This window comes from Chionomys nivalis, chromosome 17 (genome assembly GCF_950005125.1).
Source record: "Chionomys nivalis chromosome 17, mChiNiv1.1, whole genome shotgun sequence".
NCBI classification, from domain to species: Eukaryota; Metazoa; Chordata; class Mammalia; order Rodentia; family Cricetidae; genus Chionomys; species Chionomys nivalis.
Window position 1 is genome coordinate 3,371,602 of NC_080102.1, and position 71,673 is coordinate 3,443,274.

Genomic DNA, 71,673 nt, shown 5'->3' on the forward strand with positions numbered 1-71,673 from the left:
TTACAATCTTGTAGACAGTTCTAAGCCTGCTCAGCCAAGAGACTTCAACAAAAGTGGGGCCAAAGCCGGGCGATGGTGGCGCACACCTTTAATCCCAGCACTCAGGAGGCAGAGGCAGGCGGATCTCTGTGAGTTCGAGACCAGCCTGGTCTACAGAGCTAGTTCCAGGACAGGCTCCAAAGCCACAGAGAAACCCTGTCTCGAAAAAAACAAAAAAAACCAAAAAAAAAAAAAAAAAGTGGGGCCAAAACCATGTAATCCATACAGCCATGCCTTTAGCCCCCAGTCTCACTCTCTCCTCTCCAGTGGGCAGCTTCGTGTCTAGGTCCTGAGAATCCTGGTCCTCCCTCACCTGTCACCCCCGACTGCTGTGAGAACAAGACTTATCTGCATGGAATCCAAGAGAACTGGAGAGTTAAAGGTGTGTGTGTGTGTGTGTGTGTAGGCCAGAGTTAGATGTTGAGTGTCTTCCTCTGTCACCTCCATCTTATTTTACAAGCCAAGATCTCTTTCTTCAGCCACACCACCATGGGAGTTCCTGATTCCTGGAGATAAGCAGGGTCTGGATTGGCTAGTGCTTGGATGGGAGACAGGGTCTCACTGAACTGATGTAGTGATAAATGTTTTTTTGAAAGATATCTCTTGACCTCAAGGAGACTGAATTTTTCACAGACCTTGCCACCAGGTCAATAATATCTCTAGCAATGGGACCTGCTAAGGCTACGTGTTACCTGCTGTCCTGCTGTTTGCTCAGCCTGGTTATATTTAACCAGCATTAAAAACAAACAAAACAATGTAACGAACCTTACTAAGCATTGGGCTGCCCATGTATTCCAACTTTTACAAAAGCTCAACACAGGGCTTTGATCTTAAATTATGTGTTCTTCCACGCTCTTGGCCAGAATAACGTGCATGCTGTAATCACTTGCTGGAAGCAACCATCAGGTTGGAAGCAGCCTTATACACCAAATGTCTACCACAATGTTGGAAGCAACCTTATTTACCAAATGTCCACCACAATATTGGAAGCAGCCTTATTCACCAAATGTCCACCACAATGTTGGAAGCAAAATGCAGATTATAGGTTGAAAGATTTTGGGGTTTTGAGTGCTATTAAGTCGCCTGAGGTCAGTTATTTATTCCCTTGTAAAACCTAATGTTAGAGATTTGTTTTTAAAAATCCCCCATTCTTTTTCCATACCGTGTGTGTGTGCTTGTCAATAGAGCAAAGCCCTTTGTTAGGAACCCAAACCCATGTATGTGCACATGCGTGCACACACACACACCTGCCAGCAGGGACACACAGACACAGGTACAGATGCGGAGGCACAACTCAAAGACAACAGGGACTGCCAGATCGGACACACATACAATATTCAGATAGGCCAGGCTAGATAATTAGACTACAGACAGAAAGAAGACAGGAGAGAAGTGGAGAATTCAACTTTGTGCTTGCTCTTGGTCAGATTAATGCAAGAGGAAGTTAAGTGCTTTGCTTTCGTTCCTTAATGCACCACTGCTGCGTGTGTGTGTGTGTGTGTGTGTGTGCATGTGGAGGGCAGAGGTTGCCAAGGGTCCTTTCTCTGTCACCTCCATCTTGTTTTGTGAGACGAGATGGCATCCCCTTCGTCCATACCACCCTGATGTGCCAATCCCATCTGAGCCCTGGAAATTTGCTGGGTCGGGCCTGGTTAGTACTGGGATGGGAGACAAGGTGTTTCACTGAAGTAGGCGGCCAGTGGGCCCCAGGGACCCTCCTGTGTGTGTCTCCCCAAATCTAGGACTGTTTTACAGGAGTGCTAGGGATCTGAACTCAGATCCTCGTCTTCCTGAAAGTGCCACACACACACACACACACACACACACACACACACACAGAGAGAGAGAGAGAGAGCGAGAGAGAGAGAGAGGAGAGAGAGAGAGAGAGAGAGAGAGAGAGAGAGAGAGAGAGAGCGCAATCTCCCTGGGCCCCTGGAAGATGTTTTTAAAGCTCATCTTCTTAGTCTTTTTCCCTAACAGGTTCACTGATTTTTACTGACTCTTTTGGAAGCCACCTCCACTGGCTCCTGCTAACTCTCAGACCCTGATGCCCCACCCAAGCAGCCCCTTTGAGACAGGGGTCAGTTGTCTCCATTCCAGCCTATCCAGCAGGCACGCATCCTTGCCAAATCATACCTGGAAGCGCTGCCCCTTAGTAACGATTCCACCAGGGGCACGGCTGTCTGGCCGTGTTCAGAGTTTCCCACCAGCCTAAGCCCCAGCGCTACACAGGTTAGCCCTATACCACCTTGTAAGGTGCAATCCTCGTTTGCCGGTGGGCAGACAGAAGTAGTGGGGAGGACAGGTCTCCCACTATAAAGCTTCCTCTCATCAAGTTCATTTCCAACTTTACGGACCTTTCAACCTTCTAGCCAAGACTTACAGACTAACATTTCCAAACTGTCCATACACCGCTTACAGAGCTGGGCTCTGCTCTGAACCGTTAAAGATGATGTACTCAACTCTCTCAAGCAAGACTTAAAAAATAAATAAAAATTCCAAGTCCACCAAGTACAGATGTCTTGAAGAATCCAACAAGAATCTGCTGAGGGGGGAGAAAAGGTTAAAAGTCGTACTCTTCCCCCGGTGCAATAGGATACACACCTATCTCCTAAGTGATCTGTAACGAACACTTCCTCAAACGGTTGAGGAGACCCTTACGATGGACTCACTCATCCAAGTGCCCACCTAATGTGCTGTATTTCCTCAGGGACCAGAGGGACAGGAAACCCATTCTACCCACCAGAGGGCCTTAAGGACCATCCTGCTTCTCCCTGAAGATGGATGGACACTTTTCACTCCAGAGGGACAGTGGGGTGCAGCTTGGCAGTTTTTCAGTTTCCGTTGTGTTTTGTGTTTTCATTTCCCTGCCTAAACAGACTTGGTAACTATTTCTCCCATTTTATCTCTTCCAATGCTATCTTTAAGCTCTCACGCAAGCTTCCGTTTCCTCTCTCCTGGAAACGGCAACGCCTGACCCTGAATTCATCATAACCCGTCTATCATCACTGGTTTTGCATCTGGAAGCCCCCAGCACAGCCCCAACTGCGGAACATTACTGATTGCTCGTTATCCACCTGTGACCCTCGCCTTAGCCTGCTCCGTGCTTCTTGTCTATGGCATTCTCTATTAACGTTATGCTTGCATTTCATGCCCTGGATGGAAGAAACAGGTTGATCACACATACGTGAATAAATATTCATTTAAAATTTCCTGAGGTTCATAATGTATAGTCAGCTGAAGCTTTTAGTTGAAAACAGTTTGAATGTTTTGCCTGCTTGTCTATGCACCGTTTGTGTACCTGGTGTCCTCAGACACCCGAAGAGGGAGTTAGACCCTCAAACTCAGGTTACAGTTGTGTGCTTCTGGGTGGGTCCCGGAACTCTAACCTGGGTCCTCTGGAGAACCAGCCAGTGTTTTTAACCATCATTTGAAATAAAAGATTATGATTTTTCTATGGTTTTTCAAGACTAGGTTTCTCTGTGTAGCCTGGCTGTCCAGGAACTCGCTCTGTAGACCAGATTGACCTCCAACTCAAAACTTGAGATCCACCTGCCTCTGCCTCCAAAGTGTTGGAATTAAGGGCGTATGCCACCACCAGCTGGCTAATTTTATTATTTTTAATCTTGTGTGTGTGGGAGTATAGGTGCCGGTGGTCCAGAGGTCCATGAACCATTAGCTGCTGAGCTAGCAATCCTATCTTCCAACAGGCATTTGGATGTCTAGGGATTTTGCGAACTCGGTCACAGAGTAGCTGAGAAGATGAACATGGCTGGCTCTCTTGCTTCACACACACACACACACACACACACACACACACACACACACACACACACACACACACACACACACACACCAGGTTTCTAGAAGGCAGACCAACTAGGGGATTCCTGGGCTGGAGTTGTAATTTAAATGTTTAAATTACTTACTTTGCCTGTGTACTTGTGGAGGTCAGAATACAAAACTCTCTCCCTCCTTCCACCATGTGGATTCCAGGGGTAGAAATGGGGTCATCGGGCCTGGTGCTAAGCACCTTTATTACCCGAGCCATCGACAGCAATTTTTGTCCACCATCCACTCCGCTAGCATTAACGGCGACATAAACCTGGCCCTGCTGACCACCAGCATCAGCTGGTCCCCACCAACGCTGGCTGGAGTACCTAAAGGGGACACTGACAACTAAGTACTCAAACTCGGGTTTCTAGAAATGTTCTGAACCTGACTCAACCGTAAAGCATTTGTCTTCGGGATCACCGAGCATGAGGTGTAAATATACTCAATTCTGTACCACACACTAGCTGCTCCACTGGGTCAGGTGGTGAGGGACACAGGAACAGCCTTCCCAACGGCTGGGTCCTCCAGCCCTCAACAGTTCCGGCTACGCCATTCTGAGTCACTTCCCCGTGCAAAGGTCAGGGGAGGTGGCAGCCACGCTCGCTCTCCAGACCAGCCTGCACCTGCGCAAAACCACACTTCCCACACCCAACTGTGGGTCCCTGGCTAAGGCACCAACCTAACCCACATACTATCCACACACTCACGGGACATTCCTGCCGCTGAATCCTTGGGTCAGCCTTCAGAGCCTGCGCCATTTCCCAGTCACTGACTCTCACTACTGTGTGAGACAAGTACCTGACCTACAAGCTCCTTCATTTTCTTACCCCTGAGCTCCCCCTTCTTGGCAGCACGAGGAAGAGCTGCCAACTGCAAAGGCCAAAGGTCAAACTTCCTTTTGCCACTGCCCAGACCTGCTGCTTCCCTTCAAACAGTACAACTTGTGTTTCCAAAGGTGTGATTCCGGCACCACACACACACAAAACACTAAAACACTCCTTGGTTCAACAATTTCCTGGCTTTATGTTACATTAACAAAACAGACATGAAGCCTTAATTTGGGACAATTAGGGAAATAAGTTAAAAACAAATTTATTATTCAAATTCCAAGGGGTGGAAAATTTGAGGTTGCAAATCTTTCTTCATCTATTGGGCACTATTCATAAAAAACATCAATTACTAGTAGCAGGTTAAGTATCACAATTTCAGAATCACACTAGTTTAGCAGTGTCTAATGCATATGAAGAGCCACAGGCAAATGTGACCCGTCTCAGGGACCATCTGTAATTTACCAGAATGAGATGACATCCTGCTGTCCACAGCTTAATTCTCCTTGGCCTAGGAGCGGAGGCAAACTCAAAGTCAATGGGTTGTGGCTGAAGATGCATCCCGAGACCACAATGCAAGTGGTTTATTTCTCTTGAGAACATGCCCCACCCTCACCCCCACTGCACTTTCATTTGAATGCAGTATTTGGGATAATTTGTCCAAAAGGGCTGGCATTTCCGAATGTAATCAGATCATAATGAAATAAGATGAAATAAGCCATAGAACAGTGCTTGGGATTTTTCTCACCCTCATCATTGAGACTCACTGCCTCCCATCATCAATATTTATTGAGCATTTACAGTGTACTAGGCACAATAGAACATACAGAAAACATTGTCCCTGCTCTTGAGGAGCTTACATTCTAAAAGAAAAAAAAAATACACCTCTTTTAAAATGGCATTTTTGTTTGGTGTTTTCTGTAAAGTAGTGAGGAAATACTCGGTACGTGTGAGCTTTGGGTGTGACTTAGCCCCATCGTTACTGGAGGAGAGGTGGAGGGAGGGCTTTAAAGGGAGACGGGACAGACCATTCAGGGTGGGGTTTCCAGGGAAATAAACACAAGCTCAACCAAGGAGAGCTGGGCTGTAGGAATGGGGATGAGGGGAGGCTGTGGGATGCAAGCAGAGGAAGCGGGGTATCTTAGACACTGAGTGGAGCCAGAGAGATCATGCGGCCTTTCCCCAAATACACGGCCAACAAGTCGGAATGGTGGGTGCCAAGACAGCCAACAGAAGTGATCCTGTGCACCTGACAGTAGAAATGAAGGGCTGGACACCAGAGGCAGGCTGCAAGAGCATTAAGAAATTCTTAAAAACCAACAGCGATTTGGAAGCACAGAACTTAACAGTTAGTGCTGCCCAGTGTCACAATGGGCCAAGAACATTGTGGCTTCTTAAATTAGAAAACGCCGTAGACCATAGTTTCAAATGGAACACATTACCTTTGCCAATCCCCCCACCCCGCACCCCGAAAAATAAAAGGTCCACTTCAATTTTGAAAGGGAGTAAGAAGGGGGAAAAGTAAGGGAACATGGTTGAGAAAGGTAGTTACAGTAGCGTTTCTGTGGTTGTTGATAAGTTTTGCATTCAAAATTGGTTAAAGCCCATTAGCTGCCAAGAGGGAACAAGGAGACAATTTCCTTTAGAGAAGTCTCAAAACCAAGACTAATTTACATGAAAAGCTGTAGAGAAAAGTAGTTGAAAAATCCATTCATAAAACTTTTATTCCACTTCCATGAACTTTAATACATGTGTTCTTAACAATTATGCTTGGGGTGCTCATGAGAATCTCCTAAGACACGAAAACAACGCTAGCCATCATCTGTCACTTACTTCCCTGTTAACTATTTTTACAGCACATGCATGTTAGGCAAGTATCAAAAAAAGAAAAAAAAAATCACAAAAGCAAAAAACTAAAAAAAAGTTAAATACATGGGATCTGTCTACCGCTGTGCTTCTCAGGCACGGAGCAGCCGACACGAGCAATTCATTACCGCAGCTTCACTTTTACATTTGTTCTTAGATTGCCTAAACATTTAAATACAAAGAAAATGTGTAGCAAAAATAATGAAAGCAAACAGCAGGTAACTTTACAAATAATGGAATGTGAACCGTTTCTGCCCTCATCAGAGTAAGCTGGGTCACACCTTTGGCCAGGAGCCACTTCTGAGGCTGTGGTCAAGAGTGCGCGTGCAGACACACACGATCCCAAGGTGTATCCAAGGGACATTTGTCTGTACCACAGCCTCACAAGTGCTCCAAACCTTAAAGTACCCACAACAACTACACTCATGACTGGAACCCATTATCCCTTTTATTCCCCACCAGTACAAACCAGTATGTAGGCAGTTTTCTTTGCTTAGACATGGAAGCAGTTTTAACACTGGCCCTTCTGAAGCCACAATGTACCAAAAGTACTATGCCAAACATGTATAACTCGTGTAAAAATTCCACATCCCCACATTGGCCACCTCAGGATGAAAACTAGTAACTCCCTAAAGCTAACTGGCTCTACTCCCCTAATATTAAAACATAAAAACCACATGGGAAATATAGAAATTCAAATAGAAGTAACATAAACCTGTCGTAAATCGTAAACAAAAAACTATTTGTGGGACAGCATGGATGACAAACGGTCTACTGTGTAAATTTCAGAACGAGGCAGACAAAGGGTGGAAGGCCGGTTAATTTTCCCCTCCTTCTCCTGCTTCTGCTTCGTCTCCTTGGGTGTCCGATGTCCACAACTGGTAAGAGAGGGAAAGAGGGTTTCAGCATTCTTCAGATCAAAAAAAAAAAAAAAACAAAAAACATAACCACACAAGCAAACAAAAAACCTTTCTTGCACACGCGCCTTGGTCCTGGCATGTGGCCAGGCTCTACAGCTGGACTCACAGCGCCTGTCTTCACACTGGCGGCTATTCGCCAAGGGAAGGGGAAATCTCAGTGTTAGTCCCTAAACCACAGTCTTGCCGATCCCAACAACCTAGAGCGAAGCACCTACCCACAAGTGTCCTCTCGCCCCACAATCTCAAAGAGAAAAACAAATGTAAATCCCCAATTACTAAAATTTTTTTTAAAAACCCAACACTCTAAAGTCAATGGTTTTCAGTGTTTCTGGAAAGGCTGTGATCGGAGACAGGAGAGATGCCTCAGGATGAAGCACACTTCTCGCTGCGGAGGCGGCCAACTGACCACCTGAAGGCACACACTGCTGCACTCACAGCAGCTGCAATGGATCAAAGTGTTAGGTCAGGAGCTCCCCACAACTAGACGTAAGTTCAATACCACCTCCCCACCTCAAAGTAAGAAAACCCGACAGTCACACGCTGCTCAGGCTGGCCTAGCACTTGTGTTCCTCCGCCTCAGCGTCCCACTGATACTTGGCAAGGAAAGGGAAATGTTTTTTAACAGTACCGAGGATTAAATTCAGGGCCACACACTCTTCCAAGGAGTGTCATCTCCATCTTCCAAACATTCTTATTATTAAAAATCAGTGAATGAATCAAATGATTCATTATTTCACATATTTTTTCCATTTGGGCTGGGGGTACAGCTCAGTGGTAAATCATTTTCCCAGGATGCACGAGGTCCTAAATTCCACTTCCAGCACACAGAGCAAGTCCTCAATGTTAAAGTAGCCCTTATTTCTTTATTTCTGTCTTTCAATTTTGTAGATAACCCCAACTGCATTTACTAAGTTTAGCCATCTGGCAGCAGACTGGAGCAGGAAGTGAGACTACAGAAGGCAGGGCATGTCTCCAGACAAGCACTAGGCTATACAAACCCATTTCCACCCTTTTTCTGACACACACCTAAGCCTCGAAACTTCAAATGTAATACTATCTGAAGGGAAACCCAAGAAGTCAACTGCAAGGCACAAGCTTATATGAATCTCAATTTAAATAATGAAAACCACAGAAATAAATTCTCAATTTGTATTAAGAATTGTTAGTTTTGGCACCGGGCTCATCTTCGGACCTTCCGCACAGGATGCAGTCACTCCAACCTTCCCCAGAAGAGTTTGGGAAGCAAGGGTATAGAACCTAAGCTTCCCAGCTCCTGCCCTGTAAACCAGTCAGTCAGCCACACAAACACATGAACTCAAGGAAAGAAAACCAACTTCAACACAAACAGCCCGTTTACTTTTGTTTGAGACAAAATCCTGCTTTGTAGCCCCCCAAGCAGGTGGTCATTATGTAGTCCAGGCTAGCCTGCAACGTACAATCCTTATTTCTCTACCCCAAGAACCCTGGATCCAGTTTTACTTGTGTTGATTAAGCACACAACTCTGGCATGAAAAAGAAAATACTCAAAGCTTGAAATGGAAACAAGTAACTTATAAGAATATAAGTCCAACCCAAAATACTCAAAATACCAGTAATGTGTCTTCAGTAAGGTAGTTTTCTTCCTCATGTGGTGTAAGGGACATTGTATTTAGTAATTTTAAAGGTTTGTAAGTATTTCTGAGTACAGAATCTCTGGCCACACGCAGCACCGAGAGCCATCAGTACTTACTGTCAAGTTGTCTCTCAGTAACTGCATTATTAGCGTGCTGTCTTTGTAGGACTCTTCACTTAATGTATCAAGTTCAGCAATGGCTTCATCAAAAGCCTGAAATTGCAACAACAAAGCACACTTCAGTAACCAAGCCATGAAGAGAGCTCCATCTCCTTCCATATAACAGGTGAACTACGTACTGTTTTTGCAAGTGAGCAGGCTTTCTCTGGGGAGTTCAGGATCTCATAATAGAAGACAGAGAAGTTAAGGGCCAGACCCAGTCTGATAGGGTGTGTTGGCTGCATTTCCTTTTTGCTGATCTCAAACGCTTCTTGGTACGCTTGCTGTGACTGGTCCACAATTCCTGGAAAATCAAACAGTAAAATGCACTCAACACCCGGGCTCCAGCTTCATCTCAGCCAAACCTTTCATTTAACATCATACGTGCCCCCTGAAAAGAGGAAATCTAACAACCTTAAGCAAATATTTAATTTAAAACAACAAATCAAAATGGTATCCTGGATCATACCAGCCACTGGCTACTGTTGAGAGAGAAGCAGCTTGGAGCGTGGGTGAGGGTGGAACGATGACTCCGAGACTGAGAGCAGTGACTGCTCTCTTCCAGTGGACCTGGGTTCAATTCCCAACACCCCAATGACAGCTCCCAACTGTCTGTAACTCCAGCCCCAGGGAATGGGACTGCACTGCTGACCTCCAACAGCACTGGACACATCAAGCGAACACCCATATACCCATTATACTAATACTGAGGGATGGTGGAATCTCATTATGTTGCACTTCTAGGATTTCCTCATTCTGATTCCTCATGTCACCTCTGGTGTTTACCAATGCAGGCAGAAGCTAGAGCAGAAGGAATGAGCTCTATACAATACTATTGCAGGGCTCTAGGCCGTCAAAAGGGAGAAGGTGGACTTCCCAGGGCAGGGTCCACACAACCAGTTACCTTTCTTGTCATCGCCAGCAGCAACCTCAGCCAGGTAGCGGTAATAGTCGCCCTTCATCTTCAAATAGAAGACTTTGCTTTCGGCTTGTGAAGCATTGGGGATCAAGAACTTTTCCAAAAGAGACTTCAGAAGGAGAAAAAAACAAAACAAAACCAGAAATAGTAAGAAGATGACATTTGCAAAGCAAAGAATAAAAATAAATAAATAAGTAAAAAAAAAAAAGAATATTTCTTAATCAAACACTATAGATTAAGATATAAAAGATTTCAAAACAAAATCTTCATTTTTCTAATAACCCTGGCCAGCCCCCCCCCCCCGACCAAGGGACAGGAGGATTGCCATGAGGCATCTGGACCCCAAACTGAGACCGCCTCAGTTATAGACTACCATGACGTGTTTCCTCTGCCTCAACAGCGTGCTTTGTCCACTGAAAAGGAGAATGCAATTCCAAGATACACCAACGCAACTAGGAGCCAACGTTCAGTACCACACTGTACTTGGCATGACCAAATCTAGACTACAGCCATTTAACAAGACAGGCACTGAGGAACTGGGGGTTAACAGAACACCTTCAACAGGGCAGCCTTGTTAAACAGAAAGCACCTAGGCTGAGGTGGTCTGATGGAGGTAGCCTGGGCTACAGGAAACACTCCCCTGTCATCACCCAAACAGACCAGCTCAATTCCCTATGAGGACAATCTCCTATAAGCAGACTAGTGGACAGTGAGTCCTCCTCCAGAATTCAAAAGGATAACTTGGGGTTTTGAGATTAAAAGTCAACATAGTCTTTTTCAAATCTAAACCCTGACTGTTAACACTCTGTTAACATGAAGTTAACACAAGAGGCAAGCAACTATCAAACCGACTAAAACCAATGGCATCTACTCAAGAGAGCTACAATAAAGACTCAACTGTAGGTGGGCAAGGGTAAGGACCAAGGATAAAGGGATGTTTAAAAGCGGCAAAGCAGGCAGTTCGGTTTACACACACACACACACACACACACACACAGAGGAACTTCTGTGAAACACGATGCAATCTCCTAAATTTTGCTCACATACAATGTGCAATAGATCAGAGTAATGAGACCTGACTTCGAAAGCGGGTGGTGTGACCACGGTGACCACGAAGGCACAGGGATGTATACTATAGTGAAGCCTGAGTATCTGCAATTCACGTTTATGTCTCCAAACCGCTCTGCACTCATTAAGGAATTGTTGGAACACAAGATTAGTTTTCCCGGTTCTCGTTTATCACCGTAACAACAGCATCTTCCTTGAAGTGATGGACTGACTCACTGCATTAACTGTCGGTGTCTACCCATCTGAATAACCACAGCTCGCCATTTGAAGTTCTCGGAAGTAAAAGGAGGGTCCCACGGAAAAAGCAGCTAGTCTGATGCACAAGTCCCACCCATCTTTTCCAGACATAACCACGGGTCCCAAACATCTGAGAGACACCTACAATTCACAACGGACAGAAGCAGGCACTGGGGCCTGGTGTCTGCGCACGCGGACAGACGCGTGCATTTCTCACTCCTCCTCACAGAAAACGCTGCCAATACCAGGGCTTTTCTATCTCCAAGGACGACACAATCTTTGTTAACTCAAGTCTGTGAGCGCAGTAAAGCATCTCCTTGCTCTGCTGTCTGGTAAGCAGGTTTTTTTCTTAGACAGCAAAAGCTGGTGTCAAAATAGCAGTTCCCAGCACCCACATGGTGGCTTAGTTACCTGTAATTTAAGTGTCAAGGGATTTGGTACCCTTCCTCGTCTGCCCTTCAAGGACACCAGGAGTGTGCAAGGTGCACAAATGTATACAGACAAAACACCCATCCACATAAAACAGAGGCGGGCAACGATGACTGTCTGTCATGACAACACTGGACCACATCAGCAAAAATGACTAACAGGCGCCTGCACACGTGTCTTTCAAGATCTGCTCCCTTCACAGAGCATGAGCTACACTGCCAGCAACTGCATTTCCGTCCACCCCACCTCAGGACAGGAAACTATTCCCTGTGCTAAGACACTTCAATACTAACACCACATTCTTCCTCAAGTTCATTTTATATGTGCTTATATTTTACCTACAGTGTCTACTTCCAGAAGTCTTAGTTTAAGGAAAACAAGAAAATACACTCTCCTTGGCAACAAGGGACTAGACAACGTTACACTATAGAACACGACACATACACCAAGATTCAAGCCTAAAATAAACTAGAAAATACAGAAAAGAGCAGGCTGGGGTTTTCGCGTTCTCTCAGAGCAGGTACAATTATCATTTAACTTCTCACATACTATTTCCTAAGCTAGAACCTTGACGGTGTCCACACTGGGACTGGAACTCATGGACTCAAGCGATTTTGCCTCCACCTCAGTTACAACAACGGGCTCTGAACTCAACAACAAACCTACCATGCTGTCTGCATCTAAGACACTCAACGTTATATTCTGACTGAATTACAATGTGTAATTTCAGCAGCTTAATTTAAATAAAAATGAGAACTTTAGAACAACTCTGAGTGGAGCAATTCTTAGTACCTTAGCACCGTAGTCTTATCTCTCACATAATTATAAAATAAACTAAGCTCGCCATTTAACTCTTAAACAATTAACAGAGACTGAGGCTGACATGCCAGATGACTAATGGATGTTTTCCCAGGAGAAAATTCCATGTCTCTGGAAACCCACATGTTCATAAGACGAAAAAGGGTTGGGTGTCAGTAGGCACAAACGAACATTTTCACAAGCAGCAGCAATGTAGCAGACTAAGCTACCCCACTCGTACGGTACTAGGAAAATTACTTTCTAGACCGAGAACAGCAGCAAAGGCCAGAGGTGGACAGTACGAGGCAGGAAGGCTTGTCAGAGCAGGAGCACCAGGTTTGGCTTTAACTATCACTAAGTCACAATTACGACACAAGTCTGTGCCCCATCTTCTTATTGATTACAATATTAATGTCAAGTCTTTCTCATTTGATCCCAAGAACGTGTCTCTAATACACCAAATGTTCTCTATCCTTAGCCCTCACATTTCCTTGAAATTCAAGAGCACTCCCCCTTCTTAAAAGCAAAAACACTTAGAACATAACAACTTTTAACAACAGTAATCACAAAGTTTACCCTTAAAAAATCCAAAACCCAAACCAAAAGCATTGGACACTTTTAAAATTTACAAACAGATCAAAGTGTTAGCACAGCAACTGGACATCAGCACGTGCCTTCTAAGTCTGACTGCAATACCAACTCCTGTCCCAAACGAGCTACAAATGCAAACCAAATCCAGGAACAACCTGCAAAACAGGGGGGGGGGGTAAAGCACCAAAGGCAGATTGAAAATTGGTCCAATTTAAGGACAGTAAATGAAGTATATAAAATATGACCCTGAATAGAATTCTAGAACAATCTAGTAAGTATGATAGTTCAATCTGTTAAGTATAAATAAGATCTATAGAATAGTCTGTGGACAATTGTTAGATTCCTGGTTAAAGATCATCGGAGAGGAGGCCCAGTGAGACGGCTCACCCTCTAAGTGGCTGTTCTTCCAGAGAACCAAGGCTCCCACATGGTGGCTCACAACCATTTCTAACTCCAGTTTCTGGGGATGGCTTCAAGGATACCAGGTATGCATGTAGTGCAGAGACATACAATTGAGCAAAACACTCATACTTTCAAGAAAAAAAAGAACACGAGTTAAGAGGCTCATTGGATAAAGGCCTTTGTGGCAAGGCTGGCAGCGTGATTCCAGCCCCACGTCCTGTGTCTATGTGCGCCTCACACAAAGGCGATCAGAAGCTTTCCTTTAAAAGAGAAACCCCTGAACGGAGTGAGAGCATCTAGAAGATGGCTTAGCAGTGTGCTTTGCGCTTCCCTTCCAATACTGCTTTACACTTTGGGTTCATTTCCTCACTGAGCTCATTATTTCAGTATTCGGAACAGTAATGGTGGGTCTGTAAATAGGAGATTTGGGAGAGACGTTCTCACTTAGTCCTGAGAGTATTTCAGGGCCTGGCCATGGGAAATTTAATGACCACAATGGTGCTCCACCTAAAATGCCATTAATAAGAACAAGCCCTAAGCTAGGGTTGATGCTCTTTTCTATAACCCTAGAACTGGGGAGCAGACTGCCCCAAGTTTGAGGCCACCCTGCATTTTGCTATGAATTATTTCAAAAACAAAAACTGGATGTGTAAGTATCAAGACTTAAGAGACGGGAGGACCAGGATTTCAAGGCCAGTGTGGGCTACACAAGACTTTAATCTTATATATAATAACAAAACACCAAAAAAAAAAAAAAAAAAAACCAAAAAAAAAATCCCCAAAGCTAATAAACTAAAACTTAAATGTAGCTAAACTAACTTTACTAAAATATCCTCCGAACAGACAGTCTGATTTCCAAGCACAGCACACAGCTCACATCTCTAGTCTTAGTCTGTAGACCCGCAGGACTTCCATTATTTCTAGCTCTCTTAAAATTTAAAATAAAAAGCTAAGCCATAAATGCATTGTAACAGGTCACTGTTTTTGAATTTAGTCTCCTACTCCCCCTTGTGGCCAAAGTGGCTTCAGCTCCCCTCTGAACTGTAACTTCAACAGCTTCCACCTAACCAACTAGCGAAGAGCACAAAAGTGTTGGTGGACAGTCGGTGCCAGGAGCTGCTGGGCTGATACGCTCTCTACCCACCCATCAGTACCTGGCTTCCTACGGTGAACTCCAAGTGTTGTATGAGGAGGGTCTCAAGCAATTGCCTGCCTTTAAAAGCCTGATGTGCAGGAATGAAGAGACCAAAGGTTTTGACCACGAACTACAATGCACTTTCAGACAATAAGCACACAGCAAACTTATTTAAGCAAACAGGAGATTTGATAAAGTAATCCCCTGGGTTGAGAAAAGGTAAAAGGTCACCCTAAAATACCACAAAACTAATTCCTATCAAAAATTTAATAACCAAGGCATCTCATTTAAGGCTTGACAGAATACATTTTATACGGTTTTTAATGGCGGGGGGGGGGGGGCCGCTGAGGGAATAGGGCATTCTAAATCAGGTTCAGGAACTATTGCCCCCGGGAAAACAATAGAGGAACCACTGTCTTAGCCACCCTGTGGCAGCTCCACACTTCAGCAACTTGAAGCACTGGACCACAGGCATGCCATGTGGTCTTCATGCCGACACAGCAGGGCAGCGACCGGCTTCCTTCCAGCACCGCCACAAGTGTTTGTCTCAGATATTTCCTTCTACAGTTTTACTTTCAAAGCCAAGATCTGAATCACATACAGCCCAAACTGACCTCAAATTGGTTATCTTCCTGCTTGGGGTACTGGGATTATGGGAATGGCACCTAACATAGGGTTTTTATTTATTTATTGTTCCTTGAGACAGTCTCTCTAGCCTTGAACGAGCTATGCAGTGCAAGGTGTTCTTCAACTTCCAGTCCTAAGATGAGCGCTAGGACTACAGGCACACACCACTGGCGAGTCCTTCTGTCCCGCCAGCCAGCTCATAATAATGACACAGAGACCCACTATGATAGCTTGGCCTATGGCTTGTTCCCAGTTCTCTCTCTCCAAGAAGCCAGCCTCTACCTCCTGCCTAACTATTGGCTGTTTAGCATTTTTTACACTAAACACAGCAATGCATTTTCATGCAGTGCACAAATATCTCACACGGCACCACCGTATCAATTAGGCTGTGCTGAGGATGAGCCAGGGCTCCATGCACGCTACACAAGCCCCTCCCCTCACCCAGTGAGTGGCACCCCAGTCATCACGGCAGCAGGGCTCCCTATCAGCTCCTTCAAAGCATGCTGGAGCAGCTCCCTGCCTTATTCACATCCTCTCCACTTTGTCCAGACAAGCCAAGCCTTTTTCCAGGACGTAGGGTTTACACAATGGGTCAATAAATATTAACTGTAGGTCAGTTAAATCTGCATAACCTGTCCCAATTTAGTCGGCCCTTACCATAGAAATGTATACAGAATCACAGAAATTAAGGCAGAATCGCAGATCATTATCCTCGTTCTAGGTTAAAGAACCAGCTCTGGTGGTGACCCTCAGGTGAGAACTACGGACAGCTGGAGGAAACACCATTCCTACAAGGAGCACGATTCTGATAAATACAGCAAGCTTAAACACAACCGCGATGCTCATCTCAACTGTCAATTCTACTGTCGCATGAACAATTCCAGAGAGCCTCAATCCGAGCCTCTGGGTGACATGTTCCCCACATATGTCACTGTAAACTCAGCATCCATGTTTATTAGTATTTTTAATTTACTTTTTTGAATATAGATGTTCTGCCTGCATGTTTGTCTGTGCCCCATGTGTACACTTGATGCCAATAGTGGCTAGAAAAAGGTTTCAGAACCCCTGGGACTGGAATTACAGACAGCTCTGAGCCACCATGAAGGCAACAGTAAAGAAACCCAAAGGAGCATGGTGAGAGCAGCCAATGGCTCTTAACCACTGAGCCATCTCCCAGCTGAAAGTCTTTCTCACAAAAGCAGTGTTACTTAGAACAGCCTAGGAAGCTAAGCCTGAGGAGCTACTCAACACCTATCCCTCCTCCTGGACCCCCAAGATTTCTGACCATTTTCCCAAAGTCTATCTCCGGGTGTCTGTGGGTGTGGATGGTAGGGAATCAGAGTAAAGAACCAGAAGCTCTCAGGCTATGCAGCTGAGAACTTCAGGAGCAGTGACAACTGAAGCTAACAAGGCTTTATGGGGTTTTGACAAAGATGAACAAATGTGCAGAAGGAAAAGCTTTGTAACCATTACAGTAAGAAATGTACTTAACAGTATTGAGAACAGACAAAGTCTCAAGTCCAAGTCAGTGACGAGCAATAGCAGTAAATGGGTCTTGTCAGTGGCCAGAGAGAGAGAGAGAGAGAAAGAGAGAAGGTTCAGTGGCCAAGGGGACTTGGCTTCCAGTCCCAGCACCCACATGGCAACCCACAACTGGAGTACATAACTCCAGTCCCAAGGGATCCAACTCTCTCTTCTTGACTCTTTGATCAGACACACATAGGGTACAGAGGTAGACTGGAAAAACACCCATACACATAAAATAATAAAAATCTTTTTAAAAAAAGATCTATTTTGTTTTTATCCATTAAGCTCAGACAAGGATGGGGTACAGTGTACACAAGCTTTTAAGCGGCAGCTGCAGACTCCAAGGCCAACCAGAGACAGCCAGGCCTTGGCTAAGAAAGTAATCTATGAGTGAGGGTCAGTGAGACAGCTCTAAGCACTAGAGGCCAAGCCTGATCATGTGACTTTAAGGGAGAAGTATTCCAGTTGTCCTGACTCCCTAAAGTATTACTACAACACACACACACAAACTGAGATTGAAAATGTAATAAAAATTCTGACAGCCGGGCGGTGGTGGCGCACGCCTTTAATCCCAGCACTTGGGAGGCAGAGGCAGGCGGATCTCTGTGAGTTCGAGACCAGCCTGGTCTACAAGAGCTAGTTCCAGGACAGGCTCCAAAACCACAGAGAAACCTTGTCTCGAAAAACCAAAAAAAAAAAAAAAAACCAAAAAAAAAAAAGAAAACAAAAAACGCTACCAAAAAAAGAAAAATGCATTAAAATTCTGACAACGCAGCAAATTTACAACTTAGCAACATCATCCCGTGTGTAAGAGGGCTGCCCGCCCAGCGGAGCGTCCTATAGGAACCAGCGTGCCTGGTGTAAGGTGGCAGGAGCAAGCCAACAGCGGAAGACTTGCAGCAGAGACAGCTGTCCTAAGACCCCTCCCTGCAAACACGAGTTCTATTTCCCTTAACTTGAAACTGTCATAGTACAGAAAGGCTACAGGGACGAAGATGGAAGACACAGTAGGATCCCAAGCATCTTAAGAGAAACAAGAAGCTTACTATAATTTGACATTAGAACACTCTTAACTTTGACTCTAAATACCTGACATTTCAGCATAAATATGCCCCAAATCATCTCTTTTCTAGAACTAAAATGTATGATATTCAGTACTGTCAATAACACAAAGGCCTAGCTATATTCTAGACTATGCTCTCTATGTGCTAACCACTCAAAAGATTAGAATATGTACTATGTTCATGATGAAAAAAATCCTGTCTCTTTCATAGGTTAAAGATGCCCCAGCAGTCAAATCTAGTTCTGCATAAGTAACATGAGTATATAAATTATTATTAAAGAGCAGAAGGAGAAAATAAAAATGTTACCAACTCGACACAAGCAGATCATCTGAGGGACCCTCAACTAAAAAAATGTCTTCGTTAAGGATGGGCTGTAGGCAAGCTTGTAGGGCATTTTTCTGATTAGTGATTGATGGGGGAGGGTCCAGTTTATTGTGGGTGGTACTATCCCTGGGCTGGTGAATGGGTTCTGTAAGAAAGCCGGCAAGCAGGCCAGGAAGCAGCTCCCTCCATGGCCTCTGCATCAGCTCCCGCACCAGGTTCCTGCCATGGTTCCTGTGTGGACTTCCTTCAATGTCGGAGTGTAAGCCAAGCACCCTTCCCTCTGTAAGTTCTTCTGGTCATGGTGTTTCATCCTAGCAACAGTAACCTTAACTAGGGCAGAAACTGATACCGGGACAAGGATATTTCTGTGACAGACCTGACCGGGTTGTTTTGGGGAGAACTGCGGAAGGACTTTGGAACTCTTAAAGCGAAAAGCTACCAGTGTTCAAAGCTGGGTGAGATGGGAGCCGGGAAGAAAACTGTTGAGAGATGTAGATGGTGGAGGCCTGGCTTGTGAGGTTCCAGCGTCACATCAAGAATACTGGGGGCACTGTATGTTGCTATTGTAAATTAAGATTGTGTGGTTCAGGTTAGCTGGAGATGAAGAGTCAGCTGTGGTTAACAAGAGACCAGCACCATCTAAGGGAAACCTTTTGCTTTACTGGGACAATAGGTGCCGGTACGCTGGTGCGGAGAGACCAGCACCATCACTGGGGTGGAATAACTAGGGAATAACTAGGGAATAACTCGGGCCCTCGGAAGCTGTGCTCCAGAGGCAGTCCTTGAGGCAGGACCAGTCGGCCGCCAAACCTGGCAGTTTAAGAGTCACCTAGGTGGTACTAACTTTGAAAGAACCACGGAGAGCAGCTGAGGCCTGGCATAATGAGAAGCCGTTGGTGAAGGGGCAGCCTCAGCAGCAGTTTAAGGAGTCATGTGGAGAAGCTGAGGCAGAGAGCGTGAGGAGCCCAGGAGAGGTGCAGCGCAGCCCGACTGTAGCAGCCCTAGTGCTCTGGAGAAGACAGCAACAGGAGCGGCACACCCTGCGCCTAGAGACAAGCTGTGTGTGCACGAGAGAGGGTGGAGCCACCTCGGGGAGCCCCAGAGACGGTGAATGAATCCTAGGGATTATAAAAGACTGAATTTTAAAGATGGTGGGACTTTAAAAACTTGAAATGTTTATGATGCAATGTTGCTATTCACATGATCATAAAGGGAGGCTACAGCTCAACAATGATTGTCTCAAGCTGACAAGGGACCAACTGTCCCAACTAGTTTTATGTAAACTTCTCATAAGCTAAATGCCACTTTAAGACCCAGCGGGAGCGCATTTTCTGAATTAGTGGTTGACAGGGGAGGGCCCAGCCCATTCTGGGTGGTGGTATCCAGGCTGGTGATTCTAGGGTCTATAAGCAGTGGTTCTCAGTCTGTGGGCTGTGACCCCTTGGGCAAAGGACCCCTTCACAACAGTTGCTTAAGACCACTGGAAAACACAAATATTTACATTCTGATTCATAGTGGTAGCAAAATTACAGTTCTGAGGTAGTAACAAAATGGGTGGAGGTCACCACAACATGAAACATGAGGGGTGCAGCATGTGGAAGGTCGAGAACACCGTTCTCTAAGACAGTAAGACAGTAGGCTGAGCAAGTCAGTGATCAGCATCCCCTCACAGTCTCTGCAACAGCTTCTGCTTCCAGCGAAAGTCTTCAAATAAAGCCTTTCCTTCCTCCCTGCGTTGCTTTGGTGATGGTGGACACACCTCTAGACATTCCTGTGAAACTGTTTTCAGGTTTAAACGGAACAGGGAAGACCTACATCAACGTGGGCAGTATCGCCATCCCATGAGGGCCAGACTAGCGGCTTTGCTTGCCTGCCTCCATAGTGGACCACACCCTTAAATGGCTGAGCCCCAATAACCCTCCTTTCCTGCCCCAAAGTTGCAATGAGAAAAGCAACAGTTTCTTTGCATCCCCCTTTGTTGGGGAGGGGGTGTTCTTGAGAATGGATTTCACTATGGAGCCTGGGCTGCTCAGTCTGCCTCTGACTCCCCAAGTCCTATTTCTTTATAAGACAACTCTTGTCACGTTTTTGCCTACTTCCCACAGGTAAAGCTTGTGTCATTTTGTTTTCCACGACCTCTGACATCCTCAATCCTACATAACATTATAATACTCTTTCAAGATTTGATCAGTGCCCACTTCTCTTCCTAGTTCCTTCTCTGGAAGAAATTATCGAAAGGGGTTTTGTTTGTACAAAATGAGAAGTTCTTCACTTCATCTGTCACTAATTTGGCATTACTTAATTGGTTTCATTGTTTTCATCACAAACATCAATGCCCAAAACTCGGCTAAAGTGTCAGAGACAAGCTAGGCTTACCAACTACTCCACTGCCCCTTGGTTTCTAAAAGCAGTCACAAGCTTACCAAGAACGAGCCCTGTCAGTCACGCCATTATACTTGCCATGATTACTAAACAGTAAGTTCCTAATGAAAGACAAGTATGGCAAGATGTTCGTGGACAACTGAAGAATTAGAAAAAAAACAACATTCTGAACTGACAGCCTATCAAACATTTAAGTTCTCAGTTTTAACTATCTTATAGAAGATACAATTTATGAAGATGGGACCTGTAAGAAAACTATTTCTGAACTGAGCTATGCAGGAAAAGCAAAGGTTTGGATCCCATGTGAAAACTAGGCAACTGGACACCTGTCTGCTTTACTTGAAAAGCAAACGGTTAAAGCCAACTATGACCACACACTTGGACTATCAGTTACCAGTTAGGAAGCAGCTGCAGTGCCACTTCCAACAGACACGCTGATCATGTACGGCAATGATAAACTGACCATGCTTAAGGAAAAACTCTAACACAGCTTATTTCCAACCTCAATTCAAACGCAGAAGCTAGAAAGAAAGAGAAATGTGTTCTAAGGGTTGGCTCACTGTTCCAGAAGTCAACCTTCTTCTTTAGACTGTGGCTTCCAGGGCTGTATTCCACACTCTGACTCTCACCTGAATTTGCTCCCCCACCCACTGCTGTGCTTTCCCAAGCGTCCTCTGCACACACCCACACTGCCTGTTTCACAGATGACCCTAACCTCTTAGTGCTGCTTACGAAGAAGGAACAGGTAGGTAACGTGCTGTTCTGGTCAAGTCACTGGTTGTTCAAACCAGCACCACCTTCCCACTCTTTCCTTCACCCCATCTTCTCTTTATCTCAGACTCCGATCTATGTAAAACCCCTCACTGAATGCTATCCCTTAAGAAGAAAACTGACTCAATCCCCTAGGAAGGCGCTTCCCAATTACTCCACTACTTCTTCCTGGGAAGCACCTACACCATCATTACAACACCAAGCCACAAATAAGTCGTATAAATACTATCTAGAAAGCAGTAAAGATGGGTTCCAACCATTGTAAAAATTCTTGAGTCCTTAATTTCAACAGGAGTCACCTAGAGATTTTCAGCTAAAAACCAAGACTACATAGCAAGTTTTAAAGTCCAAGACACACACTGACACGAAGCTGCCTAGTTTTATCTTGTTTTCCTCCACTAATAAATAGTAATTCTGAGGGCTGGAGATAAAAAACAGCCCCACTATTCCAATGAATTGAATTCAGTTTCCTTAGAAGGACTCAAGGTCCCACACTGTTAAATTGTTAAAAGAACTTAGGTTTTTCCACATCACAACACATCCTAAAGTCTCTCTAGTATACAGTAACTCATTTATTATGACTATACAAACTGCCCTAGCTGGGGCTCTAGCTTAATTATCTCTAGTGTGGGGTCCTCTCACCAAGAGTTTGGACTAAGCATCTAAAAACAAAGGAATACATCAGATTCAATACTGCATGCAGATTCCACTTAATACAAGAAAGAAAAGGTTGGAGTACATCCTATGTGAGGAAAACACCAGTGTTTGACAGACACTGACGACTAATTCTGTGTGTGGTAACACATCCCCTCCCGTGGTTCACATGAAGTGTCTGACAGTGCACACGGTCAGAAAGGGTGGCTGACAGCTAGAAAGGCTTCTCCTCAGCTAACACGAGGCAGGTGATGAGCAGCACCTAAGCTGTGCGCAGCACTGATGCTACCCACCAGTCAGTAGCAGGAATCAGCAAGATTAGAGGCTCACCTTTCTCAGAGAGAAACCACACCCATGACTCATAAAGCACAATGGTGTACTTATTTTTCCTGAGAGAAGTATCAGCTATATATTACTCTATTTTACTAGAAAGGAGGAAGGAATTATATGAAAATTATTTCTAAGAAGGCATCACCTCTAACACCTAGAAGTCCACTTTTAATGGAGGTATTTCCTGAGCCTTCTCCAACTGAAACACCAGCAGCACTGCTGATCTCCTGTCCTCGTCCCCAGAAACTCACTGCATGTGAGTTACAACCAGAGCTCGAGTTTACTAGAAGTAAAAGCTTGTTTATAATTCTCTGAGCCACTTACATTAAGAAATTAAGCTCTCAAGGTAAAACTTCATTTAGGCCCTGTGAAAGCTCACACCTTCCTAAAGGAGGCATAGCCCTGAGGAGGCCTTTACAGATACCTGCCCCGCCCGGCCTCAGAGGACACAGCTGAAGCTGCTAGTCTTTCCTTAGGAAAAGACTCGAGAATTCCAGAACTTCTCTATTTCTGGCTGAAGAAAATATTGGAACACCTACCTGGAGTCTCACAGAACATAAATGTAGCATGTCCCTTTTATCCTTAAAATGTTTTTCTATAGGAGAAATTCCATCTGTTAAATATACCCTTTGAAACCGAAGTAGAAACCAGTACTTGGGAGGAAAAAACCCACAAAGCCCACAAGGACTTAATAATAAACCCAGTGACACATAAATTAGCAAGGAAAGCAGAAACAACCTAACAGTTTTTATTATGAAATAGATGTTTTTCCAGATTCTAAACGCTCTTAATTTCCTAATTTTAATATACATAAATTGTTTGCCTTCAATATTGCACTTTACAACTTTAGAAAAGTAGCAGTTATGAAATCCCTTGAACAAATAAAAATGGACCCAAAGAAAAAGCTACTTAAGACTGTGATTTCACAGCCTTTTCTTTTGTTTCTTCTTTTTCTTTTTTTTTTTTAAGACAGGGTTTCTCTGTAAAACTGTCCTGGAACTCACTGAGATCCGCCAGCCTGTACCCCAAGTATGGGGTTAAAGCACCACCACTGCCTGGTGTCACACTTTTTTTTTTGTTTTTTGTTTTTTAATCTTAAAATGGATTCAATCTTTATTTTTTAAAAAGTACAATTTCGGAATCAAGCTTTTCTGTCAATGAAGACTGTCTTAAAGGAATCCTAGCTGCCAGCTGCTAAGTAAGCATTTAGGAGACTCAGACAGCAGGACCTACATGAGGTTTACGGCTAAACCTTATCCTGGGTCAGAAAATGGGTCCTGCCCCAGAAATTTAATTGGTTCGTCTTCTATTAGATTATCTCAATTTTCTGAATCAAAGAAAGAAGAACATTACTTTAAAATAGGAAATATACACAAATGCAATGTTTATTCTCTTAGCTCAAGCAGTTTTTCAACACAGTAGATTCCACACACTTAGACATAACTGCCTTGCATTGTTTGTCAATGACTTAACATAAGGGCAGGCAGGTGAGCACCTGCAAACCGGCTTTCTGCGCAGCCTGTCTGTGTGAGTCTACCACACTCCTTACATACAACGAGGATGTAATTCCTGTGCTCACCACACACACGTGACTATTAGCACTTCACTACAGGAACACAAACCACAAGTGGAATGTTTGTCTCATCTCACAGAAATCTACAACTAGCCCACGTGGGCAATCTCTAATTTGCAATAGCCAATTTCTAAAGGTGTGTGCGTGTACTCAAGTTCGTCACAGAAGCAAAAGCAAAGGCTTCTCACCAGCACATCATTGCAGATGTCCCTCAGCTCCGTCTCGATCTTCTCTCTGTATTCCCGGGCCATTTGCTGCTTTTTCTCAGCACCTTCCGTTTTCTGCTCAATACTCGAGACGACCCTCCAAGATGACCTGCGGGCTCCTACAACATTTTTGTAAGCAACAGAGAGAAGATTCCTCTCCTCGTTGGATAGCTCGGCTCCCTGCTCAGTCACAGACTTCATGCAGGCTGCCATGTCATCGTATCGCTCAGCCTGCTCGGCCAGCTTGGCCTTCTGCACCAGCTCATTTTTATCCATAACTGGATATTCTGCAAAGGGAAGAAAAGGAATATTCACAAATTACTATTAGAGAAGCTCGTTGTACCTGTTCTAAAAATGTATACAAGTATCTCAAAAGTCTAGCAATGTTGAAAGAACTGCCCCCCAATCAACCCCAAAATGAGCATACTCTGCATATTAACAGTGGGTTAGTAAAGCTCTTCATAAGATCCCAGCTTCAGGTAAGATCGAAACCCATGGACACATGAGCGGCTAAAAAACTACCCTTAGCCTAGGGCAGTGCTGTCCCTGCCATGTAGCCAATAAACTTGTTTTCTTAAAAAGCAAATTAAACAACAAAAGGACCCCCCCCCCATTTTCCTTGGTTAAAAGTTCAACTTGATCCCAATACCACTAAACTTGATCAGCACTTAAGCAGCTTGGGTCATGTCACCGTGATGTAATTCAGTTATTTTGCTCTTATCAGGAGGGATTAAATTTTACTTAGCATTTGCCCCAACCCCAATTTACTACACTTATAACATTTACCAGCTATCATAGAATAAAAATTGTCAAGAACACGACTAATTGCCGCTTAAGATCTCTTGAATATAAAACCATAGGGATCACCAACCCCAAGACCAAATCCGTTTATTTGGATTTATATGGCATTCATTATATGCACTTATGTAGCGAACTCCCATAACGGATCGCTACTGTGAGCATGAAGAAATAGCGAAGACACAGGAGACAGGAGGATCAGTGTCATCAATGCAGTCAGAGGTAGAATCCCTTCATTTCTAGCAGTCACGATTTATTAGCTGTTCCTACGTTTCCTCGGTTTTCTTTCACTCGTTTTAAAATTACCTAGATTTCAGTTTATTTCTGCTCATGTTTTCCTTGAACGATGTCAAATCAGTGATCCCACAAAATAAATTTTAATGAACGTCACAAGCTGAATGCACTGCTAAAGTCCGCAGAAGTCCCTGACACCCACCGTGGCGATTATCACATCCTTCCCTTCACCTTTCCAAAAAGCAACTCCTTTTTTTTTTGGTTATCAATGAGAAGTAGCCTCAACTGAAACAAGCGTTGGGCTAAGGTAAATTAGAGACACGGCACCGTCAGAGCATTAACTATTTAAAGTTTGGTAACCCACACTTCTCCCGGGGTCTGGAAATCTACCATCAGACATGGTCTCTGGCTAATGCGGCTTCCAATAGAAAAAAATGATGTAAGCCCAGGACAAACGTTCCCCGGCCGAGCTCCCTGTATAAGGGGAAGTGGATTAGGTTTCTCACAGGAAAACGGGTGCTGCCGGGCCTCGCCCCTCGACTGCGGGACTGCTCGCCGCACCCACTTAACCCTTGGCTGCCCGCAGCCGGCGGGTGGGGCGAACTGAAAGCGCCGGTCCCCGCGTCCGCGCCCTCCGCCGCCACCTCCCCTCCTTGGCTCCGCCCAGCCCGGCGCCTCCGCGCTAGTCCCCGGCTCTCTTTGTCATGGCGGAACTGTGTCAAGGAGCCCAACCTCCTCCGATTGCGAACCCCCCCCCCACACTCGAGCAGAGGGAGGGGAGGAGCGGTCCGCGCGCCCGCCCCATCGGATGAAGGGGGGTGGGGAGAAGAGCCGATCGCCCTTCCCCGGGGGCCCCCCGATGCCAGCGGCGCCCGCACAAGCGGAACCGCGGCCGACACACCCCGCTCCCTTCCCGGGGTCCCCCCCACCGCCGGGATCCGCCCGGCCGCAGCCCCCCGACAGCTGCCGGAGGGGGAGGGGCGGGGTCTGCCCCACCCAGACGGGCGCAGCCCCCCACCGGGGCCGCGGCTCTCCCGAGGATGCTCGCCTCCCACCCACCCATCCCGGGGTACCCCGCGCCCCTCCCCCACCGCGCTCCCGGACCCGACGGAGAGTCCTTTTCTGGGCACGGTGGCCGGGTCCCGGGTCACCGGCGGGCGAGCCCCACCCGAGAGCCTCGCGCGCTACCTGGCTGCTCCCGCCCGCGCGGTGGGGGAAGGGGATGCGGGGAGGAGGCGCCGCCGCGGGTGGGTGCGAGCGGGAGGGCGAGCGAGCGGGCGGCCTCACCTGCGCCACGGCCCCGAGTCCCAGTCGCGGGCGGAAGCAGGGTGCCCCAGGCGGGGGCGGACTGCGGTCGCTCTCGCTCCGGGGAGGGGGGAATCTCACGCGTGGGCGCCTCCTCCGCCACCCCTCCCCACCACCCCGGGGATCAGGATGGGGCGACAGTGAGCAGCCTCCGACAAGGCAGAAGGAAGCGGCCGGGGGCGGCAGAGGGAGCCTGCCCGGCGCCCGGAGACGAGCCGCCGCCCGGGTCCTCCTCCAGGGAGCCCCGTGTCGGGTCGGCGGGCGAGCGGCGGAAGGGAGCGGAGGCCAGCTCGGGAGGCTCCTCACCTGTGTCCGGAGTGGGTGGCGGCACACGGACCCGGCTCGGCAGTCTCTGGGCGGCGGCGGTAGCGGTGGTGGCGGCGGCGAGGCTGAGACTCTGTCCCTGATCTGGCTGCTCACAGGCTACAGCGGCTCCGCAGACACGGGGTTTCCTCCAATCACTAGCCCCGGCAGCAGGGGCACCACACGCACGATGACGTCAAACGCTGCTATGGCAACCGTTGATTGGTGCCCACAGCTCCCCGGCCCCAGCGCAACCGCCGCTCCCCGGCGCGCGCCCGCCCCGCCCCGCTCGCCCTCCCGCCCGCCCGCGCCCGAGGCGAGCGGAGGGGAGCGCGTCCCCGAGCCGATCCGCGCTCCCGACCCTGCCTTTCACCACCCCGCGTGCTCGGCCCGCTCCCCGCCGCCCCCGCGAGCGAGCCGCCCGCCCGCCCGTCCGTCCTCCCTCCCTCCCCGCCCCTGCGGCCCGCGGAAGGAAGCCTCTCCCCGCCCCCACCGCTCCTGGCAGGCACATCCGGGACCTTCGCATCTCCCCACCCTCCCCCACCCTCTCCCTCCTCTTGACCGCCCTTCTCTCCGCGGCGGGAATGGCTGCGGGGCCGGGGGACTGCGGCTCTGCGGCCAGGGCATTGTGATCAGGGTCCCCGGGAGCGGGACGAGCGGCTCCTCCGCTGACTTCCCCGGGCTCGCCCGCCCACCGCTCGCTTTACCTGCTGAGCTGCAGGAAGCGGCCTTAGACCTTTTAAGGCTGGGAAAAGCGCGAGGCTGAAAAGACTGCCCTGCCCTTCATAGTGGCGAGCTCGGCGTCCCGCACCGTGGCAGCCGCGGGGAACAATGGTGGTCTCCGGAAGGAGCGGGGAAAGGCTGGGCTTGGCGGGTTGGACGAGAAGGTGCGAGCCTGACCTGGGGCGAGGACACAGCGAGCGAGCTGCTCCCCGCGGGCTACCCTCTGGCCCCCGTCCCTTTCAGGTCCTGGAAGCCACGTTCCGGAGAGTGTCTGTTCCTAGAGCCCCAGCTGGCAGTGGGAGTGGGTCGCTCGCTGGAGGAGGAGCGGGGGCGCCTGGGCCCGGAAGAGGGGGAAGGAAAAGGGCGGAAATTGCAGGTGCCTGAACCCGCAAGGTCTCCACCCAGTAGACGGAAGTTGAAGGGGATGCCTTCTTAAAATGAAGTATCTGCCCTTGCGCCCTTTTAAATGTGCTCCTCTGAGCTAAAATACCTTTACTGAGTACCTGCTGGAGGCCTCCACTACTGGGGGGGAGCTCAGAAATTCAGCCCAGAGCTCTCTAGAAGATTCCATGGCAAGCTATTCTTTCCCTAACTCGGTATGGTGGCTACATTGTCTGATCCACAAGCTTATCCTACAAATTATAATTCCCCGGAAGTGACAGAGCAAGAGTTGCCCGTGACCAGGTCAGTTTAGTGTCGTCCCCCCACCCCCGAGTTTCCACATCAGTAGATTCCTAGCAGTGCTAAACAGATGAGCAAAGTAACGCAGGTTTTTATCTCCAAGCTCCTGAAGTCGACTGACTTTGGCTGTCATGTGGATTCTTTCAGGGAGTGACTCATTTAGAATATTTCAAAAGCTTGCAGGCTTCCAGTTCTGTAGTAGGTGCTCAAAATTTGACAGAAAGTACTAGGTTAAATCTTTTGTAAAATGGCAGTGGCTGTTAATGTCTGTAATGCATGTCTATATGGAATATACACCCCAGGGGAAGTTAAGAAATTTCTGTCTGCATAGATGGAAGGAAGGCTTGCTTTGGGAAGTAGCTAGTTTAGGCTTTTGCTACGTGCATTAACAAGGTTTCTTTGCTTGTTTTAATAAATCAGTAGGTGCTTTTAGGTTTTACAAATTCAAACCAACATGTCTGCTCAGTAAAGGCATAACAAGGCTGTGCAAGGGGGCAAGATTTGCCATGGACAGTCCAAGTGAAAGGTATTTTGAAAAATAAGGAATAGCATGTAGCAAAAACAGAACCTATGGACTTGAACTCCGGAGAACTCCTGGAGACTTTGACTAGCAGCCTGATGTGTTCTGTTTTCTCTACTCCAGTCTTCATCCGTCCGATTGTCTCTTCTGTGCCTTGATAGCCGCAGTAATAACATCAGCAATAAAAACATTATCTGGGGCTGAGGAATGAATGTGGTATGTGTGTGTGTGTTTCTTAGCGTTGTTCCAGGCAGTGTTACTGTATTATATTTGGGAACGGTGAGGTGGTAGATGTCCAAAGGCTAGTGACAAAGTGAAATGCTATTAAAAGCGGCAAGTCTAAAGTTCAGAGATTAGCATGTGTCAGCCCAACACTAACAAGATATACATGATAGTACTGTTTCTCCATTTCTTCCTGCCCGGGAGGCTCTAGTGATCTCTCTGGAGTTACGTTACACAGCAGAGTGAGAAAGCCCAAGTAAATTCACATAAATCCATCACTCCCGCTGGGAAAGGGGATCTTTTCAGTGGCATAGCACTTCCGGCAGGCTACAATCTCACCTCTGAATCCCTTCCATTGCACAAGGCATAGTGTGAAAGGCTTTGCAGTCAGAAGGGGGCCAATCTTGCCTTGTCATCTCGAAGGACGATCTTTAGGTCACTAAGGTGGACACAGTTCCCAGTCCCTTCAGTGCAGTGATTGAGCTACAGACAGTGCTGTGTTCTAATTGTCCAGACCTAGCAAGTAGAGGAAAAGCGAGACAGATGCTGCTCACTGAAGCCGCCTCTCCTGTTGGCCACAGTTGGGTCCCCATTTAGGCTCTTGGAGCGAGGTGTGGCCTACTGCTAGCTAGTGGGACACAAAGTGAAGCCCTCTTCTTGTGGGCCTGGACCATAAATCTTTCTGACCAGGATCATGGAGCAGGCCAAGGCATTTGAGGATGGCTGGTTCATCCTGTATTTTAGATGGGCTGAGTTGCTAGAGTTTTGCTCACCATACCTGAAGCCCTGGGTTGGATTTCCAGTGCCACATAGCAATGGTTGTGGTGACACATTCGTGCTCATCACTCGGGAGGTGGAGAAAAGAGAATTGTAGTTGAATATTTTTGTCAGGACTCCGCAATAATGGCATGGAGATTTATTATTGTGAAAGCGTGTCTGATAGCTTAGATTGGTTTCTAACTAGCCCTTATAACGTAAACTAACTCAGATCGTTTAATCTACGTTCTTCTCATGGCTTGGTTACCGTTACTCTGTACTATCCATCCTGCTTCCTCTGGGCCTCCTGGTGTCTCAGCACGACTCCTTCCCAGCATCCTCTGTGTCTGGAATTCCTGCTTAGCTAGTGGTGTTAAGCTTTTTATTAAAGTATTCAAAGTGACAAACCTTCAGTCTACAAAAAAGATTATTACACAACAGAGGATTGAAAATTCAAGGTCACCTCCAGCTAGATCAGATTCTATATTTAAAAAAGAGAGAGAGAAAGAAAAAATGGGAAATAGTAAAAGAGGAAGAAAAAAAAACAATGAAATACCTAGATAGCAGTGTATGCTTTTAATCCCAGGACTCAGGAGACAGAAGCAGGTAGTTCTCTGTGAGTTTGAGGCCAGCCTGGTCTACATATTGAATTCTAGGTGAACCAGGAGGACTACACACTTCACACTCTGTTGTAATGCTTACACTTCACACTGTTCTAATGCTTACACTTCACACTGTTGTAATGCTCACACTTCACACTGTTGTAATGCTCACACTTCACACTCTGTTGTAATGCTCACACTTCACACTCTGTATATGCTCATACTTCACACTCTGTTCTAATGCTCACACTTCACACTCTTGTAATGTTTACACTTCACACTATTCTAATGCTCACACTTCACACTGTTCTGATGCTCACACTTCACACTCTGTTGTAATGCTCACACTTCACACTGTATAATGCTCACACTTCACACTCTGTATAATGCTCACACTTCACACTCTGTATAATGCTCACACTTCACACTGTATAATGCTCACACTTCACACACTGTTCTAATGCTCACACTTCACACTCTGTTCTAATGCTCACACTTCACACTCTGTATAATGCTCACACTGCTTTCTTGCTTTGATACTTATTTGATGCCATTTTCTTCTTCTGTCTGCTACTTTGGCCTTGCTTTGTTTCATTTATTCTGTAGCTATTGTTGTTGTTGTCGTTTGTTTCTTGAGACACGGTTTCTCTCTATGACAGCTCTGGCTGTTCTGGGAAACTCACTTCTAGACCAGGCTGCCCTCAGACTCACAGAGATCCGCCCACCTCTGCTTCCCAAGTGCTGGGAACAAAGGCTGCACCACCATACCTGGCTCATTCTGTACCTAGTAATTCTGCTCTACATACCATCCATTCTGTTCTGCATCCCGGGCTCCAGCCCTGTCTTCTTTGAAACTTTGGCTTAATACTGGGTTTTTGTGCACATTGATTTTTCAAGGGCCAGAAAGATGGCTCAGTGAGTAAGAACACTTGTTTAATGGACACGAGCGTCCAAGATTGAATCCCCTTTCACAGGACTCCACCTTTCTGCAGGGTGAACTAACATCCATGTTCCATAAATTAATTAATAAACATCCTTTATAGCCTAGGTTGGCTTGAACTCTTGACTCTCCTACCTCCACCTTCTACAAACCTGATTACAGGTATAGGACACCACGCCTCGTTTCCTCCTGTTCTTATGCAGTCACTGTTGATAAGAGAGTGATAATAGAATCCAGACACTAAAACTCCCCATCCCCCAAGGTGGGGACTGAAGTCAGGGCCTTGGCCTTGCTCCTACAGTTAGCTGTTAGCCCACAATGGATGACACATGCTCTTCTTCAGAGTCTCCAGACAGACAAGCCTTCTGTTCCTTGTACAATGGCTGGTGACTGTCTACCCTGCTATGTGTCAGTGAGGAAAGTTCCTTCTAGAAGGTGACTCCCTCTGCCTGTCTTGAGTATCTGTCATCTTAGAAACGGACTGGCCTACAGTTAGAGGAGGTGCTGGGCCCAGTTCCCTTACTAGTCCTGGAATCCAGCAGTTACTTCTGTTTGTCCACCCTGAGTGGCCTCCACTACAACACCTTCCCCTACCCCAATCACGGAACTTCCGTCGCCAAGAATCAGAGGCTCTCTCTGGTTTTTTTTAGTCATCTCTGATAAATGGGCAAAGCGTGAACTTGGTGTGTTCTGGGCTCAATTCATCATGGCTTGGAACCAGCTGTCTTTCAACCTTGGGTCTTTCAGTGTGACTTCTCCCAGGATTTGTAAGATTCAGTAAATGGTTTGGAATTTAAACTCTCTCTCTCTCTCTCTCTCTCTCTCTCTCTCTCTCTCTCTCTCTCTCTCTCTCTTTCTCTTTCTCTCTCTTTGTGTGTGTGTGGTTACACCCAGATCACGAGGTCCCCCCAAAGCCAACACAGAGTCTGCACTCTATGTAAAGCCAAGAGCCTTTATTCAAGCTTCAGCTTGGACTCTGTCCGTCTGTCCGACGCAGAGGTTGAGAGCAGAGAGTGCCCAGCCCAGCTGAGGTAGGGTGTTTATCATAGTAGAGTTTGGGGTTCTGGACCCTGATTGAATGACATTTGTCTAGTGAGTTTTGGCAGAAGGGGAATAGGTGAGTCCTGGACTCAGGGACACCTGGTGGTCTTATCTTATCTAATGGTTGGACTTCCCTTTAGACGCTGACCATTCCTGGGTGGTGTAAGCTTATGGCTTTTCCTGGAACCCTGTGCTGCCAGCTGTGTGGCCTGGGTCCCATGTATGGCCAGGCTGTGCGTGTGTGTGTGTGTGTGTGTGTGTGAGTATTTTGAGGCAGGGCTTCCAATAGTCATGATAGGAAACAGCTTTAATCCCAGCTCTCCAAAAGCAGAGGCAGGCAGAGCTCTGTGGGTTCTAAGCCAGTTTGTTGTACATAGCAAGTTCCGGGCCTGCTGCAGCTACAGAGTGAGGATGGTAGGCAGACTTTCTGTCTAGTCCACAGCTCAGCTCTGTCCCTCCAGCCGCTCCCCAAATGGCCACACAGAGACTTAATATTACCTATAAATTCCCGGTCGATAACTTAGGCTCGTTGTAATCTAGCTCATAACTTAACCTAACCCTTTTCTATTAGTCTGTGTACTGCCCCGAGGCTTGTTTACCTCATGTATACATTTCCCATCCTGTTCGCTCTGCATCTCATGGTGTCTCTTCAGACTCCTCAGACTCTGCCCTTCTTCTTCCCAGCATTCTCTCTGCCATCCTTCTTCCCAGCATTCTCTCTGCCCCCCCAAATCCTGCCTAGCCATTGACCAATCAGCTCTTTATTAACCAATTAGAGTAATACATATTCATGTGTATAGAAGAATTTTTCCACAGCAGAAGATACCTCATAAGAAAAAGAAAGAAAGAGAGAGAGAGAGAGAGAGAGAGAGAGAGAGAGAGAGAGAGAGAGAGAAAGAAAGAAAGAAAGAAAGAAAGAAAGAAAGAAAGAAAGAAAGAAAGAAAGAAAGACTTGCTGTCTCATGTATCCCAAGCTGGCTGCAGAGTCACTATGTAGCATAGGATGACCCAGAACTCTGAATTCTCATGCTTCCGTCTCTGTAATGGGATTACAATCATAGGCCACTGTCCTTGTTATTCTCAGCTGGGAATTGAACCCTTGCCTTGTATATAATAGGCAAACGCTGTCCTGCTAAGCTACATCCACAGCCCGTAGGGTCAGGTTTTGCCTGTTCCCTTTAGGTCCAAAATGAAGGTATCAGTTTGTAATATTCAGAGGCTTGTCCGAATTCAGGCATCAGTTCTATGGAGAGGTACTTATCCATGCAAAAATACCAAGGAAAGAAAAAGGAAGACTGGGGGAGGAAAAGCAAGTGTTACCCTGACCGTTGGGTCCTTGAGGCAGGTAGAGGGAGGCAGAGTCCCTGGTTTCAAAAGCACAGTTATTTATAGTTCATAAGTCATTGTTCACCATTCAAAAGTCAGTCCTGGGGAGGAAAAGTCAGCAGACTGAGTTAGCCCCCACAGCCTGTGGTTCAGCCCGGAGTACCCAAGGATCAGTGAAGGGAATGTTTGGAACTCATTGAAGTTTAGATGTATATTGTATACATACATGCATACACACACATATATATATATACACACACATGCATGCTTACACACATGCATACATGCATGCATGCATACATGCGTGTGTGCATACATACATACATATGTGTATAGCAGAAGAAATACTGTTTTATTTCTGCACTTACTAGCAAAATAGGCATCTGGGAAGGAACTGAGCATCAGTGACTTTCTGGCAGTTTTCCTGGAACCCGACAGGAAATTTTCCCAAGGCCTGAGAGCAGACTCCATATTCCTTCCCTCCGTCCCCTCCAGAGCAGTTTTTCTCAGCATAAGGGTGTGAGGAGGAGTTCCCATCCTTTCTCGGCCATAAATCCTCAGAATTCCTGAATTATTTCAGTATTTCAGCGCCCACATAGGACAAGTAAACAGAGCCTGTTTTCTGGGCCCCGCAGATGTGGCTTCCTGTGGTTCAGGGTCACAGAGCTTGCGCCCCTCTTATTCGCTGACCGCTGATTCCTTTCTTCCTTGTAGTCAGACTAATGCTGCTGGTCGGCTTCATACTTGGACCATCGAAAAGTCTTTAGGGAGGGAGTCATTGACAGTGGCCAGAGGAAGACAATACACAATAAGCCGTCCCACTACTGTAAAAGAACAACCTAAGTTCTTGACAAGAAGAGGTCACCTTTCTTTTGTGGCTGTCCTGTCATAGCTGGCCTTATATGTGCTTGAGACTTAAATAAATAAAGGCAGGCAGCCTCTGTAGAGCCAAGAGTGCAGGGGCAGGGAGGGGTGGGGTGGGAGGACACCGTAGGAAGGTCGAGCCTTACAAAGGAAGGGCTCAGCTGCTGACAAAGAGGACTTGATTATCTTATTAGAGCAAGTTGAGAGTCAGGACAAGAGAATAAAAGGATGAGAACAGAGAGAGGAGCAAATCCACGGAAGCCCCGATGCCTGCTGCAGAGACAGAGAGCAGGTTTGCCTGAGACCCCAGCTGCCACTTCCTCCGGTTGTGTGTAGGCTCTGCTCAAAGGAAGTATCAGGACTAGGAACAGGGATTTTAGAATGTCAGAATAATTTCCAGTGCTCCATGAATTACTGTAATTATTTGAGATAAAGGATTCATTCTTTCATTTATTCTTAAATGCCTATTGGATAGTTGTTCATGTGTGTCACACATCAGGTGCTGAGGTTGGAAGGAAGGAACACAGAGAGACACCTCTAGGATTGGGGATGAAGGTCAGTGCTGGAACGCTTAGCCTAGAATGTGCAAGGCCCTAGATTTGATCCCCAGCAGACTCCCCACCCAAGCACACTCTCAAACACAAAGTCATATTTTAGGAGGAAAATCAAACATGATAGCAAAGTCTTGGTAAGAGTTAATTGAATGAAATAATAATGAATAAAGTAAATGAATTAAAAAGAAACAGTAGCATTTTGTCAGGGACTAGTGCTATCATATATAGATAATAACAAATAAATCTATGCACTCCAAATATTTAAACCCAGAAGTGAGACGCACTTTGTATAAAGAACATCTATGATACTGGGCATGGTGGCACATACTCAATTTGAAGGAGGCTAGCAAGTTAAATGGTCTATCCTCTGCTACATAGGGAGTACGCGACCAGCCTAGGCTAAAGGCCCTGCCTTAAAAACATTTTTTAAGTACAAATTATTATTATTATTTTATTATTTTGGTAAGAATCAGAGCCTGAATTTTGTCAGGCATGAAGTGAGATCAGAAGTTAAAGAAGAGCCGGGTGGTAGTGGCACACGCCTTTAATCCCAGCACTCGGGAGGCAGAGACAGGCGGATCTTTGTGAGTTCGAGGCCAGCCTGGTCTACAAGAGCTAGTTAGTTCCAGGCCAGGCTCTGTAGCTACAGAGAAACCCTGTCTCAAAAAACCAAAAAAAAAAAAAAAAAAAAAAAAGAAGAAATCAGAGTTGAATAATCCAGTTGTGTGTGATACCGAGGGTAAATCATCTTTTTTTTTCTCCCAAGTATTTACCTGACTCAGGGGATAGACTGAGACAATAAATATAAGTTGCTATTAAAATTCAAATGTCATCTTTCAGGATATTTTTGAAAAATACCAGAGAAAGGATTGGCCATATAAACAAAGCCTCCATTTGTTTTGTCTTTGGGGAAGGTCTTACTGTGTGGCACAGGCTGAAGGCTGCCCTGGGCCTGGCAGCCGTCTTCCCTGCCCCGCCTCCCAAGTACAAGAAGGCTGGCATTTTCAAAGCTAAAAGTGAATCCCACTGCACAGATCATTGGCTTAGACAATTTTCAAAAGGCATATTTTCAAAATTGCAGATCAATAATAAGGTTTAAGTTCTTCGTAAGGCCTTTTGCTTCATCTACTCTGCCTTTGTCTTAATGATTCAGCATCTACCCCTTTTGCAAAAATATTTTATAATTACTGAATAAAGATGAGTAAATGACTTTTTATTTATAAGTCATATTTCTGGTTCACATTTATGAAGAAATAAAAATGTGAGACCGAGAACCAGATGCAAGTGTGGCCTGTGGGTGAGTCGGCAAATTCTTCCCGGATATCTCTTCCTTCCCTCTTGTATTAATAGACCCTCTGATAGTCTCTGGGCGCTTGGCTCTCCGGAATAAAGACTGCATTTCTCAGCCTCGTGTCCCCTGCCCCTGTAAGGGATAGCCAGAAATACCAGAGCACAGTCCAGGAGACTCTGAGAAGTCGTCCTCAGCAGGAAGGGTTGCACCGTGCAATCTTTTACCCCTCCAGCCGGCCGGAACGTGGACATAGTACAGAGCCTGGTAGGCTACCCTGGCCCAAGCCAGCGTGTAAGGAAGTGGAGACTCATGGTAATGGAGGCCAGGTTCTCCCAAACTCTCTCAATGGAAACTCATTGCTGCTTCAGAACCGCTGGCTTCTGACTGTTGGGTTGTCAATGAGTAGGCGTTTATAAAATGGAGTCGTTGCTTTTCTTACCTGGGATTTGATTCCCACCCTTCCTCCTGTGACAGGGTTTCTGTGTGTAACAGCCCTGAATGCCCAGGAACTTGCTTTAAAGACCAGGCTAAGCTGTGAACTCACAGAGATCTGTCTGCCTCTGCCTCCTGAGTGCTGGGATTAAAGACAAACGCTACTGTAGTAGGAGGCCTCTCGTTTCATTCCTGGTCACTCAGACCCGAAATAATCACACAGAAACTATATTATTTGCAATACCGTTTGGCCAAAAGCTTAAGCATATTTCTGCTTACTCTTGTTCTATTATTTTATATTTTACTACGAGGCTTGTGGTTCTGGCAAGGTTCTGGTGCATCTGTTCCAGGCAGTGGCTACATGGCATCTCTAGACTCTGCCTTCTTTCTCCCAGCATTCAGTTTAGTCATATCCCACCCCACGCCTTCTCTACCTACCTCTATTCTGCCCTGCCAGGCCCACCTCAGCTTCTTCATTAGCCAATGGTATTCACAGTAAACAGAGGGGAATCCCACATCATGCTACCACTGCCCAGCTCTCCTTCCCTCCCTCCTTCCCTCCCTCCTCCTCCTCTTCTTCTTTCTTTCTTTCTTTCTTTCTTTCTTTCTTTCTTTCTTTCTTTCTTTCTTTCTTTCGTCTGTCTATCTTTGGTGGTTTTGTTTGTTTTTGTTTTCTTGAAACAGGATTTCACTGTGTAGTGAACCAGCTTCAAGTCCACAATCCTCGTGTTTCTGCTCTCCAAATGTCAGGAACACAAGAGCATAGGCATGTGCTAACTTGCAGACCTCCCATCTGACTTTCTTCACTTAGCATGCTAACGCAGAGAGATCGCATATGTCTCTCCCCTGGTCCTCGGTGGTAGCAGTGCCGTCCTAAAGTACAGTATCACAGCCGAGATGCTGACGCCGATGCAGTCAAGATCCACGTGATTCCCTTCAGCTGTCAGGCTTTTCTTTTGGCTATGCCCATCCCCTTGCCCCCATCCTTTCTCAGCGACTCCTCCCAGATACTAATCTGCTCCTCATCTCTAGTTTATCATTTGAAGACTGTTAGATGAATGGAATCCCTTGGGTGGGGGTGTTTCTTGGGCAGGTCTCTGGAGAGTTTACCTGTGTTGCTGCAGACACGGGTGGCTTGGATTCTGAACCGTAGTTCACGGCATGGCTCTCTCACAGTTTACAGAACCATTCACAAATTGAAGGTCATGGGTTGTTTCCAGCTCAGGGTGGCTGCAAACAAGCTGCTGTGAATATCTCTGTGTTGTTTCACTGTGTGACTGTAGAATTGGTTTCATTAAGATAAATTTCTGCTGGAATGTGAATGTAGACGTGTGTTCTTCACAGGCTCATGTGTCTGCGTGCTCTGTCCATAGCTAGCGGAGCTCTTTGGGGGAGGTTGTGAAGTCTTTGGGACTGGTCTCGTTAGCAGAAGTGATTACTGAGAATGGACCTTGACAGTGATATCCACTTCCTGTTCCTGCCCAAGCTCTGTTCCTAAACCATCTTTATGTGACGGGTCACCAAGGCAGGCTCTCGCAGCTGCGCATAGTGCTGGATCGTGATGGACTGTCTCCCTAAAACCGTGAGCCACAGCAACTATGATGCCCAAGACTGAGATTGGTGGGTCCTGTGGTAAAAACACGCGTGGCATGATTCTAACCAGTAATGTGCAGGATCCAGTTGGTGCTATCACTATTTTCCTTTAATTTTAGCCAACAGATAGGCAGCGATAGCTCCCTGTGGTTTCAATTGGCGTTTTCTATTAGTTCGTGATGCTAACTGTCTTTCCATGTGTGTTGGTCCTCTTCTCCTGTGTCTGGGGAGATGTCTGTTTTTAAATGAATTCTTTTAAACTGTTGCCATGTGAGGATTCTTTGCATATTCTTGTTTGGTGTGGATAGAAAATGTCCCTAAAGGCTCCTGTGCTGAAGATTTGGTCCGCAGATGGGTCTGTTGTGGAAAACTGTCTGGATACTGACTAACCCACTGAGGTGTTCTCAGCTGTAGGGCTTTTGGGAGGTGGACAGGAATGGAGAAAGGAGGTCACTGGGCGTCCCGGCTTCTCTCTCTCTCCCTCCTGTCTATGGTGAGGTGAGCCTCATTCTCTACTACATGCTCCCTGACAAGGTGTCTGCCCAGATGCAGAGGAACCAAGTGACCTTGGTCTGAAACCTTGGAAACCACCAACCCCAATGCATTTCCTCCTTTGTTGGTCACAGCAGTGAAAAGCTGACTGATGTCATTTTTTATGACTAGATCTTTGTCATAAATGGTTTACAAGTGTCTTCTCTCATCTCTTCAAACAGCATCTTCCATAGAGCAGACGTGTTTAATATTTGATGAGATCTAGTTTGTTAACATTTCCTTCCCGAGGGCCCGGAGAAACGCCTCAGCCGCTAAGAGCCCTTACTGCTCATGCGGATGACCTGGATGTGGTTCTCCGTACCCACAGAGCGCCTCACAACCTTTCACAACCCCAGCTGTGTTTCCAGTGGTTCCAGCGTTGTTCTGAAAAGGCCAACCTTTCTGCATTCAATTGCAGGGCAGCTGGGAGGTGTAACTCTGCTGGCAGAGCGCTTGCCCAGCACACACAGAGCCCTGCTTTCAACTGCCAGTACTTCATCAAACCGGGTACAGTGGCACACACCTGTAAGCTTAACATCCAGACGGTGGAGGCAGGAGGATTAACAGTTCAAGGCCTACCTCAGTTACATAGACAGTGGGAAACCAGTCTGAGCTGCATGAGACCATGTTTCAAAATAAGTGGTGCACCTACTTCCTCCCTTTTCATTTATGGCCGATACTCCCCCTCCCCCCTAGATATGAGCCACCTTGTATCATCCTCATAGGCTTATGGTTGTTGTCGTGATACTTTGTTTCTGTTTTAACAAATAAAGCTTGCCTGAGGTCAAAGTGCAGAGCTAAATCACTGGAGCTTCAAGACAGCTGAGGCTACACAGTGAAACCGTCTCAAAAAAAAAAAACAAAACGAAACAAACAAAAAAAAGGTGATATATCATGAGGGTCTGGACTCTGGGTTATTCACCAGAGCGGGTCTGCTCAAAAGCCTGTTTAGCTCCACCTGTTATATATACCCCTGTTGCCTTGCCCTGCCTTATCAATAAGGAAACTTTCATAGGATGTGGTTCTTTTACCTTGGACCTCCCAGCCCCCAGAACCATCAGCTGAGCAAACCTTTATTCTTTTTACATTACCAAGCCTGCAGAGTTATGTTATAGCAACAGAAGACTGACCAAGGTAGTGACCCTGGTTGGAAAGTTGAGGAGGATCCTCACGAAGCCAGTGGCTAGAGCCTGTAGCCACCCACACTCCTACGGCTAGACAGCAAGTCAGGTCTTGAAGAGGACTCTGAGAAAGACATGTCTGTATCTGCCCCACGGGGGAGAAAGGGAAGAATGGGAGAGCTATTTTAGAGACGTTTTGACAAGCCTTGGTGATTGGACAGATACACAGCCTTGGATTAAGAGAACCCTCAGCCAGGGCAGCCTGGGTGAGACACAGCACGCCCACCATGCCCACAGCTGCCTTTCCTGAAAGCAGCCCAATTAGCTTCAGCAAATTGGCAGGGGCTTGAGCCTCCTGGGTGACGGACCAACTTCCTTCCTCAGCTGCAGCTGAGGGGCCTTGCCAGGGAACCCACAGACACAGGCCCCCACATGCAGGCTGGAGGTAGATTGATGTAAACATGTCTTCTGATGGGGATGGAGAGACTCGACATTTCTGGAAGACTCAGACACACAAATCAGAGGCTAAACGTGTGCTCAGGCTGTGTTCTGGCAGATACTAGATGGTTCTCATTCCCTCCTGCTTCACTGAGCTGTGCAGACAGCAGTGGGGCCTGGAAGCAAGGCCGGGGCAGAAGAGCTGAATCGTTTGCTCCCCAGAAAGCTCTTGCAGTAGACGGCATCCTCCACTGGGGATCCGGGGCATCACTTCCTTCAAACTGTGTCCTGTGAGTTTGAAAACAATAATGCTGTCGTTTCTTTCTTACAAAAGCACCGGCCTCTGAAACCTACCCTTACAGTTTGTTTAGTTTTCTTTTCAAGTCTGGCTTTTCCAAGCAGGTAGCTCAAGCAGATCTGGAACCCATGATCCTCCTGCCTCAGCCTCCCAAGCACTGAGGTATCCAGGCGTCTTTCACTGCACCCAGCTGCTGGGCAACCTTCATAAGTATCCAGCTCGCCCTGCATTTTCTGGGCTGCTCTTCCCACTGCGATGGACACCTCTCTAATATAATGGAAGGTTATCTGTCTGTTGCATTTTCTTGGCATTCTAAAATTCAGCTAGGATACTCAAAGTAGCCTACAGAAAGTTCTTCCTTAAAATAATATTTTTTTTCCTGCATCATTTAGCTTCCTTTCATGCAGTTCCAAAGAGATGGATGGCAGGAAGTGGATTCCTAGTTTTGCTTCATCACAGAGCAACCCTGATAAGGGCTGACTCCACTCTTTCGCTTGTTCATCCAGCCTTGACCCCATGACTGAGGCTTTTGGTGTTAGTCATGGCTTCATATAACTAAGCCAGCTGTTCAAAAGGCCAAATTCTATACTAGTGTATAACGTGAATAAGATGAACAGGGGAGAATAAGGGAGAATTGCTTGCTTTGCAGAGAATTCTTTTAAATTCAAATACAAGTTTTCAATTTAGCATTTTCTCCACGATGCATTTAAGTACTTGACTTTCTACCATGAGGATTTATAGGTGACCCTCCTCAAAAAGTAGCCATTGAGTAAAAGAGACATAACATGCCCTAAAATACTTGCTCTGCGTTCAAGGCCATCCTGAGTCACATAGCCATTCTCTCAGGGCAGTGGGGGGCGGGGGGGTCTCTCCTCCAGAGCGGTGCAGGCAGACACACTGGGAAGAGCTAGTCACATTTTTTCTCACCGATGAGAGAAAGGCAGGCACTTCTGCCCCTCTGAGCATCATCCAGAGGTGGGATCCAGCAGAAGAGAATCAAAGCCAACTCCAGTGTGATGGTTGGTCTCGCTGTCAACTTGACTGGACTGAAAAGTACCTAGGAGTTCCTCACGGTGCACATCTGGTGTGTCTCAGAGAGCGTTTCCAGAAATGGTTAGCTGAAAAGAAAAGGCCTACCCTGAGTACCAGAGACGTTGTTCAATGGGCAGGGGTCCTTCTACTGCAATGGACAGAGAGGTCCTGCCCTCCTGCAGGACTTGGGCATCTTTAAGTGATGAACTTCAAATGAACTGTCCCATGGCATACTAAATAGTCCTGTTGTTCTTCCAGAGATCCCTTATCCAGGACTGTCCTTGAGATCTTTTAAACACCTCTTCAGCCAGAAACACAAGAAAACAAATCTTTTTAAGTCTCACTGGGCAAAGTTGGTCAACTTTGGGTCCATTTTCTTGGGCACAACACTGTCATTATCCCTACTTCCCACAAGGGACTTTAAATGAACTAACTTTGCTCTCGGGCTTAAACCTTGCTTCACCTTCCCCGCAGCTCTCTCTGGCCTTTCCAACGCTTTGTTTGAAGGTCGATCTTGTGTGTTTTACCCCCACCCTTTCTCCATTCCTCTGCCTTAACTGCAAACACCAATTCCAGTCAAATTTCTCAGCAGTTCAGTCAGTGCACACTGCAGGACCTTGTTATTTCGCGTCGAGTACATACACCATTCTTAGAGAACTGTATGCAAGTCTGTACACAGGCCAGCATGCCTGATCATCTGGGGTTGTCCCAGTCGTCCCACCAATGTTAGCTTACCTTTCTGGATAGTACAGAGATCCTAAATCTGGTGCCAGCATGCCCCAGACGTTTTGAGTTTATCTGACTAGCAAGCACTCTTGTGCCGTTACTCCTTGGGGGGGCTGCTTCCTGCTCTGAGCTTTGTCCTGGCAGTGGGGACCTGCTGTGGGACCATCTCTATAGTTTCTCATTTGACATTTTCAGATCTCGTTGACTACAGATAACCGGAACAATAAAAAGCGAAGCGTATATGGGTGTGAACTAGAGCTAGTATGTGTGCCTTGAAATACCTTAAAAAGACTGAAAAAACAACGAGGTCTAACTTAACTGACTCTGAGACACGTGTGTCCTAAGGACCTATTATTTTATGCTGCGCAAGCGATAATGATAAAAGCTTTTTACCAAAGAGAAGAGTTAGCACAGCTTCTTAGTATCTTAGTTAAGGAAAGAAATACTGAGATGGTTGCGGTCGTTTGAGAGAAAAGGGGCCCCAAAGGGAGTCACACTAATAGGAGGTGTGGCCTTGCTGGAGGAAGTGTGTCACTGTTGTGGTGGGCTTTGGGTCTCTTTTGCTCAAGCTTCCCAGTGTGAGAATCAGTTGACTTCCTGTTGCCTGCAAGATGTAGGACTCTCAGCTCCAGCACCACGTCTGCCTGCACGCTGCCATGCTCCCCACGGTGATAATGTACTGACCTCTGAACTGTAAGAGCCGCCCCCATCAAATGTTTTCTTTATAGAGTTGCGTGGTCATTTCACAGCAATGAAAACCTTAACTGAGACAATGGTAAAGCAAGCGTTACTGTCAAAACTGGCTGTGTTTTCCTTTCTGTTTATCTGAAGTGGTTATTATTTTCACGTAATTCAAAGCTAAAAGATAAAATATACAATATAGTGAAAGACCTCTCTCCCCAGAAATGGAGTTACATAAATAATGTCAACTGATCTTTAACAGAGGCGCGAGACTGCTATGAAGCCCAGGTGGTGTGGGCTCAAGATGGTGGTGGTGGTGTGAGCATAGTGGGTATTTTGGGTCAAAATGTAGTTAAAAAGAAATGGAATAATTTAGGTTAGAAAAGCTGGCTAGAGGAAAACCAAGCTAAGCCCGTCATAAATAAAGTACGTCTCTGCAGTTTATTTGGGAGCTGGATGGCAGGCCCCCAAAATGAAAAACAAAACAAACAAACAACAACAAAAAAACCCAACTACAATGATATTTCTTCAAAGAAGACATGCACAGCAAATGAGTAGAAGAAGAGATACCCAATACAGTTGTGGGGACGGGTAGCTCAGTAGAGTACTTACCCGGCTTACAGGAAGTCATGAGTTCAAGTCCCAGCAAAGGTCGGGGAGCAGAGAGAGATATCCAATTATTATGTTATATATAGGTGTACTTTGCATAACCAAGTACATATTTTTTTTAAAAAAATCTATTTACTGCTTTGATTTTTAATAAAATATTTTATAAGCTTTATAAAGTTTTGTACCAGCTTTGGACCCAGCCAGAGCCCCTCTAATTGCTCTTCAAATGAAGAGATCAAAATCGTTGTCTTAAACAAGGGTGATTTTGAGCTCTATTAGACACGTGACCCTGTCTGGAAACAATTTGCCATATAACAGCTTTGCTAGAGGGGGTGGAGCTGCTCTTGGCACCCGAGGAATGGAGAGGGATGGGGGTGGGGTAGAGGTGAGGGGCGAGGAGGGTGGCAAGTGGGGGTGTGGGAGATGGGGTGCTTACCATCCTTTGGCAGCAAATGAGACTGTCCTTAAGGGAGTGATTCTGTGTCAAGGGACAACGCCGTTGTGGTTGAGAGCCCTGCTTGACCCTTAGCCTTAGGGGGAACCAAGGGACAGAACTGAGGTCTGTGGCCCATTCCTTCAAGCAAGCTAATGCCGAGGATGTGGAGGCTGTATTTTACGTTAGTCTTAAGCTAATTGACTCATTTCCTTGCCTACCTGTTTACAACTATTTACCCAATGTTAATATTTTTAAAATGTGACTGTGTGTGAATAGTCAAGCACCCACCAGCTCAAGACCGCAGTCAACACGATAGTTTCTGTGGGTCAAGGATCAGGAACAGTTCAACTGGTCGTTTCTGGTTCAAGATGTGTCACGAGGCTGCAGCTGTAGAATGTCGGTAAGGATACAGTCATCTGAAGGCTGGGGTGGGGTGGGGTGGGGCTCTGGGTCCCAGGTAGGGCCTCACACAGCAGAGGAGCAGACAGGTTCTGGGGAGATGACCTCTCATCTCACATGAGGCTTCCTTCTAAGGTTGCTTTTCTCACAGCAGTTGATCCACAAGAAAGCAAGGCAAAACCAGACTTTAAAAAAAAAATGTGCATGAGGGTTTTGCTTGTGTAGGAGGAGGCCACTTGTTGGTTCCTGGATACCCAGCTAGCTTAGACCCAAAATAATCACACAGAAACTGTATTAATTAAATCACTGCTTTATTGGCTAACTCTTACATATTAATTTGTTCCATTTTTATTAATCTGTATATTGCCATGTGGCTGTAGCTTACTGGGTAAAGTTCCCAGCGTCTATCTCTGGCAGCTCCATGGCTTCTCTCTGACTCCGACTTCCTCCTCCCATGCTAAAGGCCAAGCCAGTTCTTTATTCATTAACCAATAAAAGCAACACATAGACAAAAGAACCTCCCACACCATGCTTGGATGGATGAATGTGTATAATGTGGGTGTCTGGTGCTTGGGGAGGTCAGAAGAGGACACCAGATCCCTTGGGGCTGGAGTTACTGTTGTGAGCCACCTTGTAGGTTGTGGGAATCAAACCCAGGTCCTTGGCAAGAACAAGTCCTCTTAATTGCTGAGCCGGCTCTCCAGCCCCTGAGCCTGACATTTTTATTACTGTGTCTTGGATGTTGCCCCTGTCACTTCTGCAGTATTTCACTGGTTTCCTAGGACACTGTAGCATGTAAGAAAGGAATGACTATAAGAAGCTGAAGAATCACAGGGAATTCTTGTGACCTGGCTACCACACTGCCCCAGCACAACCAGACACTGTTCTAGGAGATTGACAGGCTTCCCTAGTGAACTCTGTGACAAATAAGGACTCAGATCTCCTAGGCCCTTTCCTAATGAGAAACAGTTGAGCAATAGCTGAATTGACATATGAACAAGGTAAGTTCTAGAAAGTGAAGCTTTAGCGAGTGACAGAGTGAAGAGGTATGCTAACTTAGATGACAGAAAGGAACTGACCCTGGGAATAGACAGTGACAACTGGTCCAGACAGAAAGACCTTCAAGTCCCAGTCATCATTAGTCACTGGGAAAGCCTTGGCTTAGGTGCAAGGGCCAAGTATGCACAACCATCAAAGGAATGTGTTTCCTTTTACAACCAAAGCATAGCCCAGCCACTTTGAGACAGGAAGTAGCCCAGAGCTCTGTTATGAATACAAAATAATGCAAACAACAACAAAAAATCTGTTCATTAGTGTCAGTAAAAGCTGAACGTGGGTCTTGTTTACAAGTGAGGAATTCCCCCAGTATGGAAAGACATACATGGATAAGTCTACTTGAGACATTTAACAAATATTCCTAACAATCTCAAGCTGGAATACACCCAAATGTCAACAACTAGGAATAGATAAACCATTCATCCTGTGGGATACTATGTAGCAACAAAAGAGAACAAACTTCTTTTATCTGTAGCAACTTGACACCAAGTGAGAAACCCTCATACAGATGAGTACCTGTTGTGTGGTCCCGCACAGTCAAAGGTGAAGGGTAGACAAAATGAACTGATGTGACAGAAGTCAGCAGTGGTTTTCTGGGGGTGGGGGTGTGTGTGTTTGGACTTAGGAACACTTGGGTGTTGTGAGAACCAAAGTTCCATTTTAAGTTTTAATTACTGTGCCTTAGAGAGCCAGGAAACAAAAACACCTCTGAGCTGCAAGGCCCTTGTCCAAGGACAGTTTCTGAAATGCTGGAGGCTATTGTGTATGGGAGATAACAAGCCCCTAAGCAAGTCTGTTTGACCCGTCTGCACCATGTGCTTGATCACAGAGGCAGGAAATACGTCAGGATGTATGCTTGCCCCTGATTGGACCTGATGGGAAATGCAAATGCAATAAATTATGGGTTTTCCTTTTTTGGTGTGTGGGGGGGTGTTTTCACTTTTATTTTTCTAGACAGAGTTTTTCTGTGTAGCTTTGGAGCCTGTCCTGGCATTCGCTCTGCAGATCAGGCTGGCCTAGATCCACCTGCCTCTGCCTCCCAAATGCTGGGATTAAAGGCACGTGCCACCACTTTCTGGCAGGATTTTCTTCTTAAACCCTTGCCATACTTGATTTGGGGTCATTTCCAGGGAAGCTAGATATGGTCCTGGCCAGAGCCCATCCACTTGGCCAGTTTAAAGCTTGTTTTGAATTTGGCTTTAAATTGTGGTAGTGATTTTATTCTCAATCAGTGGAATTAACAGTGTGTTTGGATAAGGAGACTTTCTGAGGAATTAAAACTGTTTGATATCTCTGGCTGTGGCGCTCAGTGGTAGACCCTTGCCTACTATGTTGAGATCCTGAGTAGGATCCGCAACATTGCATAGGGGAAGAAATCCATATCCTGATCTGGGTAGTTATGGCTGTATCCAGGGGTATACTTTTCCAATCTCAAGTAGTAACTACATACATAATTAATTTTTAAAAATTAGTTCATCATCTATCTGTCTATGTATTTTTATTTATTTGTTTGTTTATTTATTGTGTGTGTGGGTGTGCGCGTGTGCACAAATGTGCCATAGTGCAGATGTGGTGGTCCAAAAACAGGCAGCCGGAGTCAATGTTCTCCCATCACAAAGGTTCAGGGCACTGAACTCAGGTGCCAGGCTTGGCAGCAGACTCCTTTACCTGCTGATCATCTTTCAGGCCCAGCGTAGGTAATTCTTTACAGGAACAGCAGCACCAGTTCCAGGCTTGCCCATGGTAACATCACTTGTCAGAACATGGGCCAAGAGTGGTGTCACGTGATGAGAATTCTGAGTGTTTGTGAGAAAACTGCAAGCAAACACGAGTTTTGTGATCTCATTCACTCAGAACATGGAATTGTTCTTGGAATGTGTTTTCATGGCTCTCCCAGGCGCAGCAGGTAGGAGGGAGTTCACTTCAGATTATTCATTATAACTGGCTGTTGCTATTCGTTTATATGCCTCTGGAAAAACATGTTTTTGTCGTGTGCACCTTGCCTGTCACCTGTAGCCTGCCTGCTACACGTGGTTTGCCCTTATGAGTGTACACGTTATTCACGTGACTCCTCTTAACCCTCCAGGATAGATTGCCTGGTGTTCTGAATAAAGTTGGCTATTGCAGGAGACTTTGGTCTGCCTTATCAGCTCCATTCAGCGAGGTCCCACCCTCACTAAAAGAGGCACAGAGACGCAAATCAAAGGCCCCCAAACTCTGCTAGGGCCCCAGGATTAGTCTCAAGAGTCCCAGACTTTGTCTAGGATTCAAGTTGGCCAAACATGAAAATTGAAGACCAGGATGTACCCGTGGCCTCGGGGACACATCCCCTCCCTCCCTGCATCCTCACACACCTTCACGAGGGCCCCAGGGAGCCTGCTCCTGCTCAGCAGATCCTGCCACTGTTTGACCACACAGCGACTTGTCTCTTTCTGTTTGGCTATGTGTCTTTTTGTTCTTTTCTTCTCCCCTAGAGAAAAGGGGTTTGTTTCATATACTTAAAAATATATTTGTGTGGCAAAGAAGAAAGAGATGCATTAAGTAGATGGCTTGGGCAGCTCTTAAAAGGATAAAATGGTCTAAGTGTTTCTGCTAAGAGCTTTTTCTGCAGTAATGGAGGGGGAGCCAGCTATGATGTCATCCAGGCCACTACATTTCGTGGAAGGAAATGGGGAGGACTTGTAGTGGAAGAGAAGAGTATGGACATGGTCTCTCATTCCAAGTCACTCCCGGGCGGGGGGCAGCTGGGAGTGGGAGGGTAGTTTTATTGGCTTCTAATTTGTGTTAAATTCAGTACTACTTCACGCAAGAATAAAAGGCTTCGGGGAAACAGTTCTGGTAACTACACATACACTGAGCTGTATAACAGTGCAAGGTCCCTGTCCTTAGCTGTTGGGAAGTACAGAAGTACAAGTTCTGAGGATTGATTGTCCTTGTGTCCCGAAGGTAAGAGTTGTTTTACTTTCCTAGACTGAGAGACTGAACGGTGTTAACATTGCCTTGTATTCCGGTTTCAACTTTTGGGCATCCACAGAGGTCTGTGTTATCATCTTATGAGGAGGCAGGGCTCAGAGAAGGAAGGTCACGTGTTCAAGGTGCTCCAGTAGAGCTAGAGAGGAGATCCAGATCCCACACTGGACCAGGCATTTTCTTTTGGGCCACCAACCAGCTCCTGAGCCATGACACAGAGACTTATTATTCGTTTTGAATGCATGGCCTCGCTTAGGCACATTTCTGGCTAGCTCTTTTAACTTAACCTGTTTCTCTTTCTCGACCTTTTGCCTCGGGGCTTATTACCTTTCTTACTCCGACTCTCACTGCTTCTCTGTCGGCTGGCAGTGACTGCCTGGCTTCTTGCCCTGGGCGTGTCCCTCGTTCTCTCCTCCTTCTCTTGTTCTTCTTTCCCAGTCTCGATTCTGCTATTTGTTCTCTGCCTGACAGCCCTGCCTATCCTTACTCCCGCTAGCTATTGGCCTGTTAGCTCTTTGTTAGACTAATCAGGTGCCTTAGGCAGGCAGGCAAGGCGAAACAGATGCAACACAGCCTTAAACACTTGTTACATTGTTAACAAATGCAGCATAAACAAAAGTAACTCCTTTACACAGTTAAAGTAATATTCTGCAGCACAAATAAACATAACACACCTTTGTCTGCTTAAGAAAATATTCCGCAACACCGCATCCACACTAAACCCTTAGACCCTTCTTTCCCACCTCTGGTGTCTAAACTGAGGCTTCCTTTTTTTATTCTGAAGCACAGTGTATCTCCTCCCATCCAAAATGAAAAGCCAGAACTCCCAGATCAACTCCCAAAGCAACAAGAAATATGGCAAGATTTTATTTCTGTTTTTTGTTTTTAGTTTGTGTTATATTTTGTTTATAGCATGTATTGTGTGAGTACACATGATTGTGGACAGCACACATGGGCGGGGATCAGAGGATAATTTCTGGCAGTGGTTGTCTTCTGTCCCCGTGTGGGTCACAAGCATCAAATTGAAGTCAGTAGTCTTGGCTACAAATGCCTTTACCCACTGAGTCGTCTCCATGGTCCTGCGCTTTGTTGAGAAAAAGTCTTGACATAGATTTACAGTGGATCTGTCCAAGGTTGGTCTAGAACTCACAGAAATCCTTTAACCTCAACCTCCAGAGTGCTGGGATTATGGGTGTGTGCCACTGTGTCTTAACTTGAAAGCTTTAGAGGTAGAGAATATCAACTTCTCCTTCTCAGCCAATCTCCAATTTAGCAGCAGCTGACCCTGCCTTTTCAGAGTTTCTTTTATTTTGTCTGCTTCAACCCAGACCTCCCGTCTCTGAAACAGATTTTTACATCCTCCCCATATACTCTGACCCAGGAGAGGGTTTCTGTAATTTTATTGCACACCCAGCTCAGTGCTTGAGAACTTGATGTGCCCCACAGTATGAGAATACTAGGGATTAAGCAGTAGTTAAAACAGAAAAAGAGCCAGACCGGTGGTGCACACCTTTAATCTCAGCACTCCGGAGGCAGAAGCAGGTGGATTTCCAAGTTCAAGGACAATCTGGTCTAGAGAGTTCCAGGAAAGCCAGGGCTACACAGAGAAACCCTGTAAAAAGAAAGAAAGAAAGAAAAAAAAGAAAGAAAGAAAGAAAGAAAGAAGAAAAAAAGGAAAGAAAAGAAAGAAAAAAGTCTCCTTTGTAAGCTTGCATGCAAGCAGGTAGGTGTGGTGGTGGTGGTGTGTGTGTACACTGGTGATTAAATCAATGGTTGAAATATAGAGCATATCAGAGGTGGCAAGTGACATAAAGGAAGAAATAGCAAGGAAGGAGGTTGAAGGTGGTGGAGGATATGCCGTTGAGGGTTTTGTTTTGTTTCTGCTGTCCACTGGCTCCTGTGTCTTCTCCAGGTCCACTCCCAAGCCTGTGAGAGGTTTGCTCAGCTCAGCACCTTCCAGACCGCCAGTCCCTCCCCTGTGCAGCTCAGAAAATCTGTTGGTTGAACGTGGATCACTGTCTTAGAGTTCATTGGTGTAGAAATAGTTTGCTTTTCAAAAGAAGTGTTCTTTGTACTGCTAAATAGCCCTTCCAAGAAGGAAGTGAGTGTTTATTCTCAGGGCGGGTTCTGTGCTCTCTATGGTCTTATGGAATCTGGTGCACACCTGCAGTTTTGAGTGGCGTGTCTGCGTGTGGGCCCATAGTGAGCAAAACATAGATCAACTCGGTCAGCAATGGTGAGACTTTATAGAAAAGGTAAGAAATTGGAAATTAGAAGTTCAGAAATAATGCCCGTGTCAGAAAAGGTGACAGGTGGAAGCAACGGGAAGGAATGAGGAAGAAACGACGGAGAAAGACAGAAACTGTGCCAATCGGCAACTTAAAAACTGGAATGAGGCTAGGAAACCTAGACCTGTGGTGAGATGAGGCTTCAGGAGCTGGAGGAGGACTATGGAATGAGGAGGACCACAGGACAGAGAGGACTAGGGAATGGACAGGATTGTGACAACATGGAGGACCCAGAACAGGGCGGATGCAGTGCTGAAGCTAAGTAAGGGAATCCTAGTGGTAATAGCTCTGAAAGTCAGGGAGGACTCAGGGCTCCTCCAAGGAGCACATCTGTCCTCATTCATCTCCACCAACCTTCCCATCAGAGGGCGCACCCTGTGAGAGCCCATGAGAGACGAATGTAGGGTCTCACAGAGGCAAGGCAAGTGGTAGTCTCTACCACTCGCTAGGTCCCAGCCAGGCGCGCCCTTTCTCTCCCTTCTCTTTTGGAACAGGGCCCAGCTGGATTGCTGCGGACAGCTTCCAGCTCACCATGCAGCCCTTGATCTTCTAATCCTCCTGTTGCATTTTCCTGGGTAGATGGTGCATGCACAGGTGTGTGCCACCAAACTAGGCTCTTTTTTGCCTTTTATTTTTGTAGTGCCGAGGAGTGAACCTTGAGGGCCCCCTGAGTGCCAGGCACATGCTCTCCCCCTGAGCTGTTTGTTTGGGACAGGGTCCTCCTGGTCCAGCCTCTGGGATCTAGGATTACATCACCACAACTGTAGAGACCTTTTATGTGACAGAAGCGTCCAGAAACTTCCTTGGGTTCACGGTAGTACTTTCCAAACAGGTCCCTGCTCACTGAAGTTAGCAGCAGAGGCCAGACAAGAGAAAGGCAAATTTTTGGTAGGATCCAACTTTGCTCATTTTCACACACAAATTCCTCAAATTCCAAAAAGCACAGATTTGAAAGTCATGGACAAGGGCTTGTTCTGGAGAGCACTTTGTGTGATCACCTGAGTTTGTTTGGTGTCTCGCTAAGAAGGGCCAAGGGTCCTTGTCTATCTCTGGATGGTGGCTCCAAGAAAACCTGGTCTTTGACTCTTAGAAAAGATGAAAAGACAGCAAATGATTGTAAGGCAACTGAGTGGCAAGTGACAGCCAGATCGGGGAACCGAGGTGACTGTGGGCACTGACAACAAGACCCGAATATTCACTCCCTCACGCCCAGGGTCCCTCATCCCTGTGCACTTAACCTTCTCTCATGAAGACTCCAGTTGAGTCTGAGGTTCTGAAGATCTTGTACATCTTAGGGCCACCTGCGAGCATGGCCTTGGAGAGTCGGGACACACCTGCAACTGTCAGCCGTGACTTTTTCCCGGTAGAGCAGTGAGTGTTTGGTGTCTTGAATTCTCACAAACACTTCAGGAGTGAAGGGAGACATAGATCAGGAAATGACTTAGCCCTGGGTCCCTGCCATGGCCGGAGTCGGAACGTCACCGTGCTTCGGATGTTTTGCTTGGACTTCCCCTCTCTACACCTGCCTGTCAGGTGGTACTCACGGAGAGGTGACCACAGGGCACAGAGAGGCCTGGGGACATGGCGTGGTGATATTTAGGGTAACTTTTTCCATTTTTCTCTTATGATGCAGTCCCCCAATTAAAAAAATGTTTTGTGTTGGTATATTTTTAAAATGATAAATACAAATAATTTTAAAGAAGATATTTATAAAGTGTTTCAGCTTTGATACCAACAAAATAAAAACCACTGTAATGTGATTATAAGATTAATACAGATGTATTACACTGATCTCCAGGTCTTTCCCATGTAAACCTGACCCAGAGCTTCTGCTGCTTGCTGCTTTTATTTTATTTTTTTAATGTCATCTCTGTAAAGAGCATCTTGTCATTGATGTCAAGAAACCAAATACTTGAAGCTGTAAAAGCAGATCCCACATTTCATTGCTTCTCTTTTTATATATGAAAACAGATGTTTATTACAGAATATTAGAAAAATGACTCAAGTGACTGCTTTAAATAAACAAAACCCACACCACTATAGATGAAAAAACCCAGCAGTATCAGACATTTCAGCTGGAGAGGCAGCTCTGCTCCTGGTGAATCACTTCTCGAAAGTTCCCAAATATTTAAGTCCAAAGCGAATGTATGAATTGGCTTGACATGATTCAAAAAGTAAACTATAAATATAAGGGCAGTTGGAATAATGGCGATACTAGTTCATAACAGTCAATCCAGGACAATAGCCAGAGAGCTGTTGATATGTGTCCTGTCTGTGTGTGTATGCACACAATCAAAATCAGGTCAAACCTAGGGAGTGGCATGTGCCTATGCATGTGAAGACCCTGAAGAATGCCATCAAAAGGCTGTAAAACATCCAGTACACATCTGTCTCAAGAACAGCACGTCTCCAAAATTATGCATTTCTTTACAGGTAAACATTGGAGTATTAACTACTACAGACGCCATAGGGATGACTTCAAACCACACTGTGCTCTTCATTGCTTCTTTGGAGGTGGGAGGAGGGCAGGGGTTAGAACACTCTATCTTTTTCAAAACACAGAGTTAACAATGCAAAGGGAACCTTGACAGGAAGCATTTGTTTTTATTTTATTTAATTTTTGTGGGCTTTTTGGAAACATTGCTTCTCTTTGTAGCCCTGGCTGACCTAGAACTCTGTAGACCAGGCTGGTCTCAAACTCGAGCTCTATCCGCATCTGCCTCCCCAATGCTGGGATTAAAGGTGTGCGCCTCCTGACCTGACATACAATGTAGCATTTTCATTATTACACTCAGTATGTGTTTTCTCTATAGACATGTTCTGAGGCAGTCTCTTCTACAGCTGGATCTCTCTTAGGAAAGGGATCTGTGCCAGCCCTGGCCTCTGGAGCCCTATCTTTCAAAAATGTTTGCACAAGAGTGGACAGAGGGCTCATGGCTTTGTTTGTGGTACTGGGGACTGAACCTTAGGGCCTGATGTTTGAGAGGCAAGCATTCTACCCCTGAGCTATATCCCCCAGCCCTTCCAGTTCATTGTTTATAGACTACCAACTTCCAGTGTGTTTAGGTCAACTTGTTTCGTAGAGAGTAGAAGATGTTAGAGAAGGCAGGTATCAGTCACCCATATGTGTGTGAGGGGGTAGAGACGGCAGGTATCAGATATGTGTGTGGAGGGGGAAGAACGCCTGATATTGAGAGTTACCTGTGATGGTGGCAGGTTACTAGCATGGAGATGCTCTCATGGCTCAAACCTTCTTCCTCTACCATCGAGGTATGTGCTCTCCATCAACGGAGGTGCGCTCCGGAGTGCCAAGAGATCCCAGAAGGAGACACGGATTATAGAAAGCTAGAACATCACAGTAAATGTCTTCAAAGTAAAAGAATTCCCAGTATAAGCCAATGCCATAAAAACCCTAGTAAGTTGGAGAAGGTGTGATCCTTGAAGGTTTCTAGGAAGAAAAGCTGTGACGTCAACTTACTGGGTTAGGACAGCTATCATAATGAAACGTGAATAACACAGAGGCCATCTGAGAAACCACGGATGAGTGGTCATCATTTACATTAGGTGAGATCTGTTTATCAGGCTCGAACACCGGGACTCAAGTAATCCCCCTGCCTCAGCCTCCCAAGTAGCTGGATTACTACTTTAGGAGGCCATGCTCTACTTGGTGCCCTGGTTTTAAGGATCACAGCGGCAGAGGCGGGTGCAGTCTGTCTGTGGTCCTGAAGGCTCCTAAGCCGGTTTCATGCTGCAAGCCATGGAAGAGAGGGAGTCAGGGACTCAGTTTAGGATAACGACTTGACCTTTATCTGGAGATGACATTGGCAGAGTCACAGTGAATCTGATTAGATTCAAGGAAAACCATTTTCATACAGCTTTCACTTTCTGGAACAAGCCGCACCAGGAGCTGGGTGTTGAGAATGATTTCTGCAATCCTCTGACCTCTTTCGATCACACTGTATTTTTGCATGTGTAAACATGAAGAGCTTTTATAGTTACAATTATGCCTTTAAAAGATGGTCTCCTACAATCGTCCCCTTATTTTGGATTGTTTTCAATAAAAGAAACCAAAGAGACTCATGACCTCAAGTGTGGAAAAGACTCAGACCTTTTGTTAACCTTTTCAAGGTTTGGGCTAAAAGAATCGGTGCCCTTTGCTCTTCATCTCTTATGCAGCGACCTTGCTAAGAGCTGTTTATGTTTTTACTTAGTCACCAAGCTGATGGTGGACCCTGGACACTGTGCACGCTACTCAAGAGCCCTTCTACTGAACTGCGTTCCAGTCCTACAATGCTGTTTTTGACGACTTCAGTTTGCATCCCTTGGGTAGGACGCAAATCAGCACACTGATTCAGAAGCAGGAAGGAGCCAGAGTGTCACAAGACTGTTAGATCTGTAAGCAGGTGTGTAAGTCATGGTGTTCCTGCATGTGCTGGAATGACAGGGCATCCTTGGCTGCTGCTGAAGAAAATGCAGTTACAGTGCAGGATAGAGAAAGCCGTGCCGCAGTGAGAGTCACTTCCAACACGCAGGTGTCGGCCTTGGTCTGTCTGCACCGCAAGGAAAACCAAGCATTTCGTCCTTTGGGATGGTCAAATTGTGTGTCCCATGATCAATGCTCAGCACGCCAAGGTCCCCGGAGATGACTGACATGGAGCAGTAAGGCTCGGTGTCTTCTTCGATCGTTTAGACACAGGAGAGCTATAAGAGAAAGTCACATGTGGCAAAAATGACTTTGATGTGGCCCTCTGCCTCTGTCTTTGCTTCTCTCTTTCTCTTTGGTCTGTTTATGAAAGCTAGGGGGTGATTTTTCTACCTTTGAGACACTCGAGGAACACACACACTTTTTTTTAAAAAAAAAAAAAAAACACAACTAGTGCTGGTAACTTATTCTTGTCTTGATTCCTCCTTATAAACTGACAAGTTCTAAAAGATGCCTATCTATCTATCTATCTATCTATCTATCTATCTATCTATCATCTATCTATTTTCTATCTATCTATCTATCTATCTATCTATCTATCTATCTATCTATCTCTCCATCTGAGGCAGGGTTTCTCTGTGTAATAGCTCTGGCTGTCCTAAAATTTACTCTGTAGATGAGGCTGACCTCGAACTCGCAGAAATCTGCTTGTTTCTGCCTCCCGAGTGTTAGGATCAAAAGTGTACAAGCCACCATGCCCGACTTACCAGTGATTACTGTGATGAAATTACATAATATCTGTATTGGGGGAGGGCTTTAAAGATTGTCCCCACGGGCTATCTCATGCTAAGCAGACTATCACTGGCTATACACTAGTATCTTGTCCAGATTATTGCTGTTGTTGTTTAGTCAAGGTTTTACTATGTAGACCTAGCTCTCCTGGTACTGACTGATGTAGACCAGGCTGGCCTAGAGTCCACAGCACTCTGTCGTCTGCCTCCCGAGTACTGGGATTAAAGACTTGCACTGTCATGCTTGGCCTCATCCACACTCTTAAACAGGTTAGTTTTGATTTGTGGAGTGTGAAAATTCAATCATTGACTTCACTAACTTGTAAAGACAAACAGACAAACTAGCAAAAGCAAAACAAGAAGCCTCTCCCTCTCCCCTACTTCCGGGATTGACTTTGATAAAAGGAGGAGGCCTGCCTCCCAGTGCCAGTTCCTGCCAATTCCTGCAGTGTGCCTGCCTTGGCTCTGTTGATGAGTGCTTTTGACTTCCAGCGCTCTTGTGAGAATCTGACTGTGGGACCGGCAGGGACAGTCGTGACTTAGTTTCTCTTTGAGATCCGATTCGTACCTCTCTGCAACCATTCTGGGTGAACACTGAGTAAATGCCTGTTGTCTGAAGTGTCTAAAGCATTCCTTCCTGAGACTCTCTCGAAGTGTGCTTGTTATTTATTAAGCGCCCACAGTGGATCCGAGAGTCAATGAATTTCAGAGCTGGAAGGATTTTAGAGGTGACCTGGCCCAACCCCTTCATTTTATAAACAAGGAAGTAGGGATCCAGAGAAAGGGCCCTGCCTAAGGTCAGCGTGAGGACTCTGGAGCTGACAATGAAATGCTCCATCTGGTCTCTGTCCCATCTGCAGCCAAGTATTTATCTTTCTAGAAGTTCATAATCTAATTATCCCAAATACTTGTAGCTGAAGGCATTAACAAAATCGGAGAGATGATGGTGGAGTCTACATGCGTGTTTAAGAGAAAACTGATAGAAAGGGGAAAGTGAATATCTTTACATACTTTAAAATTGATTTGACTTCATTTCTTTATTTATAGTGTATTATTTTCCTAAATGAGATATAGAAACTCTGAAAGGACAAGATGGAACAAGCAAGAAAACATTGAAAACAGACTAATAAAAAGTTTCAAAAAGCAAAATAAGGAGCCAGGGTGGAGTGAGACTAAGGTAGAACATGCCTCAGCCCTCCAGACGGTCAATGGGATGGGTGTGTGGGTGAAGGCACTTGCCACCAAGCCCTATGGCTACACAGTTCACAGCTCTCAGAAGAAGAACCCGTGGGTCTGGAAAAGCCCAACTCCTTTTCCTAATGAGGCCAAAAGAGGAAGTTCTCTCTTGAGAACTCCTGTACCTTGAGGCAAAGAAGATAAACTGGGATTGGAATGATAGCATTTCTGAGGCCTGGGACCATCCTGGTCACCTCCCTCGCAGAGAATGGGAACAGAGACATTTCAAGTCACATCACCTCCTGAGTTCCACATCTGGGAAGGGGGAAAGAAGGAAACCAGAAGGCCTCACCTGGGAGAAGGAAGATACATCCAGGTCAGGCACAGACTCCTACACCTCCAAGCGAGTTTCCTGACGTCAAAGTCAGGCTAGATCTGGGCTACCTTCCAAAGATCTGCTTGTCCTGACTGGCCGGCAGAATTGGTTAAAAGACGCAGAAATGATTTTCCTGGAAAAATTGAGGAGTTCATGTGTCCTGGGGGAAGGTTGAGTTTCAGTGCTTGGGAACAGAGGGACAGGAAAGACAGGTGGGTGAAGGGACAGCAGAGCCACTTCCTACTGAGATTCAAAAGATCTAGGGTCCTTTTAATCTAAAACCAAAGTTCTTTGTACTTTAGGCTCTTTTTCCAGGTTGGTCATCTGGTCTACCCAGGAAGATGTTATTGAGAACAGTCAGTTGGAACTTGGCCCAGCTCAAAACTGGAATGATATTCTACCGCACAAGGGGGAAAAATGTGTATGCACATACAAGATAATGTTTCCAGTTCGTAGCTTTGCTCTTGATTAAACACCTACCACATAAGCATGGGAGGAAAACTCAGAAAGCAGGCCTTTAGAGGAGCAGAGGAGAAACAGAGGGCCATCTGATCCATCCAAATGTTTCCTTCCTTTTTTTTTTTTTTTTTGGTTTTTCAAGACAGGGTTTCTCTGTGGCTTTGGAGCCTGTCCTGGAACCAGCTCTGTAGACCAGGCTGGTCTCGAACTCACAAAGATCTGCCTGCCTCTGCCTCCCGAGTGCTGGGATTAAAGGCGTGTGCCACCATCGCCCGGCCTTCCTTCCATTTTTTGTTTCTAGGCAATAATCTTAAATACCAATAAAAGTCAGCAGGAAGCCGGGTGGTGGTGAATATTGAGGCCAGCCTAGTCTACAGGGTGAGTCCCAGGATAGCTAGGGTTATTACACATAGAAACCCTGCCTTGAAAAACAAACAAACAAATAAATAACAAACAAGCAAAAAGTCAACATGAAAAGCAACTAATTTGAAAACCAGTCTCAAGTCTTGTCAGACTGGCTTCCAGTCACGCATGGCTCCTGAGCCTGGAAGACCATGTTGCTCTGCAGAGCAGGGTGTAGGATTTGCCTCTTCAGTGCTTTGGAAGTCTACCATCTGCACGAACTTGCCTTCCTGAAGACTGTTGCTGCTTACGATGTTTCTGGAATTCCTTTGGTGCCATCATTGTCTCAGCCTCTGACACTGATCTCGTGTGTAATGAGGTGGGCAAGTGTGCCTTCTTCCCATGTGGCTTTGACACGTGGAAACCCAACAGAACCATGCAGGGGCAGCTGAGAGAACTGAGATGAGCCGACTCGCAAGCTAAACAATATTTTATTTGTTTGTTTTTTGACAACACTATGTAGCCTTGGCTAGCCTGGAACTCACAGTGTAGACCAGGCGGCCTTGAATACACATTGATCACCTGCCTCTGACTCCTGAGTGCTGGAATTTAAGATATGCACCACCATGCCTGGCTGTTTGATACTATCTTTGGTTGAAGCCTTGTCAGGTCCAAAATGTAATGAATTTCCTTATGCCACTGAAGCATTTTGATGAGGACATGTCTTTATGGAAGAGAAATTTACCTTCATTATTCTTAAGAAATACTTCAGTGTGGAATGGGAAATGGCTTCAACAGGACTATTTTATTCTGGGTCTTCTGGCTCCTAATTACCCTCCTGGGGGCCCGAGCTGATTAACAAGCAGCATGAGAATTCCATTCTCAGTGTCTGGCAAAGCAACAGTCCATTCAGATGTAAGGTGGCTCCTCACCAGCCAATTCAGCCAAACACCACCATGTTGCTTTCACCTTGAGATGGGAGGAATGCTTTTGCCTTGGCATTCGGTGCTCAGTTATACTCCGCTTTCCATTGGTCCAGCATGAACACTCCTCTGAGTTCCCACATCCAACTGATGACACAAGAGAGAAAATTAGATAACCCTTTATCTAAATTTTGTGTTAATATTTTTGAAGGCTGAGTACAGTCTCCTGTAGCTTTTTGAATCTTCAAGCCTGCATAACATTTTAAATACAAAGAATAGCTCTCCTCAGTGTTCTCTTGTTATGTTTTCTTTCTTTCTTCCTTTCTTCCTTCCTTTCTTTCTTTCTTTCTTTCTTTCTTTCTTTCTTTCTTTCTTTCTTTCTTTCTTTCTTTCTTTTCTGAGACAGGGTTTCTCTGTTTAGCAGTCCTGACTGTCCTGGAACTCTCTCTGCAGACTAGGCTGGCCTTAAACTCACTGAGACCCACCTGCCTCTGCCTCCCAAGTGCTGGGACTAAAGGCGGGCGCCACCACTGCTTGGCTTGTTGTGTTTTTTATATGTGACAGCAAAAGATTGCATTTTTTTTGTTGGATAATTCAAATATTTTAGTTAACAGATAGAAAGGAAGCCAATATTAACTTCTATGTGTTTCCCCTATTTTCTTCCTTAGCAGTTGAATTATATAAACAGTGAAACTTGGAATAAACACCCCCCAACACACACACTGTTACACATTTACTTTTCATTGCCCATTACTTTTCTTATTCCTTAAAGACTAGCTTCTTTGCTTTCACACTCACTCACACAAAGAGGGTTTTATCCCTTTGAGTTTCAATTCTGAGAATTCCATAAAAGGTAAGACAAAATGCTGTCTGTTGTCTAGCTGTATGTGCCCGTTTGACTAAGAAAAAAAGGAAACAAGAGTGTGTGGATCTGTGCTTACACGGTGGCCTTCTGTGCATGACCCGACCACGTGACTGTTTCTGTGAGAGGATTGGTGTGCCAGCGAAGAGATAGAACATCCTGAAGGTATTCTTTTTCAACCATGAAAAATGCAATGCGAAAGACTAATTAACAGCCACACAAGAGACCTGCTGGCTTAGGAAATAAAGCGAAGAATCGAGGAAAAATAAAAACTGTCTGTTGGTCTGAGTCTGGAATTTGGTGTGAAGAGTTATGGAAAATCCTGGGGTCTGAAGAGACTTATTATACAAGACTTAAGCTAGTTAGAATAGGATATTTGTTCTTATTGTATATAATTTCATAGTAGGTTTAGAACTCTCTTACTAAACAAAAGGTGGAGGTGCTGTGGGAGCACCTTCAGCCAATAGCCATTGAGATACCAGCTCACTTGGAGTGGTCTCTTCCTCTTTAAAGCTCAGTGGCTAAAAATGCTTGTTCTGCAACATGGGGCCCTGAGCCTGCATCCACAGAGCTAGCTGCCCAGTCTGTCTGAGGAACTGAGCACAGTTCTAGAACTAGAACCACTGCAGTCTGGTTCACTAAGAGACCCTCCCTATCTGAAGGCGACAACACAGACCACAGAAGACAGGACATCTCACCCACAGTATCCACCTGCAGGCATGGGCACCTGCACACTGGTATGCATGTTCCACACACGCCCATAACACACACAACACACACCCTGCACCACAACATCGTTGATGCAAACAGCACAGCTCTAACCTCAGATGGAGTAAGAGATAGTTTATTCTAGAACAGTGGTTTTCAGCCTGTGGGTCGTGACCCCTTTGGGGGGGTTCAAATAACCCTTTCACAGGGGTTGCCTAAGACCATTGGAAAACACAGATACTTACATTGTGATTCATAACAGTAGCAAAATTAGTTATGAAGTAGCAACGAAAATAATATTATGGATGGGGGTCACCACAGCATGAGGAGCTTAGGAAGGTTGAGAACCACTGGTGGAATATGAGTGACTGTGGCCCAGGAAACATGGGACTAGGTCACCCCAGGTTCTGTGTTCCCACATGGAAGCAGTTGCATGAAGTTCTAAAGCTGCAGAAAGTCATAAATCAAGGCAATCTTAGAATTTATTGGTGGCGCATCAGGGAGGTGGTTACAGTACAGCAAGACTGGGGGGAGGAAGCACGATCAATAACAATTCAGAAACAGGGTTCAACCTGAAGACCAGAAAAGCAAAGCAGCCAGCCACTGGCTCTTACCTCAGCCTCAGTCTGAAAAGGAGATCCTGCCTCCAGGATACCTCAGAATGAGACTGTGCCTGAGAGCTGTCTCCTCCCATTATATAATCCTCTCTAGTTCTGGGATTATGGGCATGCACCACTACCACCTGGCTTCTAAGGCAACTAGTGTGGCTGCTGGGATTAAAGGTGTGTGTTATTGCTGCCTGGTCTGTAAGGCTGGCCAGTGTGACTGTTTTACTCTCTGATCCTCAGACAAGCTTTATCTATTAAAACACAAATGAAATGCCACTACAGGGGGAGGCTTTTTAATAGGCCTCATGCTAACTGATGACCTACTTAGCTCTGGGTTAGTGAAACTAGTGGTCCGCTAAGTTAATAGATTCCACAAGCTTTTATCCATTCGTCAGAGGGTGTTAGTTCTGACAGAAGTGGGTACCAAGTTGGTCACTGGTGCAATTGTTACTTAATTGGTTAACCGTGAGCTCCCTTTCTGCAGTGAGTAGATGTGTGTGTTGTGTTGCGTTTTCTCCCTAGGGAAGTCAATCGCACAAGATAGCAACACTGAGGGCTTAGTGGCTAAATAGATCTGGGGCCTTTCAGGACCCTGCTGTCCCCCTGTTTCCCCTGCAGGACAACAGAGGAGTCAATTTTGTGGCTGTTTTGATTGGTTTTCTTTAGTGTCAGTCACGACAAATGCCTGTAGGAAAAACGAGGGGATGTCTGGTCAGCCTGTCCCACCTTCCTAGCCAGAAGATAATGCTGCAGCAAGGGTCTCTCTCTCTCTCTCTCTCTTTCAGGATTCAGGGTCTGGGGAGGGTTGTCCTGGGCCTTGATAGTGTAATTCGCGTATTTCTGACCTTCATAAATTTACTATTCAACTCATGGGTTGACGCCGCCTCTTTCCGGGTGACTCTTGTTCGTGTCAAGCTGACAGAAACTAATTGGCACCTTTACTTAATCAGTTTGGAAAGCTTGATGACAAAATAATTATCCAAAAGCATTTGGAACTGGAAAAAAAAGAAACTAAAAAGATGTGCAGTGGGGGATTAGAGCTCCGTGTTTGAATTGAGAAAAATCCGATCGTCGAAACACAGCGTGAGGGAAAGCTGACCCGGGTACTGTGTGGAGAAAGCGCCATGGGTTTAGTTGTCCAGTCACAGGCGACCATGTCTGAGAAACGTTAAGGTAGAGAAAAACACACAGATGGTGTGGATTGCTACTAGCAGGGGCTCAGAGTTGGAAGAGGTGACTAAGGGACGATGTGAAGACTCCCATTAGTCGAAGGCCTGTCACGAAGAGGAGGAATGGCCTTACTGTAGAAATGACTGGGCACAAGACAGGGGCCATCTGTCAGGGTCACCAAGGCAGGGGTTCCTGTATGGGGGAAGAAGGTCGATTAGAATTCCTTGGATGTCCCTCAGCCATTCTTTTTTTTCCACCATGGGTGTGTTTGGTTTCGTAATTCTATCAGTAGACATTTTAGCCAAGTAGTTATCTCCAGCATTAACATGACGCTACAGCTGCTCCTGTCATGTGTGTGATGCGATTCGCGTTGGGAGATAAGATGAACAAGCCTCCTGGAGAGTCCTAACTCAGATGTTCAGAGAAAGGATCCTTTTGCAGCTCCCCGTCTCTCACACACAACATGGGCAATTACGGTGCTCTTCTCCATCTTCCCAGCTTTAACTCGTCCTTGAAACCGCACTAGACATTGGCTTATCCCTTTTCCACACAATACATCACAACCAGGCTTCAGCTGGCTGCTGTTCGTGCAAGGGCCAGGATTTCAGGGAACTCAGGAAGCATCTAATCTCCTCCCCATATTTTCAAGACAAAGAGCAAATAAGATGTTCCCATTTCAGTGTGCACATCACACCGAAAGCCAGATGGAAGACATCGTCCTTGCTGGGCAAGCACTCGACTATTGAGCAACACCCCTGTCCCCAATAGCAGATGTTTTGAGTCACAGGTGTGAATTCCAAGCACAGTGGTCGCTTGTGTCCTCTCCGACTATCCGACTGATCACCATGGACACACTTGTTATACTGGCACTGGGTAACGCTCATATGTTTTCCATAACTTTATGAAATTAGAATTGAGAAAGTATGGTAGACAGGCAAGTCTTGTTTCTGAGGCCGTGAGTCACCTGGGAACGAACGTTCTGATGATCTTACACAGTTGACAGATTTATGGCATTAGAGAACCTTGATCTAAAATGCCAAGGTCCCAACAAGTATTTCTTTTAAAAACTCATTTCAGTTTGGAGAAAAACAAAATAAAACATGTACTTTAATGATATGTCATATGAGAAAACTATTTTTTTATATTGTTTATAGATAAATTGTTTATTTCAAAGACAAACCAAAGTTTCCACTAGAAAATTCACCCTGAGCTGTGAGCAGACTGAACATGGTTTTGTGTGAGCACCTACCTGGTGTGGCCCCGACGTCTCCGTCTGCCAGATTCACCTCCACTCACGTTTCCTTTAATGCTTGAAGACGTATCTTAAGATATTTAGAGACTCGTTTGTAATGAGACACCCAAGGAAATTAACAGATGGAGAAAGCAAGACCCCACAGTAGGGCACTTGGCGTGTTCGGTTCTTTAACAGGGAGAAGCAACCTGGAAACAAAGTCTGACTTCTTTTCTTCTTGCCTCTCTCCTCAAACACGCCAGCGATGACCACAGCTCATCTCCCTTAGCTCACTGAGAAGTTCTTCCAGAAGGATCAACTGTTGTCCCTTCAAACAGGAAAGTGGATCCTGACCTCGAGCTGAATGAACACGGTACCAGACTTTACGGTGCTTGGAGCTCACACCTCCACGAAAACCATGAAGAAGGAATGTAAGCTTTAATATGTCACCAGGCTGTTGTGTGCTCCCTGTCTGCTCTTGAACATCACGCACTTCTGCGCCAGGTCTCCCATTAACGTCAGTTCATTTCAGTAGACTCAGCCATGGAACCTTAAAGGGCAGAGAGGCCAATTACCCACATTCCTGTTACAGAGTCGTAGAGTCCTTTGTGCCAACAGAAATGAGAGCAAGCCAAGTACGTGTGGCACCAGGACAAGGCTCTAAAGGGGCTCCAGTCGGCAGAAGGGAGCGGACTCTCAGTCCCAACAGAAGGAAATAGAGCCTTCCACTGGTTTGTAATTAACTAATTTATTCTATCTTATGTGTTTGAGTGTTTTGCCTACATATATCTCTGTGTGCACGATGTGTGTTCCTTGTGCTCTCAGAGACAAGAAGAGCATATCAGATCCTCTAGAACTGGTATTACAGATGGTTCCGAGTTGCCCTGTGGGTGCTGGGAACGAACCCTTATCCTCTGCAAGAGCAGCCAGTGCCCTCAATTGCTGTGCCCTTTTCTCACTTCCATTAATAATTGTGCTCCGGGTCTCCAGTGTGCAAGGCAGGAAATCTACCTCTGAGCTAAACCCCAGCCTTCCGTTTCTCTCCTGTAAGTCTACCAGGCCACGATTCTCACAAGAAAACCTAAGATCACTAGAGCAGCATGGCTTTAGAGTTCAGTGCGTCCGGAAGAGTGTGCTGCCGTGGGGGATGCACACTAAAGCCCTGCACGAGCTACCCAGAAAATACGAAGTGTGTCGAGCTGTCAGAAGAGGAACCTTTAGTTTGTATTTGACATCACCTGGTGTCACTTTGGACCAATCAGGTCTCATTGGACATGGCCTTTGGACCATTGAACATGGCCTTTGGACCAATCAGACCTCACACTGCTCTAGTTTGGTAAATCTGGTGAGAAAGCAACCCCAATTCTCGAAAGCGGTCATGGTTGTTAAAGGAAGGTCGTTCTCAGTACCAGAAATGTTTCATGAGAGCGAGAATCACCGTGAGCATGATAGTTTTGATACAACACCAGGCTGGTAGAACAAAAGAGCTGGGCAGACACAAGGACACTCACTGCCAGAAGCTTTCTTACGCTGAATCTGTACCAAACAAATCCTCAACCAGGGCCAAGTTCAATGCGAACGTCTCTGAAATTCTGCTGACTCGAAGAATCCCTGTCACAGAAGTCTGCTGACACTGAGTTAATCTCTCCGCCCACCTCCACCCTGCCCCTCCCAGGTGACTCCACCTAGGAGGATCCCCAGATAAGGTCACACCGAGCTCTCTCCTGCTTACTGTTCTTCTTGTGTTGTTACTAGCTTTTTTGTTTTGCAATTGATTAATTAATTTGAGACAGGGTCTCACTGTGTCCCTGTCTGACTTGGGGCTCACTATGTAGATGAGGCTGACCTTGAACTCATGGAGATCCAGTGGCCTCTGTCTCCAGAGTGCTGGGCTCCAAGGCATGAGAAGTCATGCCTGGCATGCTCCTGCCTACGAGCAAGATTTTTTACAGGAGTACCTCCATCCATTTAGCTGCTGCTTCTTCTCTGACAATCCCGGCCCCTCTGCCAGGGAGAGGGTTAGAAATAGTATAGACTGGCTGGGTGCAGAATGGACAATCCCGGCTCCATCACTAATTGAGCCCTGGCTGGTCCAAGCACCCTGAGAAGTGCACTACACACATGCCGTCACTGTATCCTCACCGCAACTGGATGTCAGGCCCTGGCGGTAATCTTCGCCATCAGTCCGGTAACAGCAACTAGGAACTGAATGTCACTATTGTTCTAGCCACCTCCACAGGTTGTGGAGGAGGAAGACACGGTCGTGCCCTGGGAAAGGCAAGCATCTCAGATGAGATAACAGGATTCTTTACAGCCACAACAGAACGCAGCCGGCTGCTGGCAAGGCAGAGCAAGCTAAGGTCAAAGGAGAAAGGATGCACATGGGAGTATCCAGGGAGGTGACGTGTGTGTGTGTGTGTGTGTGTGTGTGTGTGTTGCAGCCTATGTGTTCTAATCTGTACAAATGGTGGGAAACGCTTTAGAAATGTAGCTACTGACTCAGTATCCGGGGAGCAAGGGTGAGAGTGTTCCTGCTGTGGACATTGTGAAACAGTGCATGTCAGAATTCTTTCTGCTGGACAGTTGCTACTAAGTATCAACCAGGATATCTCTGATAGGCCTCCTAGACATGAAAGATTCCACCCCTCAGAGGTGTTGGGAATGGAATGTTCTAGATAGAATGACAAGAATGAGCACAGCGAGGAGCTGAGAGAGAATTCAGACTTGTTCGAGCAAGAACACAGTCTAGTTTGCCTCAAATCAAATGCAAATGGGGGGAATGGCGACACCCACAAAGAGTGGAGGAGAGGTTGCTCAGTCTGAACCTTCTGTGTAAATTCCGATGGACTCTGACACACAGTAGGGCCACAGACACAAAGTAGGGCCACAGAAAAAGTCAATACCATCCTTCCTCCTAACTGGCATCTCAAATACAGTTCAAACTGCTGACATTGAAGGCTCTCTGCAAAACCAGTCTAAGGTGAGTATTCAAAGAAGAATCAGGGTCAGAGAAGTTAAAAGGGTTGAAAGGACACACAATTATCGACTGTTTTGGTGGTAAGAAGAGCTGAGGGATGGTTCCAAGATGGCGACTGGGAGGATGCAGAACGGACGGCGTGGATGCAGAAACGCTGAATGAGGAACCGAGGACAGGCTTGCAGAGCCTGTGCACTGTCTGCACAGGTGTGGGAGTTGTAGCAGGTGGGAGGGTGAGAGAAGCAGGCTTGCTGATGATATTGTATCTAGGCTAGCACCAGTCTCTCTTCCATTGCTCCCTATCCACTGACTGTGCGACACAGGCTCACAGGCTCCCTTGCTCGTCCCCTCCTGGAGGCTGCACAGCTTTGATTTTGCTCCGCAGTGATCTCTGAGATCGTGGCTCTCCTCCAGCTCACTGGTGTACTATGAAATCTGATTTGAATATCCGTGGAGATGCGGGCCAGTCTTTAAGGCTGGGCCTGCATGGGAGTGTCAAACCACATCGGGTTCTCGCATTTCTGTTTGGGACTTCGCTCTTAGGTGGAGGAACTCTGAACCAGTGCGGTTCCTTTACAGGCTTTCAAAACCAGAATACTTTGGCAAAAGTATACTTCGGTCAAAAGAATGCGGCAGATTTCTGTAAACCCTCAGAATAGGCCTGGCCGCATGAGGAAGCCCAGCTGAATGTCAAGTCATGTCCTTGATGTTCATGTGAGTGACTGTGGTCGAGTTCCCCAGCAGAGTGTGAGGAACGTGCTGGAAGTTAGGCTATTAATATTCTGTTTTCCAGTCCAGGGATTGAGCCGTAGGACCTGAGCACCCAGGCAAGAACTCTACCAGCCCCATTCTGTGTGTTCTTGCTGCGGGCAGAAGTCCCAACCCGAGGGTTCGTGTGGCGTGTCTTGAACAAACTCTTAAAGCGCAAATGCCAGCAGGGAATGGAGGTCTGCTTTCTGCTTTTTCTTTCTTCTGAAACCTTACACCCTCTGAATTGCATCTTTTAATCCTAGAGCACATTAAAATTTTTTTCTGGGTACAGATTGTTCCAATTAAATTCTCAAATGTCAAAAGTTTCTTAAAATAAAACTCCTTAAAATAAACCAAATCAGCCTTTCTGGATCTCAGCCAACATAAATCAAAGTACCTAAGCAGATGGGAGTCTGTAAACTAAGGTGAGAGCGGTTGTTTATAGCACAGGGCCTCCTGGGAAAAGCAGAAGGCTGAGCTCCGGCCATTTTTCCTTTTCAAATTGTTTTTATGAAACGCAGGCTAACATCCTAATAAACAGCCAAATCGCGCTTCCTGTGGCTCCCGCTCACAAGCTGAGACCTCCAGGATATACCTGGGATGCTCTGAAAAAAGAAACTGTGGTCCAGTTAGCGATGAAGCTGGCTTTATTTGGAGTAAGAGGGATGAACACAGGCACAGGGCTGTGGAGCATCTCGTCTTCCCGCTGCAGCAGCTAGGATGAGGCCATCAGCAGGATGCAAGCTGCCCTGGCCCTGCACAGTTAGGCTGGATCGGCCTCCTCCGGCACCTGGCTGGTTCTGGACAAAGAGAAGGTGCAGTTGTTGGAAACGTATGACCTCCTGCTTCAGAACTGGCCACACCTTGAGAACAAACCTTTCTGGAACCTGAGTAGCTGCACCGGTCCCCAGGACAATCAGTGCTGACAAGAAGGAAGAGAGCTATCTAACAGACTGGGGGGAGTGGGGGGCATTATATCTCTCCCCGCTCAGCTGACTGGGGACCCTGCGAGCTGTCAGCACCAATATGGGAGAAGTAGGGTGGGAAATGGTCCAGGCTGAGGTCAGACAGAAACAAGAGCAGCGCAAACTTCCAAGCCTGGGCTGTGGAGCCAACAGCATTGCAGGACCCTTGGCAAAGTCCATATGGAGTCAACAGGCAGAGATGCCAGGATGCTACAGGGGCACTTGGTGGGTAACTCAGGAGCCGAGCTGGCAGGACCGGGAAAGAGGCCAGCCAAGGAACAAAGAGAGAGTAACACCCGCGCTCTTCCTGGAGGCGTTGACATCAGTCTGAAGGAAGCCTCTGTGTCTGCTCTGACTGTGAAATGACTGGGCTAATACCCCACGGAGCTGGCCTGCCTGCTTGTCAGAGTATGGGGTCCCCAAGGGTTTGTCTTCCTATGTGACCCCGTGTGATGTTTTAGTGGCAGCCTCTCCTAGGCCGGAAACAGTGTAGGGGTTCATGGTCAGCCCTAAGCGTGTGCCTTTACAGGAAGGAGAGACAAGAGGCACACAGCAGGAAAGTGGAGGGAGGGATAGGAAGCCATGGAGGATTCTCCTTGTTTCTGTTCGCTTCTGGCCTCTCTACAGGCTTGCTGATGGCAGTGGGCGTGGCTTGCTGATGGCATTGGGCGTGGCAGATCTGGACAGCACCGGCGACTGACTGACCTTTCGGCGACTGACTGACCTTTGTGGGGGTCGTGTAAGGGCGCGTGGTTTTGGAGCCTCAAACCGGAACGTGTGTGGAAAGCAGCCACCTTCATTTTGTGCTGTTTCGTTCCTTGCTGGGAAATCTTCCTTCTTTCCAGGGTTTGCGGTGCAGACAAGCTGTAACCTGAAAGTGCGATTCTCAGCGATGATGCTGAAGTAAAAAAATGCCATGAAGACACTCAGTAGGGATGAGCCATGCTGTAAAGAACAGGCTAGGGGAACAGGTTCGCCCAAGGCTTGGGTTTATTCCGCAGGCTTTCACTAAAGCAAGATGAAACACTGAAGAAAAAAGAAAGCCAAACCATACCCTACAGAGGGAATCTGATGGGAGAATCGGGAGGGCACTGGGAAGGAAAGACTTTAAGAAGCCTGCAGCCTTTGGAAGAGCAGGCAATGCTCTTAACCTCTGAGCCATCTCCAGCAACCACATGGTGGCTCACAACCATCTGTAATGGGATCTGGTGCCCTCTTCCCGACTGTAGGCATCCGCATACTGAATATTGTATACATAATAAATAAATAAATATTTTTTAAAAAAAAGCCTGCAGCCTGGACACAAAGACCTCTGTCTGCTGCATTGGTCTCTGCTGCATTGGTGCCCACTGCAATGTTGCCCACTGCATTGGTGCCCACTGCATTAGTGCCCACTGCATTGGTCCCCACATAGTTGAGGATGTGAGGTGGCAGTCTGCCAGATGGGAGCTGAGGACTGAAAAGGTGACCTGCAGAGTGACTGTGGACCATTAGCATAGGGGAGGGGGTGGAGGACCTCACACTCAGTGTCCTTCTGACTTACCTGGTGGAGAAGCCCTGAAGAGTCACAGCAGATTTTGCTTTTTAAAGTCTCCTGGGTGGGGTCTGTGTTGGTGGCTTCTGGGCTACATTTCAGAACAGGAAGGGCTATTGTACCAGGCACGTGTTAGAGGGAAGCTCCAGGGTAGGGACCCCCTTCCAGAAATCTTTCCTTCCCCACTGGGTTTTTCTTGTGTACCATACACACCTATGTTGGGGTTGGAGAGACAGCTTAGCAGTTAGGAGCACTGGCTGTTCTTCCAGAGGACCCAGGTTTGAATCCCAGCACCCACACGGCAGCTCACAAGCATTTGTAACTCTTGTTCCAGAGGAACCGCACCTCTGAGGGCACTATAGGCATGCGAGGCCCAAGCATGCAGGTGGGCAGAGCGCCCATGCTGTACGCAAGCATGCAGGCGGGCAGAGCACCCATGCTGTGTGCAAGCATGCAATCATGCAGGCAGGCGGAGTGCCCATGCATATAAAATAAAATTAAGGGCTAAAAATAAATAAATTCACACACGTTTGCATTTTTCTTGGGTGTTTTGGCTTGTGAAGAGGAAAGGGCCATTTAACCTGGCTCAGATGCTGAGGTTTATGGTGAAGAAATTGCAAAACAACTGAGGGTAATGGAAACTTCCAGAAAACAAAATCTGTGGATTAGTTAGGCCTCTAAGACCCAAGAATTAGAGCAGGTCAAGGGACTTAAGGGTCAGACACTGGCTTCAGAAGCCTTTCTTCTGTCCCTGGAACCAATGGGACTGCCCCATCTCTTGAGTCACCTGGGGCCAGCAGGTCTGGGTGGGCCACATGGCCTGGTTCCACAGTTGGGCGTCAGGTGCTGCCTTCCTGGAAGGGCCCTTTTAGTGAGGGGAGGGGTGTGGTCTTTGTGTCCTCCAGGAAGCCAGATATGGCTGAGATCCAGGCTTCTGTGCTCCCTTGAGAGTTTACTTGATCTTGCTTACTCTCTGCCGCAAAAAATATCTTTCTTTAGAAAATTATTGGGAGACTTCCTATTTGGAAACTTCTGGCATATCTTAATGGTGTGGAGGAGGGGTCATTCTGCAGTTAACAAGGTGGTGGTTTTCCCAAGCCTTCCATTCAGGGTGGAGAATATTGAGGAAAACTAAGCCCACACGCATCCCTTGTACCTCGTGGGCTGAGAGCTCAGGGTCAGCTGGTTTCTGCATCTCGCTGAGGGCCACAGGGTGCGAGGCCCACAGCCACTGGCCCACAGCCACTGGTGCCAGCGTTCTTTCTATTAGTAGCTGTTGGAACACAGCGTACGAGGCACAATGCTACATCCCGGT

The 71,673-nt window shown here is 46.4% G+C and overlaps 1 protein-coding gene across 3 annotated transcripts; it reads right to left on the reverse strand.

The window, feature by feature from the left end:
- Positions 1–5,471: 5,471 nt before the first annotated feature.
- Ywhaz (tyrosine 3-monooxygenase/tryptophan 5-monooxygenase activation protein zeta) lies at positions 5,472–27,969 on the reverse strand. 3 transcript variants are annotated; one of them, XM_057791919.1, is made up of 7 exons: positions 27,835–27,969; positions 26,938–27,137; positions 24,277–24,581; positions 10,162–10,285; positions 9,398–9,561; positions 9,216–9,311; positions 5,472–7,444 (listed from the first exon to the last, which is right to left on the reverse strand). In XM_057791919.1, the coding sequence occupies exons 3-7, from the start codon at positions 24,568–24,570 to the stop codon at positions 7,385–7,387; spliced, it is 738 nt and encodes a 245-aa protein (XP_057647902.1). In that variant the 5' UTR covers positions 24,571–24,581; positions 26,938–27,137; positions 27,835–27,969; the 3' UTR covers positions 5,472–7,384. The 3 variants fall into 3 exon arrangements, with proteins under 3 accessions (XP_057647902.1, XP_057647900.1, XP_057647903.1); XM_057791917.1 differs by having other exon boundaries at positions 27,642–27,928; XM_057791920.1 differs by lacking the exon at positions 27,835–27,969 and having other exon boundaries at positions 26,938–27,152.
- Positions 27,970–71,673: the final 43,704 nt, after the last annotated feature.

Coding starts and splice junctions, on each gene's coding strand:
- Ywhaz (XM_057791919.1), bottom strand. CDS start 24,570: ATGGATAAAAATGAGCTGGTGCAGAAGGCCAAGCTGGCCGAGCAGGCT. Junction 9,312..9,397: donor CCTGCTCACTTGCAAAAACA/GTACGTAGTTCA, acceptor TTGCAATTTCAG/GCTTTTGATGAAGCCATTGC. Junction 7,445..9,215: donor TACTGAGAGACAACTTGACA/GTAAGTACTGAT, acceptor CTCTCTTACCAG/TTGTGGACATCGGACACCCA.